Source organism: Andrographis paniculata, unplaced genomic scaffold (genome assembly GCF_009805555.1).
Source record: "Andrographis paniculata isolate CXL003 unplaced genomic scaffold, ASM980555v1 Contig37END, whole genome shotgun sequence".
Classification (NCBI taxonomy): Eukaryota; Viridiplantae; Streptophyta; class Magnoliopsida; order Lamiales; family Acanthaceae; genus Andrographis; species Andrographis paniculata.
Genome location: NW_026137570.1, coordinates 2,606,783 through 2,678,871, shown reverse-complemented (window position 1 = coordinate 2,678,871; position 72,089 = coordinate 2,606,783). Strand labels below are relative to the sequence as shown.

Sequence of the window (72,089 nt, the reverse complement as noted above, 5' to 3'; positions counted from 1 at the left end):
CATTTGAATATATTGTTACAATATAATACTATAAATAAAAAGAAATAAAATATACAATTTTATTATCGCAGACTTATGCAACAAATATGTATACCATTAAAAAATATTACTTTTTTATATTTTTTGTCACAAAATTCCGCAACGAAAATAAATTTCATTAAGTTTTGTTGCAAATATATACGACAATTTATTAAATTCAATAATAAAAAGATGATTCCTAAATTTGCAACAATTATTTTGGTTTTGTCGCGAATGTCTGTGATAAATATATGAATTTAAATTATAAACCGTATGTCTAAAATTTTGTTACAATTAAGAAATTATATATTTTTAACAATTGTCACATGTTTGAGATAATTTTTTAATATTTCCAAAGGAATCATCAAAGAAAATCCTTGACAATTTAGAACCATATCATTTTTTAAATTATGGTAGAATTCCGCAATAATTCTAATTGTTATGTAATTGTCGCAGCACTCTTGATAATTTATTATTATTTTAAAAAATTATAATTAAAAATAATGTTGGAAGAACAAAGTCATAGTACTTGTCTATTTTTTATAAAGAGATATTTGTATAATATAAATTTTATTTTTACTAGTTGATATAAAAATAAAAATAAATCATTTTATAACTAAGGTAATTTATATATACTAAATATATATTACTACATATATTTTAAAATATTTGTTACTATTGTATATAATAAATAAATTATTTAAAATATTATTTGTTTCAAAAATTAGGTGATATTTTATTTTGTTATATTACTTAATTTACTCTATTTTAACGGTAAACACATAAATAAAATAGATTTTACTATATTTTATTATTAAAGATTTATATAACACTAAATTAATATATATATAGAGTTAATATTTACAATATATTTTGCATATAAATATATATAATACATATTCTTTTATTTAACTATAAAATACTCCTCCCAACCATTTTGAAAAATAGTCTTTTGAGGTTTTGTAGAAGATTAGAAAATAATAGTATTTTATTGTTAGTGAAAGTGTATAAGATATTACTATATTTTTGTTCTTTAATTTTTTTGTATAAAATAATTATATGTGTAATGATATATTTGTAATTTATGTAAAAATTAAGGATATTTTAATATTAATTTATGATTATTTTTTTTAAAATAAAAAAAAATGATACTTTGAAATTGAATGAACAAAAATATATTAAAGATTGTATTTTGATTAGGGCGGAGGGAGTATTTGTTTATAAATATATATATATATATATTAATAAAGTAAATTATTATCCAAAAAATATTTATTTTACAAATACAAGAAAATCATTGAAAAATAAGTGTTACAATAATTACACATTATATTTATTACTATGATTACATTATTTCTTTCCAAATTATTGTGATTACAACTTCCAAAATTTTCAGAATTGTGTACTTTCTATTTTGTTTTAATATTTTTATAACTTCTAAAAATATAATTAAATTCTTTTGGTTTGTTTTTTAAGATCCAAATCATTGTTTTTTAAAAAAAAAATAAAGTGTTCATCATATTCTCCATCTTGTTTATAATAATAAATGATAATAATACTAATTATAATAATTATTATTATTTATATGTATTCTTACAATTATTAAAACTGGATGTACTAAATATATTTTCTTTAGTAATATATTATATAATCACACCAAAGTCATAAAAATGAATATATGGTTAATAATATTGCTTAAAAACTATATTATTATTTTTTTTGTAACGTTAAAAAATATTCCATATTACTTATTTATATAGAATATCGCAAATATAATATTTTAACAATATAATATATAATAATAAAATTAATTTATGGAAGTAATAAGTAGTCGATTATGTCATCTCTTTATATATTCTTTAATAATTAAACAATTTTTTTTTCTTTATTAAATCCAATTTATTTGTACACCAGCTGTCTATGTATCCTATTTTATTTCATTTTCTTCTGTTATTTTGTTCATATTTTTTAAAATCTTTTAATCTTCTTCTTCATCTATTTACCTAAAAGTTATTCAAACTCGAAACATAAGACTCTGATACCATATTAGATGAAGTAAATGATTGATTTACCTAAAAGATTAATCTATTAGGAATATATATCATTTATTTATTTATCTACAAATAGGAGTCAACCAACAATTCGGATGTTGAAATTGCTATAACTGGGCATGGATCACTTCAAATAATTTTGATTGAGTTTTATTAAAATTAGCATATACAATATTCACTATTTATAATTATTAAGTTTTTTTTTTTTTTTTTACCCTGTTGTTTTTAAAGATAATTTCTAACAATGGATAACAATATATTTCACCGTTCAATTTCAGGTTTGGTTAAAAATGTAGGCAATATACTCCGATCTAAATTTCTTGAACTTTGGATGTATATAAAACTAAATCCCTGATAGCCAAATGGATAAATGGTTCGAAACATTTAAGGTATATTTAAATTTGAATTAATCTAATAAGATATTTTAATTAATGTTAGAATAGTTTTTACTTTTAAATTTCACAAAGCATTTTTATATATAAGAATCTCAGCATGAATATAGATTACGTATATTGAAATAAGTGAATTAATATGGTTCTAACGAAGTAGAACCATATTATCTCTAAATGGATAGTCTATTTGACCTTTGTCGAATGCGTGAGGATAGAAGTGGGAATCGGAGTGCTGATGTCAATAATAGTGGGGAGATACCAGATGATAATAATTATGAGGACGATGATGAAATAATTCCACCAATTCAATCTATTAAGATTTGATATTATTTTAATTTTCCATTAATGGGAGATTTTAAGATTTTCTATTGCGATAAAATACATTTAATAGGAAATTAAAATAATAAGTAAATCTTAATAATATTGAGTTAGTTGAATTGTTTTATCACCGTTATTGAACTTATTATAATATTTCTCTTCATTTCGGTAGTATCTTAACATTCTGATACTCACTTCCATCCTCACGCACTCACCAAATGTGAAATGGACTATCCATTTGGGGATAATATAGTTATAGTTCGTTAGAAGTTGAATTATTGATGTTTTGAAAAATAAATTGCGTCGAAAAGATTTTCATCACCTAATAAATAATTATATAGTTATAATTCAAAATATTACAATAAAATATATCCATAATATTAACAAAAATATATGCAAACCTCGTCCTAGAATCAAGTCCAAAGACACGTTCCTTTGAGTTGAAACCACCAGATGTTTTAATAAGTTTGATTGGGTCGGATTTTGAAGTGGAATTATTTTCATCAAATTTTTGTAACTCTCCTGTAAATTTAAAATCCACATAATTAAATAATCTATTAATACAATATGAAAAAAAAAAAATGTATATGAAATTGAATTTACTTCAAGAGCGCAACTTCTTTGGTAGGCATTTCATTTTTTTTACTCTAACACTAATGATATGATTCTATGTAAGTCAAAGTGCGTCCAAATTTATCAGTCTACAAAATAAATTGCAGTAAATATCGGTAAAAATAATATTTCATATTCGAGAATTTATAGTTCGTATAGTTAATTATATTCAATAATTAAATAAAAGAAAATATAGTGTATCTATGTATTTATATGCACAATGTATTGTAGATATTAACACTATATATTAATTTATTATTATATAAAATTTTAATAATAAAATATAGTAGGATCTATTCTATTTATGTATTTATAGTTAAATAGATTAAATTAAGTAATATAATTAAAGGCAAAATATCATCCAATTTTTGGAAACAAATAATATTTTAAATGGGAAAAGCTATTGTGTTGATTTGGATTAAAAATTAATCCAATTGTCCTTATAACTGTTGGAGATGAAATTATAATTTTATTTTTTCTCCTCTCCAACCTTGGTTTTCTGTATTGTTTTTTCTTTCCTTTTCTTTCTTACAAAATAATAAGAAATATATAAATTATTTAATATTCTACCAATCATAAAAAAAAATACTATATTATTTTTATTTATTAAAAAATATATTTCAAAAAAGAACAACAATACTCCTTTTTATGTTTTCATAAAAATATTATATACTCCCTCAGTCCATTTTCTAATGTCTTATTTGATATTTACACGTATTTTTAGGTTGTAACACCCCCAGTTGGCTCATACTGGAAATGCTACCGCCACACTGCATCATGAGGTCGTCACCTCCTACTTCGGGCCCCACAACACAGTGTTAAGGCTAAAATTAATTATATAAACATTTTATTATTTCAAAAAAAAAACAAGTTTATAAATATTTACAAAAACACACTCCCAAAACGGGAGGTTTTTCTAGTTAGAATTTACATATAATACATCAGATGCAGTTCACTCATTCAGCCCGTCTTTCTATCTCCCGAGACGTCCCCTGTCCCGGAGGTGCCATGCGTACCTGAATCAAATATTTTTCTTAAAAGCAGTCTAGAATTAAATCCATTTTAAGAACTAACATAAAATATGCCATGTCATGCTCGAAAATAGAGTTTAATTTCCGTCATTTGCAAAATAAATGCCATGCCATGCCCATACTGAAATAATGTAACAATAATGTCAAAATCGACAACTCATGCACATATACCCATATACATATGTCAAAGTGAGCAGCCGGAATAACCTCGGCTCCATAATAACAGCTCACTAGACTATCATCAATAAATAGCCGGAAAATCCTCGGCTCAAGGAAGGACCTGGTAAACCCATAATAATATAACGGTCACCCGGTCACTTCCATATACCCACCATACGACTCCCGCAATCAATACATGGATAGCCGAACGTTGTCGCCATTAACCACAAGACACCCCATAGTCTGTGATAGCGAAGATAGGACCCTCCTGTCTAGCCCTACCCCGTGTAACGTAGTAGAATCCGTGCAACCTGGAATCACCCGAAGGAAACCCGGAAACTCTACTCCTCCTCGCACGCCCTAACGGGATCGCGTTTGGAGTTTGGCATATGATCCTAAACTACCGGTAGACCTCACTAGTGATCAGTCCAATGAGTGGAACAACACCGAACACGAATGATTAGACCAAATACGTCTCAACTACAATGGGTCTAATCCCTGAATGACCGTGCGACTAAGTCACCCAGTTGTCCGACTACTATCGTCCACTATCGCCAAAGTATTACGGTACATCGGGGTCGAATATCCTAACCCCAGATGATGCCCTCGCCTAGCACTACCGCACACGGCGATTAGACGATAGATCCATAAATCATATCCGATAAACCGTGCAATATGTGTGCAACATGCCAAATAAGTGAATTTACTGAAAAGGGCTGGTGAGACAGCTCACCTATCCTCCTTTTCATAAATTCACCCATGCGATCAAATACGTATATCAAATATCATAACCGTGAAGTCTCCCACATGCATACACACACATATATATATAAATATATACATGCACTGACAAAATGATTCACATAATATCACACTAACATATTAATCAGAATCGCATGCAATATGCATACCGAATTTCTTAAAATTAGATTTAATTCCCTACTGCTTACCTCTTGTCGACACTCCCTAGCTTTCGCAATTTCACCCAAATCTCTTCCAACGTACACCTGTTCCATTATTTACTCAATTTAGCTGAGCTATATGCTTATTCATAGAAGCTACCTGCTTATTCAAAAGCTAATTTCTATAATTAATTTGTTGGGTTTCAAACTTTTATATTTAGTAGAATACGATATTATAGCTATAAAACTCTTATACCTCCTGCTATTTATATCGCCCGATTATTAAATAAAAATACTTAAATATATGAATAAACAGGCAGGTGCAATACACTGCCGTTTTCAATTCGGCTCGGATCGATACGAAATCCTCAGAATATAATACTAGGACTACGAATAGGCTATTAGCTAAAGAAATTCGTCGATTAAATAGCCAAATAGCCAGTTATGAATTTTTGAAGAATTTCTAATTTAATATCTTCAATATCTAAATTTATATTAAAATCCATAATTAAATTCTACGTATAACAAAAAATACAATACCGAAATCGGAATCGAATCGAACTGCTAAATCTTTTTCTTTCTTCTTTTCTTTTTCTCCTATCTTCTCCTTCGCGTTTCTTCCTCTGCCTTCGCTTTGCAAGTTTGCTTGTTTTTCTTTACTTAATAAATATATTTATATTATATTATATTATTATTATTATATATTATATTATATTATATTATATTATACTATTATTATTATTATTATTAAAAACATCTTTATCCTTTTTATTTATTTATTATATTATATTATTAAATTATATATTATATTTTTATATTTAACCTTATCGATATTTATCCATTTAACAGTCTTTTTAATCATAATCAACATATAAAATAGGAATAAGATTTATCCCAAAATATTAATTTCTTGATTCCAAAATATTATAAAAATATTATTTGCTATAATAATATTATTTTATACATTCCGAAATCGGGGCATTACAATCCACTCCCCCTTAAAAAGATTTCGTCCCCGAAATCTAAACTCAAACACATAACAAGGCAACTTAATTAAACAATTGTGGGTATGCTTTGAACATTTCTTGTTCTACTTCCCACGTGGCCTCTTCCGCTCCATGTCTGGACCACATTACTTTCACCATACGAATATCTCGATTCCTCATGGTTCGGACCTTTGTGTCCATGATCCACAGAGGCTTTTCTTCATACGAAAGATCTTCATTCAGCTCTATCTCATCTGGAGATAAAATATGAGAAGGATCTGCAACATACCTACGAAGCTGAGATATATGAAACACATTATGGATACGCTCCATAGAATTTGGAAGTGCCAACCGATAAGCCCAATCACCAACTCGATCGACAATTTCATAAGGTCCAACATAACGCGGACTCAATTTTCCTTTAATCCCAAACCTTCTAATACCTTTCATTGGGGATACTTTCAATAAGACAAAATCTCCACTTTGAAATTGACCCTCACGTCGGGCTCTATCGGCATAACTCTTTTGACGATCTTGAGCTGCCTTCATCTTTCCTCTGATGATTCGAATCTTATTTTTCGATTCCTCAATCATTTCCGGACCCAGTATCAGTCGATCACTCATATCGTCCCAACTCAAAGGAGTTCTGCATTTTCGACAATAAAGAGCTTCAAAAGGAGCCATTCCGATACTTGCTTGATGGCTATTATTATATGAAAATTCCACTAAATCCAAGTGGTCTTCCCAACTCCCTTGAAATTCCATAGCACAAGCTCTTAGCATATCTTCCAGAATACGGATAGTTCTTTCTGACTGACCATCAGTCATAGGATGGAATGCAGTACTCATATGCAACTTGTATCATTTGCAAATATCCCCGAGTCATACCCCGTCCAAGTACCTCAATTTCCATCCGCGCTAAATCTTGGCACAGTTCATCAGCAACCGACATGAAGCCCAAGTTATGCCTTGGTTTTCGACTTAAGGCGTTGGCTACAACATTTGCTTTGCCTTCATGATACACAATTTCAAGATCATAATCCTTCACCAATTCTAACCATCTTCTTTGTCTTAAATTCAATTCTTTTTGGGTGAAGATATATTTCAAACTTTGATGGTCAGTAAATATTCTGCAATGGGCTCCATAAAGATAGTGTCTCCAAATCTTCAAAGCAAACACCACTGCTGCCATTTCCAAGTCGTGTGTCGGATAATTCTCTTCGTGAGGTTTTAGTTGTCGTGATGCATAAGCAATAACTCTTTGATTCTGCATTAAGACACATCCCAATCCCTGCTTCGAAGCATCACTATACACTTCAAAATCCTCACCTTCCACTGGTAAAGCCAAAATTGGCGCTGAAGTTAATCGATGTTTCAATTCTAAAAAGGATGACTCACACTCGTGATCCCAGTTAATCTTTGCATCCTTTTTCAGCAAATTAGTTAATGGTTTTGCACCTGCCTGCTTGTTCATACCTTTGCGTATTTTTATTTAATAATCGGGCAATATAAATATTATGAGGTAGAAGGATTTTATAGCTAGAATATCATATTCTACTAAATATAAAAGTTTGGAGCCCGACGAGTTAATTATAGAAATTAGCTTTTGAATAAGCAGGTAGCTCCTGAGAATAAGCATAAAGCTCATCTGATTTGAGTAAATAATGGGACAGGTGTACGTTGGAGGAGATTTGGGTGAAGTTATAAAAAAATCCAGAAAGTATCGGTAGGAGGTAAGCAGTAGGGAATTAAATCTAATTTTAAGAAATTAGGTATTTATGTTGCATGTGATTCTGATTCTGATATTGATATGATATTATGTGGAACCATTTGGTCAGTGCATCTATATATGTATATATGTGTGTGTATATGCATGTGTGAAACTTCGTTTTACGATATTTGATATACGTATTTGATCGTGTTGGTGAATTTATGAAAAGGAGGATAGGTGGGCCGTCTCACCAGCCCTTTTCATTAAATTCACTTATTGACATGCTGCACACATCGCACGATTTATCGGATATGTTTTATGGATCTATCGTTTAGTCGCCGTGTGCGGTAGTGCTAGGCGAGGGCATCATCTGGGGTTAGGATATTCGACCCCGATGTACCGTAACACTTTGGCGATAGTGGACGATAGTAGTCGGACAACTGGGTGACTTAGTCGCACGGTCATTCAGGGATTAGACCCATTGCAGTTGAGACGTATTTGGTCTAATCATTCGTGTTCGGTGTTGTTCCACTCATTGGAGTAGCTACTAGTGAGGTCTACCGGTAGTTTAGGATCATATGCCAAACTCCAAACGCGATCCCGTTAGGGCGTGCGAGGAGGAGTAGAGTTTCCGGGTTTCCTTCGGGTGATTCCAGGTTGCACGGATTCTACTACGTTACACGGGGTAGGGCTAGACAGGAGGGTCCTATCTTCGCTATCACAGACTATGGGGTGTCTTGTGGTTAATGGCGACAACGCTCGGCTATCCATGTATTGATTGCGGGAGTCGTATGGTGGGTATATGGAAGTGACCGGGTGACCGTTATATTATTATGGGTTTACCAGGTCCTTCCTTGAGCCGAGGATTTTCCGGCTATTTATTGATGATAGTCTAGTGAGCCGTTATTATGGAGCCGAGGTTATTCCGGCTGCTCACTTTGACATATGTATATGGGTATATGTGCATGAGTTGTCGATTTTGACATTATTGTTACATTATTTCAGTATGGGCATGGCATGGCATTTATTTTGCAAATGATGGAAATTAAACTCTATTTTCGAGCATGACATGGCATATTTTATGTTAGTTCTTAAAATGGATTTAATTCTAGACTGCTTTGACGACCTCATGATGCAGTGTGGCGGTAGCATTTCCAGTATGAGCCAACTGGGGGTGTTACATAGGTAATTAGAGTTTTTGTTATAAAATGACAAATTTGCACTTAATCTTGTATATAGAAAATGAAAGAGTAAATAAAATAAAGGTAAAAAAGTAAATTTTGTGTATAAAAATAAAAAGAGGACAAAAATTGTTGTACATTTCAAATAGGAAAGTAGGACGTTAATTTGTGAACAGAAGGAGTATTATATTGTCAAACTAATATACCCCCTCTATCCACCGTCAATTTATTCATTTTGTCATTTTAGTATGTCCATCGCACATGTATCCATTTTCTTTTTTAGTAAATGTATCTTTCACTAAAATATAAAATTACCCCACCTTTGATATAATATTACACAAATGCCATCAAATAAAACCACTTACTACCATAAATGTTAAGGGGTATAATAGTCTTTATGTATATCAATTGTACTACATATCAATATAATACTAATATATTAAAACCTACGTGCAAAAAATAAACGGATAGATAGGCAGCAGACGAAGGGAGTATTATTTATTAATGTTATTAAACAAATAAAATCATGTATTATAAGCAGCATATTTAGTGCTTCAAAAGTTCTATTACTATTTTTCATCCAGAAATGTTTGAATAATTATTTTATTTAATTATATATATTTTATTAAAAATAAAAAAATATTATTCATATATATATTTAAGAGTCTTTATTGGTTTTTTTCAATCCGAAATTTTCGAAAATTAGGACCGATCCTAACTTGGAATGTTCGACAAATATATATATATATATTGTAATATTTTAGCGTTTAAATAATTCCCTAATTAAACTTGTCTCGAAAAGTCCAAACCATCTACTCCCTCCGTCCTACATAATTTGTCCCTATTTTCTATTTTTATCCATCCCATATAACTTGTCTTTTCTATTTTTGAAAATATAATTATGCACTTTAATCGTATTTTAAATTTTAAATTTTATAATTTTCTTAATTTTAATTAATCTATTTACTTATCTTAATCTTAATCTATAATTATTTTTACTAAATAATAATTATTTTTACTAATATGTTTTTTAATTACTTATTTATTATATTTTATCTAAATTCTCGTGTCTACAGTAATACACTCATATTATATGAGGGACGGGGAGGGAGTATTTAAATTATTAACTTCTCTCACAGGAATATTAGAATCTTTACCAATGCTTTTGAAAAAGTTTCTTAGTGGGTTTCAGAACAAATATTAAAAATATTGTGAAATGATAATCTTAATAATTTCTCCTTTTCCTATTAATTAATTTAATTTATTTTATTATTTTATAGTATCCAAAATCAATATATCTTCTCATTACTAGAAATATATATGTGTTTGTTTGGAGGATCTCCAAATATTTTTACTATTTACATAAAATTTTTTCCAAAAATATAATATTGTATCAAGTATTTATTTTTTATTTTTTATATTATACTAAAAATTAATTTTACTTTTAAAATATCATATCAATACTTATTTATATCACATTATACAATTATTTTAATTTAAATTTTTTACTATTGAATTCTCAGCCCAAAATTCAAATAAACACACTTCGCTGACATAGTCTTCGTGATGTATTAATAAAATATACTTATTACAGTTTCCAATAAATAAAAATATATATTTATATTTGTTCATAAAAGATGACTTATTTGTGAGGTAATAAACTTGTAATTACAGATTTTTATGTAATAATATATATAGTATATATTTACATTTTATCTAGAATACTTACATTTAATAAAAAGAATTTACATTTGGATGACATTTTAATCAATGTATTCTTACATACTACTCACATATTAAAAAAAATATATATTATCTTGCGGATTAAAAAATTATATATAGTAATACTTTCGTCCACTAAACATATATCCACTTCTTTTATAAATTACAGAAAAGATAACATACTATTGATCGATGAAGAGAATAATATTTTTTTAGAATAATATTTTTTAATTGACGTATGAAAAGTAAACATATAATTTTTAATATTTTTAGTCCAGTAACCAACCAATTTTAGCATTTTAGGACTTAAAATGGATCCTGATAATAGTTATGTAAGTAAAAAATTTTTGTTAAAATGATCCTCCGGTGACGAACTCGCCATGCTGGCTCGTTGTTGCTGATACAGTTGATATGTTATCGTCATGTAGATGTCATGTCAGCGACACGTAAAATTTTTTTTTTATTATTAGTATTTTACAAAATATCTTGGTAAACTATTTTTTTTTTTTTAATTTTATATCTAATCTGTTATCATTTTAGAACTTTAAATAAACCATATTTGAAAATAATTTTTCAAATAAAAAAAAAAACTTTTGCTAAAATGATCTTCTAACGTATCTGAAGTAGCAAAAACATTCAACTATATCAGCAATGGCAGACCAACATAACAAATCTTGCACTGATTGACCGTTTTAGTAAAAAAAATTTACTTATGAAATTATTTTTAAAAAAAATCAATTAAAATTCTGAAATGATAAAAAAATAAATAAATAAATAAAGTCGTATACGAAACTAAAAACAATTTATTCAATAAACAATATAACTATAATGTCCGTGGTGAAACACCAGACCTATTATATATATATATATATATATTTCTGTCTCCCAATATTTAATCTCATAATCTTAATTTTACATATACTTTAGAGGTAGAAAACAATCTATATTCTTTTTATTATTTAATTCCAATGTTACGGCCCTTTCACTAATAATGTTCCATAGTGGGACAAATTTTATTTTATTTTATTTTTTATTTTTTTAAATTCAAATATAGAAAGCCTAATTGGTTAGTCTAAAGGACAAGTTGAGACCAATATCGTTCTATAAGTGCCAACTCAATCATCAATAATCTTTTATATTTATATATATATATATATATATATGGCGCCATTAGCCTGCTAAAAAGGTTAAATAAGTAGTTGATTTGACTAGATACGAGAATTTAGGTAAAATATAATTAGTAAATAATTAAAAAGTATATTAGTAAAAATAATTATAGATTAAGATTAAGATAAGTAAATAGTTTAATTAAAATTAAGAAAATTATAAAATTTAAAATGCGATTCAAGTGTATAATTATATTTCCAAAAATAGAAATGACAAGTTATGTGGGACGGACGAAAATAGAAAATAGGGACAAATTATGTGGGACGGACGAAAATAGATTATAGGGACAAATTATGTGGGACGGAGGGAGTAATATTATGTTATATAGAACTATGTGATATACTACCTCCGTCCAATAAATATAGTCTTAATTGAGTAGAGATTTAAGGAATATTGATATTATATTGGTAGTTGGTAAAAAGTATGGATATAAGACTTTTTTGCCATTGCGAGTGTATTAGAGTAAAAAGTAGTGGCAATTGTGTAATCAAAATGAAAAAGTAGGGTAGTTTTACGGTGATATGATTATTTATGAAAATAAGACTATTGTTTTGAGACGGTCAAAAATGGTAAACAATACTATTGTATTGAGACGGTGGGAAGATAATTTATATATTGCACTGTAATAATTATATGAAATTAGATCATGTACTATTAAAATATCTAATGTATATTATACTATATCCGTCTCATATCTATATATTCATTTATTTTTTGCACGAAATTTTAGAAATATTAGTATTATTTTGGGATGTAATAGAAATAAAGATAAAAGATTAAATTAACCTTTTTAGTATTGTATAATATAAAGATAATGACATTTGTGTAATATATTGTAAATTAGAAGAGTATTTGTAATATTAGGTATATAATACAATTACTAAAAAATAAAATAGGTACTTTGTTATGGGACCGACCAAAATGAAAAAATGGATAAATTGTTAAGGGACAGAAGAAGTATTATTGTGTTATGTTAAATATATGTTTCCGCATTATTAGTGACGGACAAATCAGCACGGAATTAGTATGATATATATATATATATATATATGTATATTTTTAGGCTGCGAATCATGTGCCGATCCGGTGTGCTAATTTCATCGAATCAGCAGATGTTATATATATAATCAACATATATTTACACATAGTACAATATTTATATATATATATGTATAAATATATGTTAATTACCTATATAAATATATGTTGATTCAGTTAAATTAATAAATAACGCTGACTTAAGATAAGTTGATCCGTGTCCATATATTTATGATATATCAAAATTGATGCATCATTGCATGTACAAATGTCCTTTTTCTCTATGGAAAGTGCATGGAAATTTCGTGCGCCATGCCTCTTAGCCCCACCCTCTTGTCCTCATCTTGCATCCAATTGATCATTTAATTTATTTCCCAAACATATTGTGTTTGTGGATTTCATTTTTAGATTTGGATTTTTTTTAATGATAAAAATAATTATTAATATAGAATAAATAAACGTTTAATATAATATTTTGAATATAAAATTATTTATTAATATAATATAAAAAATAACTGTTTCATTTGATATTTTTTGAAAAAATAAAAACTAGCTATGTGTTTGTTTGGGGTTTGAATTTTGAATTGAGATTTTAATAGTAAAAAATTTGAATTTGAATAGTTGTATGATGTGATATAAATAAGTGTTGATGTGATGTTTTGAATGTAAAATTGATTTTTAGTATAATATAAAAAATAAAAAATAAGTATTTGATTTGATATTTTTAAGGAAAAAAAATAGAATGAATAATGTATTTAAAATTTAATCCCCAAAACAAACAGATGATACTGTTTCAAATACAGCAGTATATATGAGAGAGAGAGAGGATATTTTGTTCTTTTACCCAAAAATTTTCAACATATTTCCTAAAAAACTAATATACTTCTCACACTTATAATTTTTATATTATTTATACAATTTTTTATATTTTACATAAAAAAAAAACACTTCATCGTTTCTTTAACAAATTATCTATTTTTTTATTTTGGTTCTTCCTATAACAAAATATCTATTTTTTTAGTAATTGTATTATCTTCTTAACATTACAAATACTCTTACAACTTACAATATATTACATAAATATTATTACTTTTATATATTACATAAATATTATTACTTTTATATCAACGCAGTATTAATATACCTTAAACTCTGTGAAAAAAAAAAAAAAACAAAACTTATTCTTTCAAATCAAAACACAAAACAAACACACCCTAACTAACACTGTGACGACAATAAAATACATTTTTATGTATTGAATCCAGTCCTTCTACTGCCTCCCGCACAAAGAAACCACTCTAATTTTCTTTCCACGAATCCAACATACAAAAATGGGTTTTCCGGTGGCGGCGGCAGCGGCGGCGGCGGCGAAGCTTAGTCTGATGATTCACGGGGGCCTGAGTCCGCTGCTGACGTCATTGCTGTGGCCTTTCCTGCTAAAAATTTTACTGAGTTTGCATCCGATTCAGGAAACGTGGGCAGATCTGGAACACGTCCTCCGCCACTTGTGCTTCCAGCTGCGCCACCTGTTGCTCGACGGAGAAGCCGCCGGAACCCTAACCCTGCGGTGGCAGAGGGTTTTCCGGCTGCTTTCTCAGAGGATCAATCACGCACGCGCCACCGCCGCCGACCAAGAGAATTTTCACGCTCTTTCAGTTATGGCACTTTAATATTTAATTAATTAATTTACTGCCATTTTTAAATTTTGTTTGATGTTTGTTTTTTTCACAATTTGATTTAAGTTTGGTTCATATTATTTTATGTTGATTGCAATATCAATTTATAATATATATATATATATATATTTGTATGTATGTATGTAATTGGATTATAGGTAATGACACTATCCATTTTTCTTATCCAGTTCTTCGTCATTTTGTACTTCAGAATTGGATCGATATTTAAATTTGTCAGTGGAATTTCTTGCAGATAGGGCTGATGATTTTATTACATCACTATAAAAGATCAGTATTTAGGCCAAGTATCTTTATACATATATATATATATAGAGAGAGAGAGAGAGAGAGAGAAATTAATTGTTGAAACGACGCCGTCTAGTTGCTGGCCAACGTTTCAGGAAACCCTAAATGGAAGATATGGAGATGACGATCGAATACATGGCTGTTTAGTAAGAACTTGGACTGCCAGAATTTTGGAAATAGGCCTCGAAAAAAGCTTCGGAATTAATTCCGATACTGCTAAACAAAATATAAATAATATTAATTAATTTTTATTTCAATTGTTTCGAAAGTTTCGAGAATTTTTTTATATAATATTATTTGATTTATAAGACACAGAATATCCGAAGCCATTCCTTAACTATTAATATAAAGTTCGGATTTTCCGAATCTAATTTAAATAGTCTAGAAATTTCCGAAGCTTTATTATTTATATTAATTTTTTTAGTTAAAAAAGTTCGAAAATTTTCGAGTCCATTAATTGGCCTCAAAATTTCTGAAACTTTATTATATATATTATTTCTTTAATTAAAAAAATTGTTTTGAAATTTCCGAAACTTTATTATTTATATTAATTTTTTTAATTAAAAAAGTTCGAAAACTTTTGAGTCCATTAATTGGTCTCACAATTTCTGAAAAATAATATTTTCTTTAAAACTGACTGTAACACTTTGTAATATATACAACATATTTTTACTTATATATATGTGCAAGAAATGTGAATTATAATTTTAATTAAAAGAAAACAACAAAAAATATTGGGTCAAACATATCTCTTAAGTTAATCACCGTGTTATTTAAAAAAGTATTTTTTATAATTTAAATGAAATAATTTCTTTCTTTTTAATAATTTGTTCAATTATTCTTTTATATATATATATATAGTTTAGGGTATATTTTATCCTAAAAATTCAAATATATTTTTTTTATGTAAAAAATATTTTGATTATTTGTTTACTGTCTCAAAAAATTATAATAAAAACATAAAATTCTCTTATATATAAATATGAATTTCTATATATATATATATATATAAATGGCGGCTGATATTCAGCACTGTGTTGAACAGTACACAAATGACTAGCAAATAGTATTTATAATATATCATTTATATTCATATAATACAAATATAATACATAAACTAACAATTCATGGTATAATAGCATCTCACATACATTTGTACAATATGTAATTATAAACGAAGAGCACATGTCCTTATTACAAACTGTGCCAAACAAAGACCTGTGTTTTTGTATTTTATGTGTGCTGATTTGAAAAATACCCTCTATATATATATATATATACAAAAATCAAAATTCAATGGAAATTAACTGACAAATTTTTCGACCAATCCGTTCAGAGAATTTACCCTAGGCATTCTTCAATGGACTCATTATTTTTTTTCAAGAATCTTTTCGTCTTCATTTTGATGCATCGATCTCCCCGATTTTGATAGATCCGACGGTCGCAGATCATTCAGCCACCGGGGAGATCGGACGGCAGCCGATTGTCCGGGAAAAACCCTAAAGAATCCCTATAAATACAAAGAAGAAGACCTGGTTGGTCGGAAATTTTGGGACAGACACGTGAACGGCTGTGCACTTCAAATATATGATATTGAAAACCATACTCTCTGCATTCCGGGCCGATGATGGAAGATCCCTTTTTTTTTTCTTTTTTTTTTTTTTTTCGTTGTGTTTATTTACTATAGTTACCTATAGATTAATTGCATTTACAAATAATTTAGGGTAGTGGCGGAATTAGGATGAAATTAAATTTGGAGGGAGAGGGAATAATTTATAAAATAATAATTTTATTTTTATTTTTATTTTATTATAAAATAACAAATTAAAACTATATCAATAACTATATATGGTAAATATTTATTTTTGTAATTTTTTAAAATAAAAATTAATACAATTACTTATTAAAAAATTCATCACTTTGAAATTTATATTTCTATTATTTTTTTTATTAATTTCAAAATTTGTTATATATTATATATATTTTTTTAAAAATTAAATAAAAATCCCAATGGAACAGAGAGGGATGAGTATGCTCTTGCCCAATATAAGTATGTATATTTTTTTTTTTTACAGGCCAACATTTAAAATGCATATTTTTTTTTTTTACCAGGTTTGAACTCATGACCACCACCACCACGCCAACATTTAAGATGCATATTTTGTTTTCTTTGACAGTGTGTTTGTGAGATGGGTTGGATTTTTAAATTTGGATTTGAGCTGTAACATTTTTTAATTTACACAGTGATATGATATGATATAAATAGGTGTTGATGTAATAATTTGAATGTAAATTTGATTTTAGTATAATATAGAAAATAAAAAATAATGTTTGATTTGATATTTTTTGATGAAAAATGTTGATGAATAATAAAATTTAGAGAAAATCTCTAAAACCATTCCAATCACTAGCTAGGTTCGGCAGGCCAAGTTCACTTGAGTATTTCCGATTGCAGTTCTCATATCATTAAAATATTATTTTGATAAAAAATATATATATATATGTATATCTATATATACAAAATTCCTGATAATAACCTTATCAGATTTTTAATACCAGCTCATTTCCCCTGTTTTCAACCTTCAAAATTAGAGTATTAATCTTCTTTTTTTTTTTCACCATAGAGAATCATCAATAATTATATAATATCAAATGATATATCATTAAAAAAAATCATCTTATTTTCTTTTTTTAGTAAAATATTACATAACTTTTTTTTCTTGTAAATTTTTTCAATAAAAAGAACAAATAATGCAAATTATTACACTTTTATTAAAATTCATACAAAAAAAGTTGAGCAACCAATTGGATGAAAGTTATTCTTTATTTGAATAGTATTTTATTAGATTTATAAATGTAAATAAAAGAAATAATAATGATAATATAGAATATTCTCCACAATATTTAAGATATTCTTCAAAATCAGTTAATACTATTATATACTATAATATTTTCATATAAATAAGTAAATAAGCAATAACTATGTTATTGCAACAGCTATTATGAAAAATATTATATATAATGTGTTTAAATGTAAAATATATTTTTTTTTTATTAATCACAATATTATTTGTAATTAAAAAGTAAAATTTAAATAAGAAATATAGATATTCAGAAATTAAGTAAACAAATGAAATAATCAAAATATTATAAAATCATATAAAATAAAAAATTATAAATTTGATATTTAAATTTAAATTTTAAGATAAATAAGAAAAAAAATAGTAAAATAAAATTTACTAATATTTTGGAACTTCCCATTTTTCTTTTAAAAAAATAATTTTATTATTATTATTTTTTTATTTTTTTATTTTTTTGGTTTTACTATTAATTTATTTTTTCATTTTTTAAAAAATACAACCTATATCATACATTAAATGGACGCCTTGCAAGAAAGTGATAATATATATATATATATATATATGATCTGTATAGCGCTGGAGGACACGCATAAAGTCTACAATTCTGCTGTGCTGTAGTTGCTTGTCGTCTTCTATTCATTCTTCCACGTCGAACCGGTAGAGTGGGTTCACAAAAGATTGGCGTCGAAGGCACCCATACGAGCCCGACTGCCATTGCCATTCTGTTCTGGATCTACGCGTCCCATGACAAGAAAACCCATTTTTCTTTTTCTTTTTCAATTTCAATTTCAATTTTAATTTCCATTTTGCCCTTCCTTACTTTACCTGCTGACGCTGATAATGGTGGGTCGCTTCATTCATGCGACTCTGCTTTGAGTGATTGTCCCGATAATTTCGAATTCCACTTGTAATAGCAATGGGTTCTTCGTTTATCTGTCTGCCGATTTAATTTTGAAGCAAAGGGAAGATGCCTCTGCCTCTGCCTTTTTCCTTCTCTGTAAAGCATTCGATCCGCCGAATCTGAGGCTTTCTTGGATTCTATTGCACTTGCCACTTTTCAATCGTTCAAACCCCTTGACGGATCACGAAATTTCGGTGAGTTGGCTCCTCAATTTCCCACTCTTCGAATGATCTCAACTCGTATTATGATTATGATGATTATTGTTTTTTTTTTATTTCTGGATTGAATATCTGTCAATTTTTTGAATCGACGTAATCAAGATCTGTTGGAATTATGCTGTGTTTTGGGATGGGATTCAGCTTGAGTTCCTCTTAGCCTGTTTGAGAATTGAAATTGAATTCAATTTTGATGTAGAAAGCCTCCTGTACATCTGCAGTTTTCTTATCATACTCTCTTCATAAATCTGTAGTTTTGGACATGAATTAACCACTGCGGTGACTTTCACAACATTGGCAGCTTTGATCACAAGCAATTCCATGCTTATGTAGTAGTCTTCTATGTTAAGTTTTGATGTTGTGTTCTAATCTCTCATTTTCTGCTGGCAATGGAATTTGAACTATATATTATCTGATCGCCTGCTTTTATTTGTTTAGGAACTATGGTGATGGTTTCTCCAGAATTCGATTAGCTACTACTGTAATTATGTCAATTTATTCTCAAATTAGATGCTTCGAATTAGGGTGGAAGATATGTTCTTCCACTTAATCATGGCCTTATGTATTAATTGATCATGAGAAGATTTTTATGTATATATGTATATGTGTGTATTATGTGTGTACAGTTTTTTGGATGAGAATTCTTCTTTGGATTTGAGCAGTAAAATTTTTTAATTTGAATAGTTGTATGATAGTGATATTTTGAATATAAAATTAATCTTTAGTATTATATAAAAAGTGAAAATAATTGTTTGATTTGATATTTTTGGGAAAAAAAATTGATGAATAGTAGACATTTGTAAAAATTTGGTAAACGAACACACCCTTTATAAATATGTCAGAAAGGATTTTCAAATTTACATTTGTACTACATGATTTAGTCCATTTTGGCGTTGCTTACGCAGTTTGTGATATGCAGTGAGTTAAGATTGATGCGCCATGCAGAGATCACGCAAAGCTCTTCTAAAAAGAAGAGCTTTGGAAGAGGTTATTTCGGGGAGGAAACACCTGTATAAGGTCTCTCTTTCAGTCGTCGTCGTTCTATGGGGCCTTGTGTTTCTTTTGAATACCTGGATCGGCTATGGTAATGGTCAGAAAGGTTAGGTTGCTATTTTAACTTTCTAGATTATTGATTAATCTCTTTTGAGTTCTTTTTCCAATTTTTTACTGTGCAATTTCACAGCTTTTTATAAAAGTGTACTTATTTTTTTGTATAAAACATTTGCATCCAACAACTATTTCGCTTAAAAATCAACAAAATCTTAGAACACACCTCTTTTATATAAAAATCTCTTTCACCGGGCTATTCTTGTAAGCTACCTTGTGATTTCAACCTAATCGAGTAGGCAATTCTTTAAAATATAGCTTACAACTGCATTTGTTGCTTAGAGTTGTTGTGAAGTGTTTGATTAGTGACTGATTGACTGTGCTTTGTGTATCTTGTGTATTCGATATGTCTGAGCGATTGATATAATTGATGTGTTTGTTGTAATGATATTTTTTTAGATTTGCTTAAGGATGTGTTGTTTGGAGGATTTTGGAGGATTTATACTATTTATCCAAAAAATTTCATTAAAAAATATTGTATCATACACTTATTTTTTATATTATACTATTAAAAATTAATTTTACATTTAAAATATTCAATCAACATCTATTTATATCACATCAGATATACCGCATCAAAGAGTTATTCCAATTGAAAATTTAACTATTCAAAACTCAAATTTGAAATCCCGTCAGCATATATTTGTCGTTATCAAATTACAAATTGTGTGTTTAATTCTCATTTCAAGCTGGACTTTACCTTTCTTATTTATATATTTTTTCACTTTACCTTTCTTATTTATATATTTTTTCGGGATGTAGACAAGCATGAAGAATATTCCGTTAATACAACAAGATGGGATAAAGAGCAAGTTTCACCTGATGAAGGTGCAAATTCTGAATTGTCGGTCGACAGAAATCATCCATCAGAAGGAGTTGGCGTTGAAGCTAAAGGTCCCTATGCCGACTCATCTCTGCATACTCATGAAACTGATTTTAGTGTTGCAGAAATAAAATCTGAATATGATACTGTAGAGGAGGCTAAGTCAAAGAGAAATCCACCCGCCAATTTGGAAGAGTCGAAAATGGACAGGTTGTCATCAAATGGAGTACCTCCAGGTCTCGATGAATTCAAAAATAAAGCGTTTAGTTCGAGAAGCACGTATCAAACTGGTCAGGATGGAAGTATCATACATAGAGTCGAGCCTGGCGGGGCAGAATACAATTACGCGTCGGCTTCAAAAGGCGCAAAAATTTTGAATTACAATAAGGAAGCCAAGGGGGCGTCTAACATATTAAACAGAGATAAAGACAAGTATCTCCGAAATCCTTGCTCAACTGAAGAAAAGTTTGTCGTCATAGAACTTTCTGAAGAAACATTGGTGGATGCTATAGAAATAGCTAATTTCGAGCACCATTCGTCGAATTTGAAAGATTTTGAGTTATTAGGCAGTCCCTTTTATCCGACTGATTCGTGGGTCAAACTTGGAAATTTTACGGCTGCAAATGTGAAGCATACCCAAAGATTTGTTCTTCCCGAACCGAAATGGGTGAGATATCTTAAATTGAATCTTCTGAGCCATCACGGCTCAGAATTCTATTGTACTTTGAGTGTTCTCGAAGTGTACGGCGTAGATGCTGTTGAGAAAATGCTCGAGGATCTGATTTCAGTTCAAGATAAGCCGTCAGCGTCCGGAGAATTGTCAGATGAGAAGAAGTCTAATCCGAAACATCAAGCGCCGAATGAAGGGGACGGTATTGAATTTTCAGTCGAGGAAGAAGACAACACAATTGGAAACTCTGATGCCAATAGGATACGACTGGAAGCCGATGCGCTCGATCCAGTTGAAGGTGTCCGTCACCGACAATTTAATAGGATGCCGGGAGATAGTGTTCTTAAGATTTTAATGACAAAAGTACGATCATTGGATATGAATTTGGCTATTGTTGAGCAATACTTAGAGGAATTGAATTCCCGTTATGGTGATATGTTTAAAGAATTTGAAAAGGATGTCGGGGATAAAGGCGCGCTCTTGGAGAAGATTGCGTCGGATATTCGGAGTTTATCTGAAAGCAGAGAGGGCACGGTTTGTAATTCTTTTTTTGCAACTTTTTTTTGTTCGGTTAATGCAAATTTTACTGTCATCTAACTTTGCAATGCTTACAGAATACAAGGATTGACGATCTTGTGTCATGGAAATCTCATGTTTCGTCGCAATTGGACAGTATAATCAAAGAAAATGCGATCCTAAGGTTTGCCTTAATTCTCAATCCTTTTCACGTTATACGGCTTCATATACTTCGGTGAATAATGCATTATCTATATACTTGTGGTGATCTTTATAATAGAAGAAAGTAATTATTTGCTATTAATAAAAATTTGTTGAATAAAACCGTGTGTATATATTATGTTGAAATGAATGGTGTGTTCATTTTGTGTTTTTAGGTAGATGTGACGGAAATATAAAAAATAATATTTTATATTGAATTGATTTTTTGTGAACAGATAAAGTGTATATTTATATTATATATATATATTTTGTTAGTGTCGTATAATACTCCCTTTGTCCACTTTGAAAGTTTACATTTATCTTTTGCGTCATTATACTTAACATTAAAAATATCATTATATTTGTATTATGTTTTGATATAATAGTTAATATTTAAATATCAACGCTTAAAAAATAAATGTAAACCTTTAAAGTGGACGGAAGGAGAATATTTTTTTGATAATATTTATGGAGAATTATTCCGTTGAAAATAACAAAGTGAACAAACCCGAAATTTCTTACTCGGGGAAATTGTGTTTATGTCAAGCTTAACATTCTACTCAACTGATTATTTATTGTTTACTATGCAGATTGGAGGTTGAAAAGGTTCGACAGAATCAGTTACATTTGGAAAATAAAGGGATCGTTATCTTTCTTGTGTCGGCAGGTTTTTGGGTGTTGGGCGCAATGGGATTATTCATCGATATGATTTTGAATGTGAATGGATTGGGAAATTCCAGGAAATTTTGTTCTGAGAGGCCATCCTGGTTTTACCTGCTGCTCAGCTGCAGCATTACCATTATCATTCTCGCCTTATAGATATTGTAACTTCTTCGACATTCTTTCGTGCTATATATATATATATATATATATACTATATGGTTCAAAAAAAAGGAAGAAATTTATGTTACATTTTCGAAATGAAATTCAATTTATTGATCCTCTGGTGTTTATGTATGTATCTTCTTAAGTCTTTTAATTGTGAGCAGGACATTATGTCTTTGTAGAATTGTCGTCGAGAACTTGTAAATGAAAGTGTAGTTGTGCTTATGTTAACGGATAAATTAGCCTTTGCATTTGGTTACAAGATTTGATTTTTTTAATTTTTTTTTTACGACATGAAAATGTAAACTCTCGATCGAACTTAATATCCTGTAAACTAGGCTCGATAAGGTAAGTCATACTAGACGAACCATGTGTGATAGGTGATCTATAGGCGTCGGGGGTTCAAATCACACATGACCTCATAGTTATAGATCCAATCCTACGACACTGAATCATTTTTTACGGGACTACAAGATTTGATTTTTAATTGTTGGATCGATCGATTGAGACAATTTGAAAGGCCGGGCGAAGATTGAGAATACATTAATTAAACATGAATTGCAATTTTTTAAAATGAAGATTGATATTGTTTTAAAAGAAATGATACACAATTTTAAGTGCATATCAAGCCAAAGCCTACACCGGGATGAAAAAAAAAAAAAACCTAAATTATATAACACGTTATTGATTTAGTAAAATGCACAAAATATATAAAAACCTAAATTATATAACACGTTATTGATTTAGTAAAATGCACAAAATATATAATATTTATTTATTTATTGCCGTATAATTTTTTGTGTTCAAAACTGCTTTTTATTGTAATTATAGACCTAATTATACAAAGTTGGTACAGATAAAAATGATAAATATATTAAATAATCTTTTTGAATAATAATTATATAAATCAATAATTGATCAATTATTTATTTTTATAAATTTTGTATAAACCAATAATAGCTTGTCATAAAGAAAAAAACTAAATATATATATATATTAATCAATTATTTATTTATTTATTCAATTTTTTTTTAGTATATTTACCTTTTATTTGTATAAATAAGTATATATTGACAACTAAATATTAATTTTGACAAATACGATGTTTTTTACAAATTTTAATTTAACAAAAAAAAGATCTCAACACAATGTATATTTTTACTAATAAAAACAAGGTTATGTTATATAATTTAAAACATTTCATTATACATTATTTTAATACTAAATTCAAATCAAATTTATCACAAATCTAAAGAAACATACCCTAAATTCCTTTAGTTTAATGGTAACATTCATTCTATTTTTATTTTTTAAAAAAATAGTTGTGTTCTTTTAGGAATTTTTTACAACATTTTTATTATTTTTTTAAAAAATACTCACCCCATCATGAGAAAGTATACATATTTCTATTTTACAACGTCCAATTACAAAAATATCTTACCTTTTTTCCACAAATACTTACTGCATCACATCGTTACTTTTACACCAAAAAGCAAGAGAAAAAATGTTATTACACTAATTTTAACTACCAACTATAATTAAAATATTATTATTTTTTAAACCGTGTTGTATACTTTATGAGTGGACGGAGGGAGTATTAAATTAAATAATTATTTTTTATTTATATATTTTTACTAAAAATTAATTTTATATTCAAAATTTATATTTATATGATATTAAATAGTTATTCAAATTTAAAATTTAACCATTAAAAAATCGAATAAAAAAATCAAATCTAAAAAAAAAAATTAAAAACCAAACCCCGGGAAAGAAAATGACTTACCCAAACAATTAAGAAAGTTGTAAATAAAGAAAATATTCAAAAATTTTGAAACATTCCCAATTAATTAGTAAAATACTTAACACAAAAAATATTATTCTGCCATTTTTAATTTTTCACGCATATTATTTTATTTTACTAATTATAAACTTACTATATAATAGTACTATAAAGTATAACATACCAATTGAATAATATTATTAAAAATACATATTATATTAATCTCAATGTCACATAAATACAATTAACATAGAATTTATGTTAAGATAATATATACTCTCTCATTTTCACTTAATTTGTCCACTATTTTTATTTTGTCAGTCCCATATAATTTATTATTTTTTTTTTCAAAAAATATAATTATACATTTTAATCACATTTTAAAATTAATAATTTATAATTTTTTTATATTTTGATTAAACTATTTTGTCATTTTAATTATAATCTATAAATATTTTGATTAAATCATAATTATTTTATTAATACATTTTTAATTACATAATACCTAAAAGTCCGTGTCTAACCTAAATAAAATAATTAGATCAAGAGGGAATAAAACATGTGTTAACAATTTATGATGATAGTACATACAATATATACTATTGTTGGCATATATCCGTCCAATTTCTATTGTCGTAAAGTATATTTGCACTGTTTTTTTAGGTGATTGTCTTTTTGTTATGAATTGACAAATTTACTGTTAATTGTATAATAGAGATTAAAAGTAATAAATGAATTAAGGATAAAAATGTAAAATTTGTATTTAAAAAGAAGGAAATAAGACAATAGTTGTTGAACGTCCCAAATAAAAAAATAGAATATTAATCTGTGGACGGAGGAAGTATCACTTTACTAAAACATCATGGACAATACTTATTAATCATATACATAACATATATTGACTCCGTTATTTTCAGATGAATTAATTTTTTATATTTTGGTATACAGAAATATGTTAAAAATATAAAATATATTATTTTTTATAATAAATATTTAAAAGTTTTTTACTTTTAATTTTTGTAAAAAAAGTATTTTGTATTATTTATAATTATTTTTGAAAATTCGCATGATATTACATTGGACACTACAATAATCTAAATAAAATAAAATTTAAAACACCAATAAATTCACGCAATATATCAAACACACGATGTGATATTTAGCTGAATAAAATAATATTATATATATATATATATATGTACAATATATTGGATTAGCCTTGTGAAAAGTCAAACCAAAGTCCGGTAAAGTGAAAAGGCTTATTAAATATAATATTAATATTAATATTAATATATATTTATATATATAATTAGGTTGAAATATTTACTCTACGGTCAGAGGCGAGTATTCGGTGGTTTGCAATCCGTCTGGGACCTCAGTTGCGAGATCCAGGGCCTGTCTTCTCTTCTCTTCTCTTCTACTCACTACTGCACATATTCTCTCTCTCTCTCTCTCTCTCTCTCTCTCTCTCTCTCCATGCAGCTGTATTGAATGATTCGATGATTCCCCAAGTTTCATCTTGATTTGATCTGTAAGTTGGGTAATTTCTTCCCTTTTGCTAATTCTGGATTGTTTTTTTTTTTATTGGATCCTTTGCTTGTCTGTTAAGTGAATTGCAATTCCGGCGTTTGGGAGGGTTATATTTGGTTGCTTTCCTCCTTTTGTTAATTAGGTTGAATTTCGATAATTCTTATGGATTTTGGATCTTTGTAGGGCTTTTTGGGATTGATTGGGTGAGTTTGTTGTTGGATCTGAGTGTGGATTGGTCGGGAAATATTAGGGTTTTGGAATTTGGTTGCTGTGCAGTTCGTTTGGGAGTATTTCGGGTTTAAGGCGACTGCTTGAGTAGATGGCTTCGAATCCTCCTTCGTTCCTGGTGGAGGATAATACGGATGAGGATTTTTTCGATAAATTAGTGAATGACGATGACGACGTTGACTTCAAGCTGACTAGAGAAGCGTCTAAGGCGCCATTGCTGTCGGATGGGAATGAATCTGATGATGCTAAGGCGTTTGCCAATCTGGGTATCAACGAACTTGTGGATAATGATGATGGCATTAGTAGAACCGACAATGATTTTGGCGCACAAACTAAGAATGTTGAGCAGATAAGTGGTTTTGGAGTTTTTGAGAAAAATGGAAACTCGTTGGATTTGACTGAAATCGATAAATTGGCAATTCAATCGAAAAATGAGGTTGCGATTGCCCAAGTGTTAGCTGATTCATCATCTGCGAGCGGCGACGGTTTAACTGATACGAATGTGGTTGGAAAGGCTAGTTTTGAGCCATCTGATAGTACGGCAGTCGAGAGTCAGAGCAGTAGCGTGGATAGTTCTGATACAGCTTTGTTGAGTAAGAGCGGCGGTGATTCGGAGTCGCCAGGAGTTAAAGAAGTGGGATGGAATTCATTTCATGCTGATTCATTTGACAATGGCGATAATGGTTTTGGATCGTACTCCGATTTTTTCAGTGAAATAGGAGATGGTGGCAATGGAGGTAGCGCAGTTGGAAATGCAGCCGGGGATAGTTTGAAGAGCAGGCAGAAAGTTTCTGATTGGGGGGAAAATGGGACTCCCGATATTAAATACCCTAATTATGATCCTAATGATGCTCAGTACTGGAATCAGTATCCAGGCTGGAAGTATGATCCAATTTCCGAGCAGTGGTATCCGGTTGATGGAAATGAAGCCGTTGAAAATGTGCTAACGAGTGTTCATGAGACAGAAAAGGTCTCTTATATGATGAAAACTGATGAATCTACTCCTGGAATTGAGGCTGAGACGACAAATTGGAATCAGATATCTCAACCGGATGATCCTACGGCTGTGATTCCATCAGACTGGGATCAGTCTTCACAAGTGAACAGTGTTTACCCACCTCATATTTTGTTTGATCCTCAGTACCCGGGCTGGTATTATGATTCAATTGCGCAGGAATGGAAGCCTTTGGAATCGTACACCGAATCTGTCTCTTCTACAGCTCAAGTTCAGGAACAGATGGAGTACAATCAGCAGACCTACATTGCATATAATCAAGGTAATTTCTACGACACTCAAGGCGTCAGCAACCAAGTCCAAGATCAAGGATGGACTCAACCTGTCAACTACTATGGTTCTGAGAATTCAACCATGTGGCAACCTAACAATTCTTCTGGTGCTGCTACTTTTCAGAACAGTGGGAGTCAGTTTATGGAACATACCTATGAGCAAAATGTTTCAACAGGTGCGGAAAATGGACAAAATACTGTTCATCATGAGGTTATGGGCGGATATAATAGAAATTTTGGTCAAAATTTGAATACCTTCCCAATGCTTCCTGGAACCAATCAACATGACCCAATTCATGTAGCACGGGACTACTCCATCAATCAGAATTCAGTTGACTTTTCTACGAAACCATCACAAATATCTCAGTCTCATATTTCCTATGCTGCTGTTGCTTCTGGGAGGTCATCTGCAGGTCGCCCTGCGCATGCATTGGTTACGTTTGGTTTTGGTGGAAAGCTAATTGTGCTGAAAGACAGTAGCTCTCCTGAAAATATTTACTCTGGAAGTCAGGTTTGTATTTGGATCCCCTCGTTGTAAGTTAGTATATAAATTTATGCTATATGCTAAAAAGTTGTTCCTTTTTTTCTTAAAATTCCTTTTCTTGTATTGAAGAATCACACAGGAAGCTCAATATCAGTACTAAACTTATCAGAAGTAATCAATCAAAAGCACGATGCCTTCGACCAGAGATTGGGTGCTTGCAGTTATTTCCAAGCTGTCTCTCAGCGATGTGTTCCAGGTCCTCTAAGCGGTGGAAGTGTTGGAAGTAGAGATTTGAACAAGTGGATTGATGAAAGAATAGCCGAGTCCAATTCTGATATGGATTACAGGCAATCTGAAGTTTCGAAGCTGCTTCTCTCACTACTTAAACTTTCCTGCCAGTATTATGGGAAATTGCGATCTCCTTATGGGGCGGATGCTGTTTTGAAGGTAGATAGTTTTGTTTGGAAGAAATTACTTTTGGGTGAGATTACTAGCTTAGATCTATCATATTGCAAGATTAGATCGACTCCTGCTTTCTAACAGCAGGTGTTGTCCTCACAAATTATAATCTAACAACTTGACATTTCTTATCATTACTCCTTGAGTTCTATGCTTATTGCTGTCACTTTCTGTATGCGAGTTTGTTTTTTCTGTTTATGATTTTCCTTTGCTTCACAGTCAAAAAAACACAATATCACCGACTGATTTGGTGAGGTACTATCGGTTTTCTAGTGAGATTTTTTGCACAAAAATGTCTAGTTTGACAAAAACCTAATATTCATTTCTACATGAATATCTTCTGATCTAGTTTTCACTTGTCATCATTGGCCTCTTGGATACTGTCATTTCACTGATTTGTACTAAACATCGAGCTCTCATGACCAAGCTTGTGGTTTCAAATACATGTGCCTAGTGACATCTGAATGATCGGGGTCATTCAGTCTGACTTTGGCTAGTAGATACATAATTGTTCATGAGCTACTCTTGCTGGTGCCTTGCACTATTTAATGGGCTATAGTTGCATCTCATTTACAATTGATTTTATGCTATTGCGAATGCTTTGCGTCATCGATGTTTGTGAGAGTAGTGATCTGGCTTAGTCATGTATTTTTTATTGATTCAATAGGAAAATGATGCTCCAGAATCAGCTGTTGCTAAGCTTTTTGCATCTGCAAGAATTAGTGGTTCACAGTATGGTCAACATGATGCCGTTGCAAAGTGCTTGCAGCAAATGATGCCATCTGGAGGTCAGATGCAGGTAGATATTGTCTTTCCACTTAGATCATAAATTTTATTTAAACCTGTAACGAAGCACCACTTCATGTTTTAGGCCACTGCTGCTGAGGTCCAATCCCTTTTGGTTTCTGGAAGAAAGAAAGAGGCATTACAACGTGCACAAGAGGGTCAATTGTGGGGTCCTGCCCTTGTTCTTGCAGCACAATTCGGTGACCAGGTTTGTTGCTATAAGATACCCCATCAGTTTGCACATGTTTTGCTCCGGCACCCGTAACTGTTTGTTTAAGTTGGACAATTTTCTGCTTCAGTTCTATGTGGAAACTGTCAAGCAAATGGCACATCGGTTGTTTGTAGCGGGTGCGCCTTTGAGGACATTGTGCTTGCTCATAGCTGGTCAACCGGCGGATGTCTTCTCAGTTGATAGCACAACTACCAATAGCATGGCTGGTGCTTTGAATATGGCTCCACAGCCGCTTGAGGTATGAAGGGAATACTGTATGATTTTAAATACATCCGTTGATGTTATGCGCTGTTATTAGTTCTCTTTTGCTCATCTCCTTACAAATATAAAGATCGTATTCTTGTAAATTGTATGAGTGCCTTCTGTTTGCATGTTCTTCGACTGTTATACAAAAATTTGCCTGACTCCTGAAGCTTAAAGTAGCTTGTTTTGCGATGTTTCTTTTGCCAAACGCAGTTTGGTGCCAATGGGATGCTGGATGATTGGGCGGAGAATTTGGCTGTGATAACTGCAAACAGAACTAAGGATGATGAACTTGTCCTCATGCATCTCGGGGATTGTTTATGGAGGGAAAGAGGCGATGTAAGTGCTGACTAAGTGTCTGAAGTTCTTCCTCTTTATTCTCCGATCCCATCTCTATTTGCTAACAATTTCATTCTTTATCTATGATTATTTGAATTTCAGATCATTGCTGCACATATATGCTATTTGATTGCTGAAGCAAGCTTTGAGTCATATTCAGACACTGCAAGAATGTGTCTTCTCGGAGTTGACCATTTTAAGTTTCCACGTACATATGCGAGTCCAGAGGCTATTCAGGTTTAGCTGATTTATTGTGAACTAGCACTTTAAAAGTTTTTGTTATAGCAACTCAAAAAGTGAATTTACAGCATTACGTGAAATGTTGTCACCGTAGTTTATAAATGCCTAACCACACTAACAATGACCGTGAAACTGTCATTTCCCGAACAATTTTCTCAAAGTTGAGTATCGGGAGATTTAAAGAAATTGCTATAGGATTTAAACACAATATTTTTTAGTTCTTTCTCTTTTCAGGAAGAAACTCAACTCAAAGTCGTACACTTGTAACCTCGCCTCTACAACTCTCCACCATGAATAGATTCGGGAGTAATTTAATGGGATGTTCCATGTAAAACACTTGATAAATACTTAAATACCTAGTATAGAAATATGTTCTAATTTCTTTACAGCTAATTACCGATATTTTTTATTCTACATTTGTTGCATAACGTACTCGGGCATGATTTTTAGCATTAGTAGATACAGAAACGTCAAGTTCTAAATATGTTGATTGCCTTTTAGGTAACTTGTATTCCACTGTGTGGCAGCATGTTTTGGCAGAAACTCCATAAAAATAAAGGGGGAAAACAACTCGAGATTATTATATATATATATCTACACACACATATGAATGACAGGTGTTTGTAGATTAAGAAAAGACTAAAGGATAAGATTAGCTGAAGATGGGAAACTAGTATCATTCAAAAAAAAATTTTTATTACTTTGCGTTTCTTTAAGCTTCGGCTTCATTTTTTCTTTATGGCTCCTGATTTTAATCATCCAGGGGAAGTTTTGTGAATTTTTAATGCCTATTCAAGAATGTAGAAACTTAGATAAACTATATTTATTGAGTGGTAGTGTTATCGCATGGGCATAGGCCCGGCGATTAATGATAATCCGTGTCACTTCCATTTAAAGTTTTTCGTTGACACAACTAATGTTCCATTTAGTTCTCGTGGAGATGCTTGATTTATATTTGTAAATTTACAGAGGACGGAAATATACGAGTATTCAAAAACCCTCGGAAATTCTCAGTTCGTCTTGCTTCCATTTCAACCGTATAAGCTTGTATATGCGCACATGTTGGCAGAAGTTGGGAAGATATCAGATGCAATGAAGTACTAACACAACCTCCTTTGATATCCTTTAAATTTGTTATCCTCGATTTCTGTTTTAATTCTCAGGTCGATTTTTTAATGCAGATACTGCCAAGTGGTTCTTAAATCCCTCAAAACTGCTCGAACTCCCGAAACAGAGGCTCTACGACAGTTAGCTTCATCACTCGAAGAAAGAATCAAATCCCATCAACAGGTATAGCGACACATCTCGATTTTGATAGCTTTCTTGTTTGTTTGTTTGTATATGCATAAAACAAAATGTATTACGCAGGGAGGATTCTCGACAAACTTAGCTCCCAAAAAGTTGGTTAGGGGATTACTCAATCTTTTCGACAGTACGGCCCACCGAGTTGTCGGGAGCATGCCTCCACCAGTGCCAACACCTGACATCAATGCACAGAGTTTTGAAAATCATCAATTACTCGGAAATAGGGTGTCGAGTAGTCAGTCCACGCTGGCTATGTCGACATTAGTGCCTTCCCAATCATTGGAGCCCATAAGCAACCCGTCAGTCGATCCCGACGGAAAATTAATGCGCACAAGGAGCGTATCAGAACCCGATTTCGGAAGAAGTCCAAGGCAGGTTTGTTCTAATCTACCTCTACTAGTCCACGCGAACGTCTTTTCTTATTTTCTCCTATTTAGTCATTTATTTCACTTAAATGTGATTTAACAAATTTAGTCGATCGTTATGGTTATATTAGGATAATGCTAGTTTGATAAAGGAACCAAATTCAGTTGGCACACAAGAAAAAGCATCATCCAGTGGCGGAACGTCTCGTTTTGGCCGTTTTGGTTTCGGATCTCAACTACTTCAAAAGACTGTTGGATTAGTGCTCAAACCCCGTCAGGGCCGCCAGGTATCATCTATTTAAATTTCTCGTTGACGGCATATGTTTAACGATATTTGTACTTAAAAAGTTAGAAAAACCCATTATCGGCTGGTTTCTTATGTTTGATTGTTTTCTAGGCAAAATTGGGCGAGTCGAATAAATTCTATTATGACGAAAAACTTAAAAGATGGGTAGAGGAAGGCGCGGAAACTCCAGCTCAGGAACCGGCCCTTCCTCCCCCACCCCCAACCACAGTTTTTCAGAATGGAAATTCCGAGTACAACTTGAAGACGGCATTGGAATCCCAGGCTTCTCTTAGCAATGGGATTCCCGAAAGCGGCAATATTTTGGATAATAATTCCGGAATGCCGCCACTTCCTCCGACATCCAATCAATATTCAGCCCGGGGAAGGTTGGGCGTCCGATCTAGGTATGTTAAAGCTTACATTTGTTATATTCAGAGGAAAAAATCTTCGATAGACAAATCATTCGTTGCTCGATTCCTCCAGAGTATTATTTCTGTCGATATTCATCTCCGTTTGGACAGATTTTTGGAGTTTTGAAAAAATAAATGATAATAGTAAAAAATTAGGGTGTGTTTGTTTGTGGGTTTGGGTTTTTAAGTTTTGGTTTTTGAATAGTAAGAAGTTGAATTTGAATAATTGTTTGATGTGATATAAATAGATGAATATTTTGAATTAAAGTAAATTTGTGTTATAATATAAAAAAGAAAAAGTGATTGTTTGATTTGATATTTTTAACGGAAAAAAGAATGTAATTGTTTAATTTGATATTTTTGGAGGAAAAAAAAAATGTAATTGTTTGATTTGATATTTTTTTAGAGAAAAAAAATCTGAATAGAAAAAATATACTGTAAAACTCACAAAACAACACAATCTTAGTATTTAATGTGATGTTTTTGCGAGAGATAATATTGACAATTTTTTACTGCATTTTGATTTGGCAGGTATGTCGACACCTTCAACAAAGGCGCTGTGAATGCGGCAAATACCTTCCCTGTCCCATCGGTGGCCATGAAACCGGCGGCAGGCGGAGGTAACCCGAAATTCTTCGTGCCCACTCCCGTCCCCGCCGCGGAACGTCAAATCGATGCGCCTGTGACCGCCGCCGGTAGCGACAATCTTTCATCCTTTCCTGGTACTCACTTGTTCGAAACAGCCCAAGACACTAGCGGCAGTCATTCAGCCTTTTCTCCAACTCAGTCGGCTGCGCCTCCTCCTCCTCCGGCCATGGCAATGCCGAGATTTGCGAGCATGAACAACATCCCGACGCAGGGGAGAAACGGCGGCGGCAGCGGCGGCATGTTTCCGGCACAGTCGCGGCGCGTGGCATCGTGGAGCGGGAGCTTCCACCACGACGCGCTCGGAAGTGGAAATGCGGCGTCGGGTATGTATCGATCATCGTCGTCTGGAGATGAACTTGATGAAGTTCAGCTGTGATCGGTTATGGAGTTGGAGCAACACAAACTGTGTTGGTAGAGAGAATCGTATGTCGTATCCCTCTCTTTGCGCTTTGTGTACATTGCTTTGCCTTTTTTTTTTTAAATACATATATATATATATAATTGGATTTTTATAAATTGTTGTATGGTTTTAGCAGCTTAGTTGGTTATTATAGATTGAGGATATGTTTTGGTGATCTTGAAATAATGGAGAAGGAATGGTAAATGTTAAAGAACAATGGATTTTGTAGAGGAGGCTATGCCCCACACTTAAATAATTTCCATACGTTCTCGATACGATACTTATTGATTTTTTTTTAGGTTAATTTAATTTTTTTATTTTGTAATTATTATGATCTTTCATAAAAATATACAATTGTTTTTATAAAATATTATATTTAAATAAAAATAAAATAAAATTGAATTGAATTCCAACAAAACAGGCATATCAAGTCAAGCTAATGGAGTCTTTGGCACAGTTTATAATATATATATATATATATATATTTTATATGGTATAATATTTTATAAAAAAAATAAATATTTCATATAATATATACTTTTTGAATATTATACTTCATCCTATATTTATATATAGGTTTCCTTTTTGCAGGTAAATGACTAAAGTGTCTCAGAATTAAAAATGTATTGTAGTGGTAAATTCATAATATAGTATAAGTTGAACGGTGATTTTAATAGTAGATATGTGTTATGGTTATTAAAGAAAATGAATATTTTGTTTTAAGACGAATCAAAATAGAAAATATAAATAGATAATTAAGGAACAAACTCATGATTAAAGCAAATTTGAAACTCGAGGTGCACGAGCTAAAATTTTGGATGAAATCAAAAATAAATATTGTTGTATAATAGTGCAGAGATAACCAATAGAAATACTAATTATTTCTACGGTTAGTGAGTAAAAAAATATAGGTAAAAGATATTTTTGCCCTTGTAAAATATATTAGTATAAAAAATAGTGACAATTGTGTAATAATAATGAAAAAGTAAGATAATTATACAGTGATATGGTTATTTATGGAAATAAAAAGACGGGCAAAAATAGTTGTATTGGAACGGAGGGGATATATTATACTCCCTCCGTCCCGAAACTAAATATTCATTTGCTTTTTGCACGTAATTTTAGAAATATTAGTATTATATTGAAATATAGTAGGAATAAAGTATGAATGACTAAAATAACCTTATTAGTACGTGTGATATAAAGGTAATAACATTTGTGTAATTTATTGTAAGTTGTAAGGATATTTGTAATGTTAGATATACGGTACAGTTACTAAAAAAGAAAATGAATACTTTGTTATAAACGGACTAAAATGGATACTTTGTTATGAGACGGAGAGAGTATTATATTATATGTATCGTGTGCAGAATGATTTTCATTTCATTTACAAGCATTCTCCCCGTTTATATACATATGCAAGTAAATATCTGACGTATAAAAGCATCCAAGTTTCATTTATGTCGACTATATGTGTACTATAAGTGCAGTTCACAACAAATATAAATTTATTGCTCATTTTTATTTAATTCATTTTTCTTTAATTTTGTATTTTGATTCCAAATATTAATTTAAATAATAATTTGAACATGATGCAATATATATAATTATAAAAATTGTATGATTGAAAAAAAAAAAAAAAAAAAAAAAAAAAAAAAAAAAAAAAAAAAAACCATAACTTCAAACAAACATAGCCCATTAACTTTTCATAAACTATCAAGTTATATTCCATACATATAACATACTCCCATGTAACTTTCCAAATAAATTTTCAAGCTCGAGCTCAACTAGTTTTACCACAAAACATACCGAAGGTTTCAATTAGCTCGATTCGCATAACTATTCTAACCTTGTATCCGGCACACGCCGCACTTTTGGCCGCAAGTGACAATCGCGCGCCCACCGGATTTGGCACCGCGAGATTATTTAGGAATCTAACAACATAGTTACACTAATCCGGCATAATACAACTCGCGCCAGATAGTCAGGGAATCTAAAGGAAACAGAAAATTTATTGGAAGCTTATTGGCGTAAGAAGAAACTTACCCGGAAATTTGTTTTCGTCAAAGCTTAGCAAATAAAGGCTTTCGCTTCTGCTGATGAGCGGACATTGCTTCGGTTAAGTCGTCCGATAAAAGAACTCCCGAGTTCCATGTCGCAACGTAGTCCAGACCTTGTTCGACTGTTAAGTTCCGGCTTTGTAACAACACTCTCTTTGTCCCTATGATCGCTAGTGGAGACCTCGAAGCAATGCCTGCCATTAGCAACCGAGCTTAATTCGACACATTTACAAACAATTTGTTCAAATAAATGGCACAGAACATTTAGGGTGTGTTTGTTTGTGGGTTTAATTTTTGGCGTTTGGATTTTTTGAATAGTTTAGATTTGAATTTGAATAGTTGTTTGATGTGACATAAATAGACGTTGATGTGATATTTTTAATCGTAAAATTGATTTTTAGTATAATATACAAAATGAAAAGTATTTGATATGATATTTTTTGAGGAAAAAAAAAAACTGAATAGTAAAAACCACAAAAGTTTTACTAAAAATTTTTACTATTCAGATTATTTTTTCCCTTCAAAAAATATCAAATCAAACTAATTTTTTTTATATTATACTAAAAATCTATTTTATATTCAAAACATCACATCAAACAACTATTCAACTTCAAATTTTTACTATTCAAAAATCCAAATAAAAAAAATCCAAATCCACAAGCGAACACTTATAATATTTTTACAATCTATGAAGACAAAAACTTTATGAAATCCCAATAGCTACCTTATTAGCAACGGAACATTTCTAAACTTGTGATCGGCAAATCATGTCGAAAACATAAGCTATGGAGGTTACATGGTAAAAAGTTCAATTAACACATCCAAAAAAGCTAATTCGACACAAAAATCTTAGGCTTTACCTTATTTACTGCGCAACAACCATCACAGTTTCTTATAAAATACACTATCTCATCTAACAAGATATTAGTCATATTACTGTTCAAACCAAAACCTAAAATCGAAGTACACAACCGAATCCTAAGTAACCAAAATATGTACATATATATATGTTTATATATACACACACACAACATTGTTCTTCATCTTTGTATGTCATCAAACACTTTCCATATCGAACTTTCAGTCAAAAACATTAACAAGACGCCTCTGTTCATAGGGATGAGACCGTAAACTATACTTGAAATTTCACAATGCACCGCATATCATAATAAAAATACTAATCTGGAAAATATCATATATTCAAATATTGAAAATACCATACCAATTTTTTGATATATCTTATCAAAAATAAGTATATTGAAAATACCAAAAATGATCCATATATCAAGAAATTACTGGTATGCTGAAAATATACCGGTATCACTGTATACATTAAGCATATGCTGACATCACAATATATTTCAATTTCAATATGATATTGTTACACTACGGAATACAGAAAAATTACGGTATTTTCAATTATTTTTCGTTAAGGTATGAACAGCATACTACATTTTCGGTAATTTTTTTTCCAGGCCTATCTGTTCTTAAGCATCAATAGAGGAATTTCGAATGAGGAGCCTATGAATGCTTAAAACTATGAGGGATAAATCGACTACATGACTCGCTAGAAAAGATCGAAAAACTCATGCATTCTAATTAATCCCTCCGGCCGCAAAATTTAATGTAACTTCCCTTCTTAATTTGTCTGCTAAATTTACTCCATTGCTAATTTGCAGAGTCAATAAATAACACTTAACTATTATCCTCCATTCAACAACTATTTACACAAAATGTCACTATCTGTGTTACATTCTCTCTCCTTATTTTCTTCCATTTCTAACTAAATTTTCAAAAATACCTCCAATTACTTTTTTACTTTTATCACTCTTTCAATAAAATATTCATTTTTCTGAATTTCGTGCATGGCGAAACCTAATGTTCTAAATTTACAGGAAAGAGGGAGTAGTAAATTTCACCAATGTAGTGTGCAAGTAATGCCTATAAGCCTAATCTGATTATCTAAACTGAATTGACAGCCATTGGAGATCTGTAATTGGAAATGAAGCCAAGCTATTGAGGTAAGAACTCTATGGAGGAAGAAGGCTCAATTTTCACTTTACAGGAACAAATTTAACAAGACTCTTCCATATGTGACATTAATTTTAGCTTTCATCAACAATTGTTAGCACGAATTGGATCGAAACAGTAATCAGAAATTGCTAAATTGATATGAGAAGATTGAGAATGAATTTTACCCTCGGCGATTTCCGCAACCGCTTTTTCTAGGGTTTCCTTGCTGCTGTAAACCATGGAGACCAATCCCATGGCCTTCGCCTCCGCGCCGGAAAACGTTCGAGCAGTTAGAGCTAATTCCATGGCGTTTCCGAACCCTACGATGCTCGGAAGCCTCTGGAGAGTTCCGAGATCCGCCGTGATTGCCAGATCGACCTCCTTTACCGAGAAGGAGGCGTCCGCCGTGCAATACCTCACATCGCAGGCGGTGATGAGGTCGATGCCGCCGCCGATGCAGACGCCGTGGACGGCGGCGAGGACCGGCTTCCTGCACTCCTCGATCGCCGTCACGGCGCTCTGGAGGAACTTTATGTCGCGGCGGAGCTTCTCGCCGGTGCGTCCGGCGTCGGAGATGGAGGTTGGTTGGGAGATAGATCCGAGCGTTTGGAGATCTATGCCGGAGCAGAAGTGGCTGCCGGCGCCGGAGAGGATGATGACGGCGACATCGGGGTTGTTGTCTAGGGCGGATAGGGCGGCGGGGAATTCGGTGAAGAATTCGCGGGAGAGAGCGTTGATACGCGATGGGCGGTTGAGGTACAGGTAGAAGACTCGTGAATTTGGGGATTTCTGCTCGATTTTCAGTGACGTGTACTTTTCCGCCATTGCTGGCCGGCTCGCTCACCTCACAGTTAGAAAGAGAGATATGACAGAGGGTTATGATTGTATTTTCTATGTTAAAAGGTACGATGAATCTATTTTGTGTATTCACATATGAAAAAATAGATCATTTTTTATTCTTTAAATTTATTTTTCTGTTTGTACGCAGAGAAATTATAAAAAATAAAGTTGAGAGAATGAAGTATTATTTATATGCTTATTTATTTTATTTTTTATATTTAATTTTTATGATTTAATTGGTGTTTATCTGTTATTTTTCATTATTTAATTTTTATATTTAATTTTTATGATTTAATTTGTGTTTATCTGTTATTTTTTATTATTTAATTTTTATATTATTCAAATTCATAAAATTATTTTATCTAAATTATTATTAAAATAAATTATCAAATTAAAAATATAACTAAAAAATAAAAAAATATTTTTCTTATCTAATTTATCATTTTTTAGTGATTTATTTATTTTTTTTAACTAGCAATATAGTATATTCTTTCTTTTGTGGATTGTATTTTTTTACATTCATCCACAGAATTCTTTATTTCACCAAACAAAAGAATTCATTATCATTCTCAATTGAATTTCTTTTCATATTTAATATAAAAAATATATATTTATCCACCTTGTATTTTATTTATTTTCTTTTGACATGAAAATTCAAAGAATAGTGACTGTAAATTCTCACGTCATAATATATATGTACATATATAAATAATAATATTTTATATTAAATGACTGATTTAGTGTAATACGTTTTTAAAATATTACCGTCCTGCAATTTATATGATGAGGAAGTATGATGCTAATTTTTTAAGCTACAACTAAATTATGTGCAATTTTGATGTTAAAAGTTTTTATGAGTGGATAAAAAAAATAATAGTATATTGTATTAATATATATGTAATATATTTTTTCATACTTAATATCTCACATCAATTTTGTTGGGTGAACACGCTGATTAGTATTTTATAATTTTCATCCCAACTGAAAATATTTTTTTTTTTTTTAATATTTCATTCAAAAGTATTTCGAGAAAATTACAAAAGAATATTCTTCAATTATATCAATTATCACTTTTGTTATTTACTTATTTCACTGGTAAAATATATTATACACGTTTGCAAAAGTACTCATTTATATCTTCTGAACGCGCATGACCGCACGTGTGAACATAACGCACGAAATAACGACTTTCGCAAGCGTGTAAAATATATTTTGCCACTGAAATAAATAAAGGACAAAAGTGATAATTAGGTATACATGGATGATAATTTTTTTTCGATTTTCTCAAAATTTTTATTTTATACTCCATTCGTCCGACTATAAAGGTCTCATTTACCTTATTGTGTCATTGTACTTAACATTAAAAATATCATTATATTTGTATAATTTTTTACGCAAATGTTATTATAATAATATTATAAGACCTAATAAAAGTATTTTTGTCATTTTCTCTTAATTTGTACTACGTTTTCATATAATAATTAATATTCAAATATCAACATACGAAAAGTAAATGAAACTCTTAAAGCCGGACGAAGGTAGTATTATATTAAAATAATCATAAGTCAAATCAAAATACCCTTAATTCTGAACTAAATTACAAAAATATCATTACACATATATATAAAATACAAAGAACAAAAATATAAAAATTATCTTATATATTTTTACTAATAAATAAAATATTAATACTCCCTCCGTCCCGTTGCAAGTGTGGCATTTGCTTTTTGCACGTAAATTTTTTAATATTAGTATTATATTAGATTATAGTAAAAAAGACAAAAATATCCCTATTAGTATGGTGTAATATAAAAGTAATGACATTTGTGTGATATATTGTAAGTTGAAAGGGTATTTATTATGTTAAGTAGGTAGTACAATTACTAAATTAAGAAATGGTAACCTTATTTTGGGACGAACAAAAATAGAAAATGGTAACCATTCAATGGGATGGAGGGAGTATTATTTTTTAATTTATTATAAAATCCAAAAATGACATTCGTCTACGATGAAAAGAATAATGCTCCCTCCATTTATTAATATATATGGGTGTCTTCATCCAAATATTTTTTTTGACATAATTTTCTTATAAAATATTATTTTCTTCATCCACTTAATAAGTTTATATTTACCTTTTGAATCATTATATAGAATATTAAATGTATTTTTATATTTCATATTTATATAATTTTTCATATAAACTTGATTTATACTACGTTTTGATATAATATTAATATTCAAAAATCAAGATGCAAAAAATAAATGTAAACTTTCAAAGTTGACATAGAGGGCATTATTTATATTACTGATTTTTTATACCTTATACTTCTTCAGTCCGAGTTAATTTGTCCACTTTAGCTGGGGGCACGAAATTTTAAATATTGTGTAATTAGTAAATAATTAAAAAATGTATTAGTAAAAATAATTATGATTTAATAAAATAATTATAGATTAAGATTAAGATGACTAAAAATTTTAATTAAAATATTAAATATTATGAATTATGAACTTTAAAATATGATGAAAGTGTAGAATTATATTTCAAAAAAAATAACAAATTATGTGGGACGAATAAAAATAAAAAGAATAAACAAATCAAATAAAACCAAGGAACTATTAAAAAAAAAAAAAAACATTTCAAATTAAAATACTAAACAAACACGACTATTATTTTGTTAATAAAATTATCACAATATAGATCATAAATACTCTCATATTTATATTATTAGGATGAGTTTTACTTTCTAACATATGATTATAAAATATGTATTATTATAATGGATTATATAATCATGCAATAAAATATCTAATATTTATTTTAATTGATTGTTGTATAAAACTTACTTTTGACGAAAATACATTTAATTATAGGATAAAATTAATAGTAAATTAGATATTAATAATACCTTAGTATTATTTAATATCATTTATAAAAGAATGATTAACAACCCTCGATTATAGTATTATTATACTAAATTTTACTTTATCTCAGACTTATAATATTCTTTTCGTCCGTCCCTAAGAGTTTGCGTCATTGTACTTAACAGTAAAAATATCTTTATATTTGTATAATTTTTTTTTTTTACAAATGTCATTCTATTAGTATAATAAGACACCAATGAAAGTATTTTTACAATTTTTTCTTACATTTATACTACATTTTGATACAATAATTATCATTTAAATATCAACACCTAAAAAGTAAATAGGACTCTAGTCGCACGAATGTTAGTAATACATAATAAATATATTAAGCTTTGGATTGGAATAAATAATGATCATCTAAAATAAATACACTCTTTTTAAGAAATTACAACACAAGAAAAAAAAAAATTAAATACAAAAAATACCACAAAAAATAAATACTTCTTCTATCACTTAACATGTATCCATTTAGCTTTACTTAACATTAAAAATATTTTTATATTTATATAATATTTGTATAAATGTTATTATATTTGTATTATAGAATACTAATAAATGTATTTTTATTTTTATTTCTTAATTTGTACTATATATGAATATATAATACTATTAATATTTAAAATTCATCGTTCAAAAAGTAAATTGATATATAGTTACGGGAGGAGGAAATATATATTTCTGGATGGAGGATTTATTATTTATATATTTTAAACTATCTCCTTGAATAAATTATTTATTTTTATTTAAAATAATATTTTATTAATTTGTCTCATATTTTTTAATACTCTTTATTCATAATAACTTTATATCTATATTAATAATCAAATTAGGCTGCAAAATTAAAATTAAATAGGGTCCAAAAAATTGCAATTTTATATTATCAACTGTTTCATATCATAAACTAGATATGATTTTCCAAAAAGAAGTTAAATTCTACCTAAATATCCAAACTTACGAAAATTTCATTAAAACTTTTCTCTTTGATTATTTTTCGATATAACCCCCTAAATATAAATTTATATTACCTATAACTATGAAATGATTTTTTAATCCTTCTATTATTTAAAAAATTACAAAAATATCAAATTTATTTCAAAAGTCACAAAATGTGCTTTGTGTTCTTGTCATCAACCCTAGTTAATTTTGTATTCAGGGTCGTTCTTGACTTTCGAAGGGCCCGAGGCGAAATAAAAATTAGAGGCCCTTAAATATATATATATAATATTTTTTACCAATAATAAAATATAAATTAAAAAAATATTTTTTCTAGCATAAATTTAAAAAATTGCGTAAGGCTCCCTTACATTTTAACAAACGCTATATAAAACCCTTGCTATTAATATCAATAATAGTATAAATATTAACAATATTTTAAAAAAAATTAGGAGCCCATAAATATGTATAAATAATAAATTTTTATTTATAATAAAATATAAATAATTAAATAAAATAAATTTCCTAATTTTTTTATGTGCAAAATATGAATAATACTATTAATATTAATAATACTTAACCACCAAGTCATATTCTTATACTAATACATTAATGTCAAATAATTTTATATATAAATAATTTATACATAACATAAATAAATAATGGGCCCCAATCTAGATTGGGCCTGGGCGGTCGCCCCTTTCGCCCAGGCCCAGGGACGGCCCTGTTTGTATTGTATTTCACCTTTGATCGATTCTATCCGCCTCCGTCGCCACGCCGTCTGTTTCCGTCCGCCACCCGCCGCCGCCGACACCCACACTAGATATAATATATTTGGAATTTTAACGAACTGCCTCGTTGTTCGATAATATTATCATATCAACCATCGTCAACTTCAAATCTAAATGCATGCGTATCATATTTGCAACATTTTCGTCGCAATCCAAAGTGACAAATAGCTTTTGCAGTGGAGCCATATATTGAAGTTTCGTTAAATTATTATTAATGTATCTTCATTTTCGCTCTAGTTTCAAAAAAATATCCACCAATATAGCATCCGACTCTCTTGATATTACGTATAGCTCTCCGTCATTCTTACAAGCAAGAAAAATACTAGATATACTTTATTCACTTGACATTTCTACTGTAAAAAAATCAACAACCTATTAAAATACACTACCCAAGAAATTATTTAAAAACAAAAAAATAAATAGTATAAAAACTTAGCAATGATTTAGGATTTCAAATGTTGAGAGTAATAACCTATTGATGATGATGCCAGAAAAATCAAAAACTTAGTCTGACGAAACTAACCTCAGCAGCGCGGGATCGTTCAGCGGAAAAAACAATTCAAACAGTGAGATTTTTTTTTTTTTATATTTGTTTAAATTTTGTATATTAAGGGCATATCAGTCTTTTTCAACTAGTAGGGATATTTAAATCTTTTTAATAAAAGTTAAAGTTGAAAGAAATATGTAATTTGAAAGGGAAGTTCATAGGAAAAAATTAATAATGAAACGTTACGTGAAAATTAATAAAGAAATTTAAGTAGAATAATTTGAAATATCATACTACCTCCGATGGACGGCTCTAAGGATCTTATTTATTTTTTGTCGTGTTGATATTTGAATATTAAAATATAGTACAAATAAAAAAAATAACAAAAATATTTTTATTAGTGTCTTGTAATAATATTATAATGCTATTTATACAAAAAATAAAAAATAAAATTATACAACTATAATAATATTTTTTTAACATTAAATATAATCACATAAAACATAAATGAGACTATATTAGATCGGACAGAATGAAGGAGTATTTTATATGGTTTTAATAATAGTTAGAAATAAAGAATATGTTCAACCAATAATTCACAAATACTGTATATCAATTAAAAAAATATTTTTGAATTGATTAATAAAATATTACTTTCTACAACGTTAAATTGTGTGGTAAAATGTTTAAATATGAATCTTATTAGGGTTTGTTTGTTTGGGAATTGGATTTATACTAATCTAATTTTTTTTTTCTCAAAAATATTAAATTAAATATTTATTTTTTATTTTTTTATTATATTAAAAAATCAATTTTATATTCAAAACATCAATTTTGAATCTAAAAATCAATTAGATGCACTCATTATTATATTTAGGAAAAAAGATTATTTTGACTTTGGACATTTATTTAATTATTTTGAAAAGGTTCATTCGTCTGAACCAGAGGAAGCAATGCTCGCGACACTTGATTACGAAAGTCGTCGCCGATTCTCCATCTTCCTTTCCCGCATATCGGAGCTACCATGCTTACATCTCTGCTATTCCTCTGGTTTAGCACAATCGCCGCCGGCAGCAGCAGCAATCCAGCGGAGGAATTCGCCGGCGATATTTCAATCGACTGCGGCTCTGCCGGCAATTCGACGGCAGGCAATGGCCGACAATGGCTGGGAGACGTTGACATTAACTCGCCCTACCTTCTTCGGATTGAAGGTTTTTCAACCACTTCAACTGTTCTTCGTAAGAATTTGCTGATTTCCGGTGATGATAGTGATAGAGTTCCCTACAGAACTGCGAGGATCTCTCGTTCCCAATTCTCATACGCATTTGGACCGAATCCAGGTCAAAAAATTCTTCGATTCCATTTTATTCCTGCTCCGTACAAGGATTCTAAAGGATTTGAGGATTTGTTCAGTGTTGAAGTCGGTTATTTCACACTGCTTCGTAATTTCAGCGCTTCATTAGCTGCTCAGGCCCTTGGTGTGAATTCTATTGTGAAGGAATTCTGTTTATATTTGGGAGATAATGAAAAATTTGATATAGTTTTCTCTCCATTACTAAATTCATATGCCTTCATAAATGGAATTGAGATTATTTCTGTGCCCTCCAGTTTTTCTTATTTTGGTGATGACGATAATGGCGTCCAAGTCGTTGGTCAGAAGTCTAAGGTGTCTGTTGATTACAACACTGCTCTAGAATTAATCCATAGACTAAGTGTTAGGCAGATTAATGATCCATCTATTGATGGTTTTGATCACACATATCCTGTGTGGGTAAGTCAGAAGCTCAGCGTAGTTAAAAACAGCACCTGGAGAGTACCGGTTGATGTGGGATTCAGGTACTTTGTGAGGCTTCATTTCTCTGGGATAGCTCTCAAAATCATGGAATATGATGATTTGATGTTTGATGTCCTGATTAATGAAAAGATTGTTCATAGTAATGTTGACATTATGAATGAAAGGGATGGGAAGAACATTCCAAAGTATGTGGACTATCTGGCAGTGACGAGAGGGCATAAAAAGCAGAGTATATGTGATCTTGTAATTAGTCTGCATCTGTACGATGAATTCGTTGATGGGAATGGACTTGTTGATGGATTTGAAGTATTTAAGCTGAGCAACAATGGTGTCATTCTTGCCAGTCCTAATCCGTTGCCTCCAGATCATGATGCACCACACTTGCCTTATGTTTATTGGTATGTTATTACAAGTCTTGTGGTAGTAGTTTTTTCTTTGGTAATTGTAGTCAGGGAACCACAGAGTAATCAACAGAGTGAATCACAGAGTGAAACGCAGAGTGAACCACAGAGCAATGAAAAACAACTATCTCGTCGTTTTTCACTATCTGAGATCGAATCAGCCACAAGAAACTTTAGCCACAAGTTATTGATTGGAGAGGGTGGGTGTGGTCAAGTGTACAAAGGGATGATTGATAATGGGAGAACTATTGTTGCAATAAAGAGGATGAAACCACACTCCAGTGAAGGTGCACATGAGTTTTCCATTGGAATCAAAACTCTTTCTGAGCTTCGACACGATAATCTGGTTTCTTTAATTGGTTATTGTGAAGAAGATAGAGAAATGATTCTTGTTTATGATTATATGGCTGGTGGAACACTAGCCGACCGCCTAAAAGTGCCACAAGAGAACTACTCATCTCTCACCTGGATGCAACGCCTTAATATCTGCATTGGAATTGCTCGTGGACTGGACTATCTTCACGACAGATTGGGAATTATACATGGTGATGTAAAAACTGTGAACATTTTGCTTGATAAAAACTTGGTAGCAAAAATTTCAGATTTTGGCTTGGCCCAACATGCCGACAGTAGCAATCTAAAAACAGTTAGGGGCACTATGGGGTACATTGATCCGCACTATATATACACTGGTAGGCTAACAAAGAAAAGTGATGTATATTCCTTTGGGGTGGTGCTGTTGGAAATATTGTGTGGCAGACTAGCCATCAATCAAAGGCTTCCAGAAAATCAGCGAGTTTTGACCACGTGGGCTCGGGAGAACATTAATTCAGGGAATGTTGATCGAATTGTGTCTTCACATCTGAGAAATGAAGTCTCAGAAAATAGCGTGAAGGCTTTTGTAGCAGTTGTGGAAAGATGCTTACATTATTCTGAACCAGAGCAACGGCCAACAATGGCTGAAGCTGTCGTGCAACTCGTTCAAGTGCTTGAGCTTCAGGATACCTGACTTGTGGCGCGGCGCCTGTGGACCACCATACCACCATGGCAACAATATGGCGATCACAGTGTAAGTGTATATAACTTATATGTACATATTATATTTTATATAATTAATTTTATAGTATTATGTTAAGAAAATATAAGGTAACTAACAAATAAAATTAAAGAAGATGATTTACATGATTTACAAATTAAAAATAGTAATCGTAAAATAAATAATAGATAATAATTTAATGCACTAAATAATAATACCATAATAGTATTTAAAAAATAAAAATAACCCCTGAGCGGATAAGAAGATAAGAAGAGAGAGTACAGGAGGGCTGTTGTACGCCATGGAATGTAGCGGTTGTACACAATGGACAACCATGGCTAGAACAGGAGAGAGTAGAGGAGAGCGGGGGAGAGAGAGGGTAACAAGTTAGATTGAATCGGGTTCAAGATTTGCGGGTTGAGGTCGATGCAATTTGGGGGCTAGGCTGGAGATCTACAAGGCTCTTGGCTAGCCTGCCTAGTGCCATGGCGTTGTTGAGGCATCGCCATTGCCTTGCTAAGGCCGACCCAAGTCACTTTGTTTAATATGGCGAGGCGAGGAGTCCTGGCGCTCCCCAAAAAGCGCCAGGATGCCATGGCGACGCCATGACAACAGTGAGATTCATTTGGATTATTTATTCATGAAGAAATTGGTAGGCCAACCAGGTTTGATCGGGATATAATTTCAATAGCCACCAATGGATTCTCAATATCAAATCAAATTGGGCGGGGTGCTTTCAGTACACTTTACAAGGTAATACTCTCCCTTAAATATACGACAAAGTGGCTGTTTGTCCAAAACCTTTTCCTCTATATCATATTTGTTGTTTGTCTTCTATAGGGAGTCTTGTCTACAGGACAGAAGATTGCAGTTAAATGGTATTCAGGATCTTCTTCGGAAGGATATGAGAAGTTTAATAATGAGATTCATTTGCTTTCTCGTCTCCAACATAAAAACATCATTAAGCTACTCGGCTATTGTGAAGAAGAAAAACTAATTATATATGAATACATAGAAAACAGAAGTATGGATCTTTATATAGGTTAGTGTCAATTTTCTATATCTGGTCTCAGCTTTCTGATTTTATCTCCTAATTTATATCAAGGTTAAAACTGAGATGAGCTAACGTTTACTCATTGGTCATCCACAACAAGAACTTTATCCATGCCTTTCGTGGGCTGTTCGCTTCAACATAATAATGGGGATTGCTCAAGGACTATAGTATATCTTCATCAAGGTTGTGGACTATATATCATCTGCATTGATCTCAATCTTGGAAACATTTTGTTGGATGCTGCTCTGAATCCTAAAATTTCTGATAATTCGTTTGCAAAGATTGTTGAAGAATACGAATCTGAGTTGACAACCAGAGTATATGGGACCTTGTACGTATCTGATAAATTCCTCAATGCTTCTTACATTCTTTTTTATCTGCAATAATTCTTGTATTTGTGTGCTTGTTTAGTGGTTATCTGTGTCCATATTCCTATGTCCATGGGAAGGTGTCTGACAAAACAGATGTGTACAACTTTGGTATCGTCGTCCTGGAGATTGTAGCCGGAAGAAGATTTAACACAAGATATGGCAGCAGTTCATCTGATATCGAACCTATGATTCTTGTACAGGATGTAAGCGATGAACACGAGCACACACAAACTTGCATACACACAATATAGAGTTACATTTTATTATGAACTTTCTGTCAAGTAACCGGAAGGGGGGGGGGTGTTGCTTTGATATATTTTTTGTAAAACGTTAGAATAAAAAATAGGTGTTTGATGTTACGTTGGAGGTGAAGTTTTGAATATAGAACACGACTTTGTTTACCTATAGTTTTGTTTCAGTTATTTTTCCTATATACCTCACATCCAAACTACTTTTCACATTAAAACACAAAATCAAATTCCTAGTAAATAAGCCCTTAGTTTTTTATGTAATATTTTAAAAGAGAATTAGGTATTTGATAGTGACTTTTTTTGAAAAAAACTAACTATTGATTAATAGTGCAAAAAATAAGTTCAAAATCAAAAGTAAACCAAGCCTAGATTGCTATAATTGTGTGCACTCGTTGTTTTGTTTGTTGTAATTTTCAATTTGTTACTATGTGTGAAGCATAGATGTTTATATAATTTGGTGGATTTTCAGGCTCAGAGGCTGTGGAATGAATGCAGGGAATTAGAATTGGTGGATGAATCACTTAGGGATGAATTTACAGGGGAAGAAGTTAAAAGATGCATTCAGGTTGCGCTGTTATGCATACAAATCTCGCCTAACACTCGCCCAAATATGCTTTCTGTGCTCCGAATGTTGGAAGGATATGAAGAAGTATGGGATCTTCCACTTGCATCCTTCTGGGATCCTTACTAATTACTAATGCGGCGACAAAGAACACTCCGACATGGCAAATTATGGTACTCCTTTTTAACTTTGTAACTACATATTTACTTAATTCTTTATACTTATCATTATGCCTTTGCTTCTTTGTTCTTCTGCACATAGAACTAGCAACACTCAACTCCATCCATCCTTAATAACAATAATAGTAATAGTTATGGTATTCAACACATAGTAAAAGCATACGCAACAATTTTGACAGTATCGAATCCATGTAGACTATTCAAAAAACTAATTTTCAGCAACAACAACAATGAGTTTGTTCACCCAATTTATTCAAAATATACAATATATACATATTAACACAATATATATAATATATACTCTATTCGCCCAAAAAAAGTTTAAAAATTCAGTACAAAATATAATTTGTTATATTACTACATAATTCTCCATACCTAATATAAAAAATATATTCATAAAAAAACACATGAATAATTATATATACTCTCTCCCTACGTTCCGCCTATTATATTATCTCATTTTTATTTAGAATTGTCCCACCTAAATACTCTCATTTCATTTATATTCTACTAGCCAAATACTCATGATATGCACGGCAAATTTATGTAAATTTACAGTGAAAGAAGTTGAAAGATGCATTCAGGTTGCGTTGTTATGCATACAACTCTCGCCTAACACTCGCCCGATTATGCCTTTTGTGATCCGAACATTGGAAGGATAAAAAGGTACCAAATTTATTTGTGTAGATATGTTTTGGATTTTCTTATTTTGTGAATAGGAAAACTTTAAGGCTGTGTATTTCCACAAGTTACATGCATATTATATATGTACAACAAAAAATGTATTAGCTATAGTAAGAGAGGCTATATATATATATATATATACACAAATGTGAAATAGGGGAATAACATAATAAGATTTATTATACTCTTAATCTAATGTTGGCTATAGATTTATTATACTCTCATCCATAATTATTAGTGTAGAGATAGAATGGCATCCAAACATCTTGAGCTTCTTCGGAATCTTTTGTGCATAATTATTTTTACAAATACTATCTCTTAGATTTCCATTCCCAAAAATTATCAAAGCAATCCTATGTCACCCATTTTTTTTGAGCCATAGAATTCTTCAATCATTTCACTTCCGCCTATGAGGATCCTGTCATCGAAAGAAAAGGTAACAATGAGAGTATCGGTACCTTGATGCTTAGTGTACAGTACTGGTTCATTCTTGATTTTCAGGATTCCACTTTAGATAAAGTAACCATTTATTTCGTTGTACCACGATCGAGGTGCCTGCTTTAGGCCACACAATGCTATTTTTAATCGATACACCTTGTCTTACTTGCCTTTGATGGATCAGCGTATATTCCTTTGGATACGGAGCCATTCAAGAATGCGGACTTTACATCAAGTAGGTAAAAGTATCCTTCCTTTGCTTGTGATAAGTGTGATGTTGTTTCAAATCAATTTTTCCATGTGGTGAATATCTTTTGGTACCGAGTCTAGCCTTGTCTTGTTGAACTGACCTATAAGTATTATGTTTGACTTTGTAAATCCGCTTGACTCCGATGTCGTCTTTATTTGCTGGCCTATCAGCAAGTTTTTAAGTTTGGTTTTTCTCGATCACTTGAATCTGCGTTTCCATGGCTTTTATCCATGGTTCTTCTTTGAATGCTTCTTCAAAATTCTCAGGTCCGACTAAAAAATAATTTCATATAACATAAATATTATTAAAAAAATTGTACTTTCTTGAGTTTGAGTCCTTAAGTTTTGTTTTTCTCGATCACTTGAATCTACATTTCCTTGGCTTTTTTATACATGGCTCTTCTTTGAATGCTTCTTCAAAGTTCTCGGGTTCGACTAAACAATAATGTCATATAGCCTAAATATTATTAAAAATTTTGTACATTTTTGGAGTTAGAGTTTTTTTGGAATTGAGGTCAGACTATGATTCCAAATTCATTTCGCACACCACCATCCCTTACGGGACTATATTTATTTATTTTTTGTTGTTGTTATTGTGCCACAAATTTGATTCCTATATCAAGGAAGGATTGTCCATAAATGGACTTATTACACTGCAAATCCTATATCAAAGTCATTCAGATCTATGTTCATATTTTCTTGGATTATCATAGTATTCTAGTTTTTTTAAGTAGAAAAGTATACTCTCTTCGTCCCATTGAAAATATTGTTATTTTCTGTTTCTGTCCGTCCCCCCAACACAAGATTACTATTTTTTAATTTAGTAATTGTATTATCTACCTAATATAATAAATATTTTTTCAACTTACAATGTCATTCATTTTCTATTACACCATCTATAGGGGTAGTTTTGTCTTTTTTATTATAATCAAATATAATACTAATATTAAAAAATTTACGTGCAATTCAATAGTCCGAAGGGAATATTACGTTTTTGTACTTTCATTTTTTATTTTTTACAATAAAAGATAAAAAATTATTATTATTATTTACTTTTATTCAAATTCATATATAAGTATTTGAGCACAGATTTGATACGGAGGGAGTATATTTTAGATTCATTATATATGATCCTTAGGTCAAGAAAAAAATAATAAATATTGACACTTCCTATTAATCATGTGTTGTTTATGTGAATAGTTTCTGACAACAATATTTATTTATTTGCAAGATTTTTTATAATTAAAATATTAGTATTACATAAATTATTGAAATTGTAAAGAAAATAGAATTGTTTCAATATCTCATTATTATCTATCTATATAATATATAAAAGAGATCGATGTGGAATTTACTCTACCAAATTGTTTGTGTCATTTTTTTTAACAATTTGATTTTTGTAATAAAATAAATATGTATTAAATACTATTAAGTATATCATAATTAATAATATTATAATTAATACATTTTAAAGATAATAAAAAAATTTATTTAATTTTATGATTAAAGTAAATTATAATATAATTTTATTTCTATTTATACCCCTATTTAAAAGTAATAAAAATTTTTAATAATCTTGAAATTTAATTTTCATCATTTTTATAATTAATGCTAATTAGATTAATAATAAATAAAATTAAAAATAAATCATTATATTTTCTAATCTTAATATATATATATCTCTATAAAAGTTACTAAGTCTTAAAATTTTATAATGTTTTTCATTTTTTAATATATTCTTTGAAAGACTATCCCTAGCATTTAAAACCTCTTTAAATATATAAATTTTTTTTTTTATAAAATTATAAAATTTACTGACATTTATAGAGATATATATATTAGGATTAGAAAATATAATGATTTATTTTTAATTTTACTGATTATTAATCAAATTAGCATTAATTATAAAAATGATGAAAATTAAATTCCAAAATTATTAAATTTTATAGGGGTATAAATGAAAATAAAATTATATTATAATTTACTTTAATCATAAAATTAAATAAATTTTCTTATTATCTTTAAAAATATATTAATTATAATTTTATTAATTATAATATATTTAATAACATTTAATATATATTTATTTTATTAAATAATTAAATAATTAAAAAAAATAAAAAAAAATGACAAAATTTTTTTAGTGAAGTGAATCCACACCAATCTCTTTTTATATATATATATATATATATATATATATAGATAACTAGGAGATCCTAAATTCAACGAAATGCTATCGTATACCATTAACAACCCTCACTACAAGCCATACATGGTTCTTTTAGTTTCTTCTTCAAAGTTTTGCTTTAGCTAATTTTCAAATTCATTTCCAAACTTTTTATATATTGTTAGGATTGTATCGGAGCTATTAACAACACAAGAACAATCACCGCGGTTGTTTCAAAACAAATACAATTATGATATAAAGAACGAAAAGAAACACCAATGAAGTTTGTTTGTTTTGTATTTTGGTTTAAAATGATATTTTTTTATGTAAGGTATAAGAAATTGTGTAGTTAATATAAAAATATCGAGTATGTATAATGTATTTATAGTTTTAGGGAAATGTGTGTAGGTTTTTCCACAAAAAGAAATACACCACAAATATTAATGTTCTTGCCATATGCAATTTCGACTTATTATTAACTTTACATTTTGACCGGATGGGAGGAATTCATACATGGTGCACATAAAATTTTACACTATTGATAATCCTATATTAAACTTTCCAAAACCTCCCATAGGTAATTTTTTATATTTTAAATATTAATTTAAAAATAATTATTTTATTATACAATAATATTATTGTATTCTTAGGAAAATATTATTTGGTAGACAAATTATCCAAAAATAAGTAATTTTTGACTATATACTCAAAGATAGTGCCATCAATCAATCATAAATTCGTGAAAATGATCCATAGGAATATTGTGAAACATTCCATTACTATCATTCATTGTTAAGAAATTGTATTGAAAAAGGCTTTTAGAGTTCTAAAGTCTCGACATAAAATACTAAAAGAAAAGCCAATGTATCCAGTGAGAGACAAAAAAAAAAATCATTTTCACATATTTTACTTTGCATAACTACATTTGACTAAGCAAAATTCATAGATGATGATACTAATTTTGTCTTATCTAGTACTTGCGTTGAATTAGGTGATCTCGAATCTAATTCCAAGCATGACAATGTGGGATAATCAAACTCCAAATAGATGTTCAGAATTCGAAACAATGTCGCTTATTATCTTATGTCAACTCGGCCAAATAAGCGACATGGACAATTTAGAATGTATTATGGATTTTTAGTTTTTTTTTTTTCCAAATTTTTTAAAATAAATATATATATCAAGTTTACATCTACACTATAAAAATGAACTATTTTATCCAAAAGAAACAAAAAACAAAACACAAACACACAAAACACCAAATGAAGATCATATACTCTTTCCGTCCGACTCTAAGGGTCTTATTTATCTTTTGCTTCTTTGTACTTAATATTAAAAATATCTTTATATTTGTATATTTTTTTATACAAATGTTATTACAATAGTATTATAAAATACTAATAGAAGTACTTTTGTCATTTTTCATTGATTGATCAACACGCAAAAAGTAAATGAAACCCTTAGAGTTAGACGGAGGTAATATATTTTTAACTGAAAAATAGTTAGTAGATTTAATAAAAACCCAAACAAACGGGGTTGCTCCAACTCCCACTATTCACATTCCCCTAACATAAAATCAAACATCTATTTATATTAGGTCCAACACGGCATCGATTCCTCAGTCCCCTACAACACCAATCCCACTAATAAAATTACGCCACAAAATGAATCGAACAAACATTTCTCCTAGGTTGTGTTTGGTACAGAGAAATGAAGTCAGAGAAATGAACTTGTTTGTTTGAGTCAGAGAAATGAGGCCAGAGAAATAAAAATGATATCATTTCTCTTGTTTGTTTGAGTCAGAGAAATGGAACTTGAGAAATAAATCATTTCATTTTTCTGTTTTCATTTCCCTCTCATATGCAGAGAAATGGAGAGAAATGATGTTGAGTATATATATATTTTTTTCATTTTAATTTTTTTTTGTACTATTTAATTTTTATAATTTTTTTAAAATTATATTATTTTAATTTTACAAAAAATAAGCTTAATTTATTTTCAAAGTATTTAATTTTTACGATATTTTAAGAAATTGTACTAAAATATAATCTTAAAAAACATCGTATATAATTTATAATTTTTTTAAAAAAAATTTACCAAAAATATTTTTCATGAATTATCATTCGTTAAAACTCTCTTTTTATCGGGTTAATCATTTATTTTTGTTTGCTCATTCATATATCTGCATTTCTTTTTAGATTTCTCAAATGAATTTTCTGTTTTATCAAACAAGAGAATTAATTTTCATTCTCTACTCAATTCCATTTCTCTCTAATTTTATTCTCTACTATTATTTCTCTGCAATTTCATTCTCTATACCAATGCCCTCCTAGTGTATATAGAAAAGGAAGCGTTGCTGCCCGAGATGACATCGTATGCCTCCTTCTTTCGGCATTCCTTGTTATTATTTTAAAACAAAAGATATATGATTGATATGAAAAAATATATTGTAAAAAAAAAATACATAGATTGATGTATATTCAAAATATAAAGTATTTATTAACGTGTATAAACCATTAAATTCACGTTCAACTACACAAAAATATATAAGTTGTTTTTTTTGAAAATTTGAAAAAAAAAAATTAGAATAGTAAAAAATATATTATGATTTGTTTAATTTTGTTTTGAATTTAAATTCTGATTCAAATATTTTGCAAGAAAAAATAATACTATTTCAATAAAAAATAAATGATCGAAACTTGATTTTTTATTTTTTGTTAAAAAAACAAAAACTTCAATAGGATTTTAGGATTTAGGCCTTAAACCTTATGGTATGTTTCTTTTGATTCGATTTGAAATTTTTTTTGTTTGAATATTTAATATATCTTACTATTATTATTTAGATTAGAATGTTATTATTAAACTACTTTTACCCAAAATCTATAAATAACATTTGATTGTATTATTAATAATATAACTGAAAAATTCTCAAAATATAACAAAACGGAAAAAATAAAATTAAAACATAAAGGAAAAAAAAAATAAAAAAAAAGAGCCTAAATATATTATACAAAAGTAGCGCAACAAAAATCATGCTTATTAGCCAAACGACTTCCGTCGTTATTTAGGCCATCCATTTTATGTCACAATACCAAAAAAAAAAAAAAAAAAAAAAAAAAAAAAATTAAAATTAAGAGAGTCATTTTCTTCATCCACGTGACTCTTTTTCCACATTTCCTTTATACAAAAAAAAAAAAAAAAAAAAAAAAAAAAAAAAAAAAAAAACCAACCTCAGCCGATCGATGTTCATACATTTTTCAAATATATATTAATGGCAGACAGGCTCGTCGGCCTCGTCCATTTCGATGCCCTCCATGGCCATCCTCTTCTCCTTATAGACATAAGTTCGTGCACAAAACAAGAATATCGCGAGATTGAAGACGCTAAGGATCGCCAAAAGCCAATAGAAGTCGTAAAGCCGGCCCTCGTTAAGATTATCAGCTAGCCAGGGTTTGTGGACAGTGAACTTGTGAACGACCGTCACGAGAATCGAGCTCAAGAAAAACCCTAACGATAGCGTGCTCAAGAACAACCCGGTGCTCATCGTCTTCATCCCCTTAGGGCACTCGCGGAGGAAGAAGTCGAGTTGACCCATGTATGTGAACGCCTCGCCCGCCCCGACGAGGATGAATTGCGGGGTTAGGGCGAAAACGGTGATCGGCACGGTGGCCGAGGGGTCGTGGGCCCTACCGTGTTCTTGGGCCACGCGGAGCCGCTTGATCTCTGTGAGCGCGGCGGCGATCATCGCGAGGATCGAGAGGACGAGCCCGACGGTTATACGGGTTAGTGGGCTGAGCCCGTGGGATTTGTTGAAGTAGCGCTTGCAAACGGGGACGATGACGCGGTCGTAGAACGGGACGGTGAGGAGAATGCTACCGATGAAGAAAACGGTTAGGGACGCCGCCGGGATCTCGAAGGATTTCCCGATGTGGCGATCCATCGTGGTGGCTTGTGACACTGAGAACGTCGTCATTTGCGCGTATACGGTCCAGAACATTATTGTGGTCGCCCATGTCGGAAGCATCCGGATTACGAGTTTCACTTCTTCGACGTCGGTTAGAGTTGAGAGGCTCCACTTGTTCGCCGGCGACGATGATCGGGGGTCCTTTATCGCGGCTTTGTCCAAAAACCTTAAGTATGAGAGAAAAAAATAGTTAGGTTGTGTTATTTTGTGGATTTTAGTATAGGATTTTACTAATCAGATTCTTTTTTTCTTTAAAAAATATTAAATTAAACAATTATTTTTCATTTTTTATATTATACTACAATATTACATTCATAACATTAAATCAACAAAGATTTATATCACATCAAATAACAATTCAAATTCATTTTTTTACTATTAAAAAACTCAAACCCACGAACAAACGACACCCTTAGTTTTTCTCTTTTGAAAATACTATTTTAAATAACTATTTTACTTTTAAAAAAAAATATTTAATATAAAGTTTAAAAAGTGTGAATATTTTTGTAAAACGGACATAATTTTTTATATTTATATATAGGTCTAATGTATTGAACTTAATACTATTTTTTATTCAATAAGTTATAAAAATAGTTAATTTTCTATTCAAAATATCAAATTAAATATTATCTAAATATAAAATTTAACATAATTATGAATTTCATGATAAAAAGAAAAAAAAAGGTGAGAAAATATGCATACTCAAAGATTAATTTGAAGAATTAATAAATGCATGATATCCTATGAGCAAGATTCCCTTGTTGACACAGAAAATATCATTTTTGTAACAGTTTTTTCGTTTCTAAATTTATTTTTTTCGCTATTAATGATATTAGAGACGAAATTATGAATGAAATTGTATTAGCTATGTGAACTTTAGGGACGAAATTCTGTTACAGATATACTATTTTATTTGTAGTGTGATGGTATATATATATATATATATATAGTTACAACTTACTAATCACGATTCCATTCTTTAGAAATGCATGAATATGTATATATGTATGAATATCCAAAAGTTGACTATTTCCTCAATTATTGTCTAATTTAATCAAAAATTTAAATTATTATTACTAATCAAGCAAGTGAGGCCATATCTTGACACCATTTTCCAAATACATACATACATACATACATATATATATATATATATTTTTTACAAAAAGTAAATAAAGATTCATTTATTTATTTATTAATTAATTTATATTTCTTGAATTGGAGAATATTCCATTCACATATATATAGGCCCACGTTAAATTTCTTGAACAAGAAAGATGTGCAAGAGACAAGTAAGGTAGGCGACTTGTCTATTGTTTTTGTCCAAAACATTCAATTTTGTGACAAATAAATAGTAATAGTAAATATTTCAAAAACTTGTTGATATATGTAATATATATATATATATATATATTTTGTAAATTTGGCATGAGGTGAGGTGGGCCACAAGTTTCCAAATAAAATGAGCTTTCATGTTGGACCATTGGTCCATTTCATACCCAAATAATTCCACAATATATATATATATGACCAAAATAGATTACTATATATATATATATATATCTCAACTTGATCAATCATTGATATTGATTTGCTACACCTACATCTACATGCATGCACATTTTTGCAATTATTTCATATTTTTTATACCAAAATAATTAGGGTTTCATTTAGATATTTTGATATGTTTTTGAAGTTTAATTGGCTATGCTAGTTTTAAAATAGTAAAAAAAATTGAATAGAATATAAGTATTTCACGTGACATCTATAAGGATGGGATATCATGTTTTTTAATAATACATATATATATATATTAATATTTTAGATGAAAAAAACACTATGTTTTATATAATATGAAAGTAATTATGAAAATATAAGTAAACAGAAAACTTAGGTTGTAAGATAAAAAAATAAAAATAAATAAAAGGTTAATTTTGCATGCAACTATAAGGGTTTGTTCTTTTAAGAAAAATTGAAATACATAACTAGCTAGATGCTATGTTTTTTTTATAAGAAAAAATGAAATATTTAACAATAAAAATAATGAAAAATATTATAAAATATATATAGTGTTTATGATTCTATTATCATTCTTTTATTTTGAAAATGATCGAAAATAATGTAACATTTATCGCCGATATTTTGATTATCAGATAATGGGAACCTATAATAGAGTCTTTTTGTTTTGTGAGATTGTTGAAAAAGAATTTTTTTTTTTAATGTAAGACATACAAAATCGGGTAGAAAATGTAAAAATAATGAATGTACAGTGTATTGTTTTTTTTTGGAAAAAGGTGTAAAAAAAATTTAGAAAGAGCAAAGCCTAGTAAAATCAAAATACCTAAGGTAAATAAAATTTTAAATTACTTTTAAATAATTGTATAAAATTATAATAAGGATAATAATAATAATAATAATAATAATAAATCAATCAATCAATTAAAATAAAAATAAAATTCACTTACCGGAACTCCTTGCTGTGAGGCAACCGCTGCTTCCTCTTCTTACTCCGGCCGTCACCGCCGACGACGATATCGTCAATATCATAAAACATGGCGGAATCCGACGGCGCGTCGAGGCGGCGCTTCCTCCATGCCGCCACGTAGACGGCGGCGATCTGCCTGAGCGGGCTGCCGACGAGCTTCTTGAAGCGGTAGCGGCGCGTGCCGGCAAGGAACGCCGCCAGGCCGGCGACGATGGCGCAGGCGCAGATTCCGTAGCCCCATTGGCGGCCGACGTTATCCTGAATGTAGACGAGGACGGTGACGGCGCCGAGGGAGCCGATGTTGATGAAGAAGAAGAACCAGTGGAAGAATTTCACCATCTTCTTCTTCTCGCCGGCGTCGGACTCGTCGAACTGGTCGGAGCCGAAGCCGGAGACGCTCGATTTCAGGCCGCCGGTGCCGAGCGCCGTCAGGTAAAGACCTAAGTAGAGGACCATCAACTGCTTGCCGCTCGCCGGAATGCACGCCGCCGGACTGTTCGCCGGACACTTCGGCGGCCGGAGCCCCGGAATTATCGTCGAGATTGTCAGGATAGTCACCCCCTGCATTTTTCACATATTTTTACTATTTAGATTTTTTTTTCTAAAAAAATATTAAATCAAATAATTATTATTATTTTTATATATATAAAATTATAAAAATACTTCCATTGTGTATTATAATATAGAATGATATCTTTCCAAAAAAAACATTATACAAAATGTAAATGTGACGTTAGAGGCTGACCAAAGAGTAATTATACTACAAATTTATTTTACATTCAAAATATTATATCAAAGTATATTTATATTACATCAAAAAAAACTATTCAAATTGAATTTTTTATTATTAAAAAATTCAAACCCAAAAATCGATATTCACGAACAAATTACCATAATATTCATTTATTATTATTATTGTTAATATTATTTTATATTAACATCTACCAATATTACATTCAACACTCTCGATTCTCATCTTCACAAATATTGATAGAAATTACACATTTTTTTTTTGTTACCGTATAACTTTATAATTTTTTATTTTTTATTTTTATAAAATATTAAAGAAATTATTAAATATGATCCTTCGATGTTATAATATTTGGAAAAAAAATTGGTGATATTGTATAGTTAAAAAAACAAAATCAAAGAGAATAAACCCTTCGTGACAAAATCAAGGATAATCATAGTTACAAATCCAATGCTAAATAAAGCCAAAAGATATATATAATAAATATATATATATATATATGTATATGAGTGTGTTCTTACCGTGGCCTGAACAGCGGCGAAGATACCAATAGTGAGGTATCTGAAAATATTAGAGATAAATACCAATAAGCAAAATAGGATAAAAAACGAAGGCAAAAGTTACCTATCTAACCATGGTTAAAAACTAACCTATGGTTAGAATTTACAGTAATAAAATAAATGATTAAATTATGATTTTACCTGCCGAGAAAAGTGTCGGCGACGAATCCGCCGAGGAGACAGAGCATGAAAGAAGTGCCGAGGAAATTGGTGACATTATTAGCGGCGGTTGCATTGCCCAAATGCATCGTTCCCGTCAAATACGTCACCAGATTCACCGCAATTCCGAGTGTCGTCAGCCTCTCGCACCCCTCCACCCCTACTCCATTAAAAAAAATTCACTAAATTCAATAAAAAAAGAAAATTAAAATAATTATTTGATATGATATATATACTAATAATAATAATAATTATTATTATTATATTAATTCTCGTCGTACCGAGAATCATGGCGGCGCTGAGCCAGCCGCCGGAGGTGGATCTCACGGAGGGCCGGCCCTTGTAATCCCAGGCATCGGGCAAAGTCTCGATGTCTCGGGCAGTTTCCGGCAATATAGAACTCATTGTAATTTTTTTGTAATAAAAAGTAGAGTGAGAGAGGGATAGAGAGAGAAAGAGATGGAGACTTGAGTATGTATGTATTGGATAATGAGCTTATTGGGGGAATTCCAGCCTGCCTTATATAGCTGTTGGGGGGGGGGGGGGGGGGGGAAGGGGGGGGGTCGGTTTATTTTTATTCTTTATTTTGTTTTTTAGAATTTTAAAATTTATTTAAGTGACACCTCATCGTGCACACTAGTTTTAGCAATTCTTTTAGGTGTGAATTTTCTTAAGTCCATTTATTGCATCAACAAGAATTGATTTAATTTTTTAGGTGTGAATTTTCTTAAGTCCATTAATTTTATAAACAAGAATTGGATAAATTAATTAGTTGTGTTTTGGGTTTAATTTTTGATAGGTTTATTATACTAATTATCTCATTTCATGTTATTGTTATTATATTTGACTTGAATTATTGTTTAATTTAAGCCTTTAACCAATTGGTGTTTTTGTTTTGTTTTGTTTTGTTTTTGTTTTTATTTTATTTTTTGGTTAAGTGATTTATTATCTCTATTGATATATATATATATATAACACTGTAGCTACAGAAATTTAGAAAGAGGGGTGTGTTTGTTGGGGGGTTTTGGATTTTGAATTAAGATTTGAATAGTAAAAATTTTGAATTTGAATAGTTGTATGATGTGATATAAACAGGCGTTAGATGTGATGTTTGATTTGATATTTTTGGGAGAAAATGAAAAATAGATGTTTGATTTGATATTTTTGGGAGAAAGAATAGGATGAACAGTGTATTTAAAATCCAATCCTCAAAACAAACACACCCTTAATTAGTAAATAATTAAAAATATATTAATAAAAATAATACAAATAATTATAAATTAAGATTAAATTAATTAATTAATTTAATTAGAATTTAAAAATATATAAAATAGAAAATATTTCTGAAAACAAGATATTGGTATTCTGACTGCATGGAAAAATTGAAATTAGATTCAAATGTATAATCATTTTTTTAAAAAATAAAGATAACCTGAGATGTGAGATGTACAGAAACATGAACGTGAATATGAGATGTGAGACGAATGAAGTATATATTTTTTAAAATAGGACAGTTTTATACAAATGGTTTGTATTGCTTCAATTAGTTAATTACATATGTGTGGTTTGGTTTAGTTTTCCACTTAGCTTAGAGATAAATCTATTAATATTTTCAATGAATTGTTTTGCTAGCTTTTTTTATTAAAATTTTGAATTGAAATATTGCATAACGCATAGGTATTTAATATAATATTTTAAATAAAAAATAATATGTTAACAATACTCTGTCCATTGTTCATATTACTCTCTCCGCCATTCAAATCTATGCTCACTTTTCTTTTTGAGTTGTCATCGAAAACTATTCTCGTTTCTCTTTTAAGTAAAAAATTATTACATTTTTGTACTTTTTTTTACTATAAAAAGAAAAATTAACAATTATTACTATCTTTTATCAATTCCTGTATCCGATCAAATGAGCACAGATTTGTATGTCGGAGAGAGTAATATTTTTTTGCTATCTACAATCCATATGTGAATTTTAAACTTAATAAATATATAATTCCTATGTAACAATATAATACCATATACATATGTATATATTAAAGAGTAGTTTAGTCAATATATTTTTATGCACTATAGACTATAAATAAAATATTCAATTTTTGATTATTATTATTCATGTATATATATATATATATATTAATTTTTAGAAAATTTATGATATGATTATTTTGGAGAAAAAAAAAATGAAAGTTATTGTAAGAATGAAAACACAACCAAACAAAACATTTTAGTCTCGTAAGTGGAACCTGTCGCAAACTAGTCGCATAAGTGAAATTTTTTTTGTTGTTTTTGTCCTCCGGCACCGGAAACGCCCGCGTGGCTCGCCGGAAGCCATGTGTCCACCACGTCAGCGACACCTGGCGGACACATAGATTTTATTTTTTATTTTTATTTTTTAATTTTTAATTGGATCAAATAAAAAAAAAGCAAATAAAATTTAAAATAAATTAAAGAATAAAAATAAAATAAAATCCACGTGTCCGCCAAGTGTTGCTGACCTGGCGGGACACGTGGCTTCCGGCGAGCCATGCGGGCGTCCCCGGCGCCGGAGGACTAAAAAAACGAAAATTTTTCACTTATGGAACTAGTTTGCGACAGGTTCCACTTACGAGACTAAAATGATAAGCGGTGCAGTTACGAGACTAAAAAAATAGTTTACTCATTAAAAATAACATCCAAAAAGCACTAAAAAGGACAATCGAAATCAATGGTTGAATATAGGCTCACCATGTGTGTGTTTTCGACATTATTTGTCGTACTTTTCTACCTAATATATATATAATCCTAAATATATACATTCAAATTATTTAATTTATGCAATGAATTGAAGCATGACCGTGGGTTTTTTCCTCTTACTCTATAGATTAAAGCAACGACAATTTTGCATGAAATATGAGCCATTAATTACTTTATATATATATATATATATATATGAACATGGGGTTTAGTTAGCTAGGTTTACTGTGGTGGAGTAAAAGCAACAATGTAAGAATATTGAAAAATGAGGCAAATGATAGAATTGGACATAGATCAAGGTATGCTATACGGTGATCAGTATATATTTATTTATATTTCAGTATATTTATAATATAATATATATTATATTATAATTCAATATATATGCTATCTTCTAATACAATATATACTGAGATATGTATAAACATATATTGGTCATTCATATAGCGTATACTAACTCGATCAAATCAGTAAATTGATCGGATCAACAAAGGATTTGCGGCCATACTGTTGTTAATTATATATTGTTGGGAAATGGTGGATCGACAAATATTCTTCGAACACCTTAAATAGGACCAATTTCCCTTGAAGTGCAATTGACTCACAGTAGCAACAACTCGCTGACAGCGATATAAATAGTTGAGCAGAAAAGCAATAAATGAGCCAAGTGATTGTTAACCCAATTTGATTTTAACAATCTACATATGAGAGATCTCAATTCAGAAGATACTCCACTATAATCAATACTAAAAATAATACATAACAACCTTAAACTCACTTAACACATATCCTCCACAAAAGCTTATCTTGCATTCAATGAACAGGTACTGGAAGTCACAAACGCGTACTGACACCAATGTATACAAGAAGCCTAGAGTAATGCAGCCAACAAGCTGGTTGTCATCTCCTTTGGGTCTCCGAAAACTCCTTCCTCCGACAACTTCTACAGTGAGTTTTGTGTATCAAACACAAGTAAAAAACATAGAGATGAGAAGAGACTCGAGTGAGAGCTTCTACAATAATTTCTCTCTCAAGGATAAGCTTTCAAATGTGCTCTTTCCCTAAACCGAGGTTGTCCCATGCTGTGTATACAACAACCTGAATTTAGTGTAAATTAAGCAACAATTAATTTCCTTAGCACATAAATGGAATGGGGCGATCCTCAATATAAATCTGACATTTCTTTGACTATCTTCATTCTATCAAATTGTCTTGCGTGGATATTTGGATAGATAAGATAAATGGACAAGACAAAACGAATAAACAACTGTTGCATGTGAAAGTCTTAGTATAGTCTGTGAGCAGTCTGAGTCTGTCTTCAGCAATAGCAAATAACTTGTTTTTTTTTTTTTATGTGTAACAACAATGGCTGTGCAGAAGTCAAAAGTGAAAATAATGAAATATTTAATAAATAAATATATATATATATATATATATATATATATAGAGAGAGAGAGAGAGAGATTGTAATTTGTGCGTAGGTAAGTTGAAATGAATGGGTGGGCAAAGCTAATTAGGGATGTCCAATTTGAGTGGTGCTCCATCTCCGTATCTCCTTCTTTTACCCACCAAAAAACAAATTTTGTATTTTGCATTTTGGAAACGTGTCCAATATTCTTTATTATTATTATTAGTCTTTGGTGGACTTTTCAATGCCTTTTTTTCAAAATATTATTATATTTCATCTACGTGTCACCTCCCTTATTACCATCCCACAATATTCAATAATTTTACTTCTAACACACAACACAAACTATTATTATTATTATTATTATTTAAAAAATAAAATACATATATTACTATTCGAGACACAATTGAAACAAAAATCGATTATTATTATTATTATTATTTGTGAAAATATAATTAAACTCAATTTTCATTGTACAAAACACAATATTTTAGGAAATGACTTCCGAGATATTCCATCCCACTATTTGATGATAATAACTATCGAGGTGGCAACAATGCTGAATAGCATGTCGTGTGTTATTAAACTATCACATAATATTACTATAAACAGTACACTATATATTAATATAATACAAATAGAGCACAACGTATATTGTTTGTTACAGACAGCACACGGTATTACTACAGACAATACATTATACGTGTTAATATAATACAAATACAATACATGAACTAACAGCACATGCTATAGTCTCATACAACACACAACAGTTGATTTTAGCACATGACATATATACTTGCATACGACACACTTGTTATTATTAAAAAACAACATATACTTTTATTATACACAACATGTACTGTGTGTAATATTAATGTGTGTTGTATGTAATACTAATATGTGTTATTTTTATATATAAAAAACGTGCTGATTTAAAAAATTACCAACGTAACCATCCCCTAATAACTATATTCATTAATATTTTTAAATATTTGAAATATTATATATATTCATAGGAAAAAGTAAACAAAGAGATGAAAAACTCTAATTCGCTTTCAATACTTTGCCAAAATAAAATAAATAATACTCCTTCCTCCCAAATAAGGTGCAACATTTGTTTTTTAGCACGGATTTTTAGGTGAATTGTATTAAGTAAGATAATTTAGAAATTAGGTAATGTGATGGAAAGAGAAATATATATTTTATTTGGGTGATGAGATAAAATAAAAAGTGGGGTAGAGATTAAGTATAATTAATTATTTCCTATTTTGGAAATGCTGCAGGTGTTTTGGATATATCAAAAAGAAAATATTGCACGGTGTTTGGGACGGAGGGAGTAGTATATATATATATTTTTTTATGACGTGAGAACCCGCAGCCGCTACCCGAAAATGCGCACTGGGTAAACCTCGGCCGAACCTAATACCTTTCAAATCAGGCCCGGCGAGAAAATCACACTATACGGACCTAATATTGTCTATACAAAATATAAATGACACGTTGCTTTCGTTGCTTTTACAGAGAGAGAGAGAGAGAGAGAGAGCGAGGGCCCTCGTGACCCTGCAACTTGGAACCTATAAATCTCCGATAAAAATGGCTACTTTCCATAGGGTTTTCAAATAACAAATTAAAACCACCCGACACGTGGCCTTCATAAAACCCTTCTTTTGTTTGCTACCAAAACCTACCAATACTACTAATAATAATAATATAATTTATTTGATAACTACCAAATAAATTAATAGTAACTAATTCAATATCAACCTATATTAAGAGATCCCAAAAAAAAAAAAAAAAAAAATTATTAAATCAACTATTTGTGTCAAATTAGCATTGTGCTGATTTAATCCAGTCACTATACATATTTATACAGGCCAGGTAATGCCTATCTGATATTACATGATAATATAATACTGCATCTCTGATACAAAAGTTATATATATATTTTTTATTATCATTGTATTTAATATTAAAAATATTTTTATATTTGTATAATTTATTACTTAAAAATAATATTGAATTACAACTCATTATATCTAATAACTATTTAAATACAAAATATCGTACTTATTTAAACACAAAACCAAACAATATTAGTATGTATTAGTTGGTGGTTTATTATTATTATTATTTTATTTTTATTTAGCTAAAGTGATTTAAATACAATATTTTGTAAAAAAATATATATATTTTTATAAAAATTAAATAATAAACATCGAAATGAACAAACCTTCATTCAAATGTTTATTTATATTTTTAAGAATTTATATATATATATATATATATATTAAAAATGGTCTTCCTCCCACTCAAATTTGATTTGATTTGGGATACGGTATTTAAGATAAAAATATTTATTAGTTAATAATATTGAATTACTCTATCTGTCTCAAAACTATAGTTTTAATTGGGTTGCACACGAAATTTAAAGAATATTGATATTATATTGATAGTTGGTAAAAAATATGGATAAAAGACTTTTTTTGCCCTTGTGAATATATTAGTGTAAAAAATAATGGCAATTGTATAATAAAAAAAAAAAATAGAGGTAGTTTTATGGTAATATGGTTATTAATGGAAATAAGACTATTGTTTTGGGACGGACAAAAACAGTAAACAAGACTATTGTATTGAGACGGATGGAGTATAATATTATTTTTTATATTGTTGTATAAATAATATATTATTGAGAGTTTTAATATATGTGATTAAAGTAAATTTTGGAATACATATTTAAATATTTTAAATATTATATCTCTATAAAACTATATACAGAATGGTATTTTGTAGATAATAAAATTTTAAATATTACAAACAAATAAAAAAATATATTTATTAATTTATAATTAGATAAAGCTAATTTTATTAAAAAAATAGAAGTTTTAAATGTAAAAAAAAATATTTATTTATTGAAGAGATATAGAAATAAAAATTTTTTGAGTAGATCCTACTTAATTAAATTGATTTATATTTGTTAAGTACATATAAATTTAGTAAATTTTAATAAAAATAAAAACGTGTCAATCGAATAGTGGGACAAAAAAATAAATAATAAATAAATAAATAAATAAAAAATAATTGAAATGGACGAAGAGAGGATTATATTAATTTATTTTTTTATTGAAAAAAATAAATAAATAAAATTGAGAGTGATGAGTGATAAGAGAGAGTGGCAGAAATGAAAACCACTGAAGGTGGTTGGGCAAGTCGTCCCTGGAGGCTAATCCCCGTTGACTTATTATGTCAATTATTTAAACTCCTTTGACTTTTTATTGGTCGGTATCTCTCTGGGCCCCACCCTCCTGTCTCTAACTCATCCCCCTTTTATCCTCAATATTCCTTTCAAAAATATAGAATTAGTTTGGACACGGGATTTAGAAAATATAGACTCTCTTCGTCTCATAACTAGTTATTTATTTACTTTTTATACGTAATTTTATAAATATTAGTATTATATTGAGATGTAGTAAGAATAAAGTAGAAATGACTAAAATAACCTTATTAGTATGTGTGATATAAAGGTAATGGTATTTGTGTAATATATTGTAAGTTCTAAGGATATTTGTAATGTTATGTAGATAGTACAGTTACTAAAAAAGAAAATTGATACTTTGTTATACGGAGGGAATATTATATTGATAGTTGATAAAAATTATAGATAAAAGATTTTTTTTGCCTTTGTGAGTGTATTAGTGTAAAAAGTAGTGGCAATTGTGTAATAAAAATAAACAAGCAATGATAGTTTTATGGTGATATTGCTATTTATGGAAATAAGACTATTATTTTGAAACAAACAAAAATAGTAAACAAGAGAGAGAGTACTGTTAATTACTCATCACTCCAATTAAACCCTAAAATAAATAAATAAATAGATAACAATAATAATTTTAATTAATTGAAGAACAAAGTCATCAGATGCATCATTTAAAAACTTAGTCATATGTTTGTGGTTACAAATCCTTCCCTTACAAAGCATCACAATTAGTATAAAAACCACGATTTAATTTAATGGCTAGGGTTTAATGCATGTTTAATACTACCTCTGTCCCACAATGGATGTCATGGTCACTGTAGACACGGGAATTTAGAATAAGTATAATTAGTAGATAATTAAGAATGTATTAGTGAAAATAATTAATGTATAATATTAATTATTATTGATTAAGATTAAGATAACTAATTAGTTTAATTAAAATTTTAAAAAAAAATTAAAAAGTTTAAAATAAGATTAACATGTGTAATCATTTTTCGAAAAAAGAAAGTTACATGATATGTGGGACGGACAGAAACGGCAACGTGGACATGATATGTGGGACGGAGGGAGTAAATTAAGTAATTATAAAATTGCAAAAATTACCACTTATTAATATTAGAAAATTTTCAAATAGTGAATTTTATGCCCTTGAATATGAGTATAATCATTTTTATTTTTTTTAAGTGTGCAAATAATATTAACAAAAAGAAAACTTGAAAATTTTGTGAATTTGTGCTTATTTTATTTATGTAATTAATATTTTAAAGATAAAATAATTGTTAAATATGATAATTTATGTCGATTGAACAAATGTATATTGTTCAAGAACCTTCGTATTTACCGTAATTAATTAAGATTAATCGAATTCATCTTCATTAAATAGTAGTACTTCTACTTATATTCCAACTCCAAATCTCTAAATCCACTTTAAATATCATTCAATATTTGTAATGGTAATTTTAATTCGATCAAAAATATAAATTTTATAGCTTATAAATACACTCTTTTAATTCGACCGTGAAAATAATTTTAACATTATACCTGATAGCATAAATTCAAGGTTTATGGTGTATTTGTTTCCGAGTTTTAAAGTTGAGTATGGTAAATTTGGAAGTAAAATAATTATCTGATTTAATATAAATACGTATTGATATAATTTTTTAAATATAAAATTGATTTTAGTGTAATATAAATAATAAAAAATATTTAATTTAAGTTTTTTTTTAAAAAAAATCAGTAAATAGTAAAATTCAAGTTGAAAACCACAACAAATAATTAAAGCCACAGTTATTGTTTTAAATTACAATAAGAAATAACTCTATAGCAATTACTCTTTCCCTTATATAAAAATAAGTTCATTTAGTTTGAGCACAAATTTTAATGTAATATATATTTTATTTGTTTTTAATAGTAAAAGAGGTTAAAAAGAGTAAAAAATTAGTATATTTGTCCGTCAAATTTATTTTTATTTTTCTATTTATTATGTCTGTTAAATTTTCCCTATCACTGATTTTGACAAAGTTAATAAATCAATATTTAACTATTATCTTCTATTCAACATTTATTTACAACAAATGTCATCTTTATAACATTTTCTCTTCATTTTGCGCTGGACATAAATGTTCTAATTTTACAAGAGAAAATGAGTAATTTTTTTCCTTAAAAAACAAACAAATCTAATTTTTTATGACAGACAAATAAAAAAGATAAATATATATTTTCTTTATGACATGAAGAATAATAATTAGAGATGGCAATGGGTCGATTCGTGTTGGGTTGAATACTTTAAACGGGATAAATTACTCAACTCTAACCCGATTCGTTTATGATTGTGTCGGGTTCGTGCTGATCCGTTTATTATCGTTTCGGGTTCGGATTGACTCGTGTTGACCCGTATACATAATTAAGTCGAATTTCTTGATTCAGATTAAATAATTTTTTGTTATGTTGTCGTGTTATGTTAGTTATTATTGGTTTGAGCGTAAATTATGTTGAATTATTTAAAATTGAACTTAGTTTAAATTAATTTATGAGAAAATTATTAAATTATGATTATTTTACATATATAATAAATATATTAATCAATATTAATATATTATAATCGGGGTGTGGTGTCGGGTTCGAATTGAGAGTCTCAACCCTAACCCGACCCGTTTACTATCGTGTCGGGTTCGTGTCAACCCGTAAAATAATCGAATTGAAATATTTGACCCCAAACCTAATTACTTCGTGTCAGATCGTATCGAATTGTCATGTCGGATCAGATTTTGACCGCTCTAATGATAATCCCCTTCCATCTTATGTAATTTCTTTGTGTGTGTATATATGTAAGTCCTCAATAATTGGAGTGGATTCCATTTTTTTATTTAAATAAATAAAATGTAGAAAAGGGATCATCAAAAAATTGAAAAGACAGAATATTTAGAGGTGAATATACAGTTCATGCATGATGCCTATTCATTTCATTCTGCCCTTTTTATTGACATGCAAATGCAAATGCAAATGCAAATGAAATAACAACAAATTTGGCCCCAACTCTCAAGCAGTATCTATAGCCAACTGGAAAATAATATTTTTATATGTGACGCGAATAAAAAGGGGATTTTAGAATTGACAATC

The 72,089-nt window shown here is 29.8% G+C and overlaps 5 protein-coding genes across 10 annotated transcripts; 3 read left to right on the top strand and 2 right to left on the bottom strand.

Annotated features, from left to right (window-relative positions):
• The first annotated feature begins 18,773 nt into the window (after positions 1 to 18,773).
• Positions 18,774 to 23,572, top strand: LOC127250566 (SUN domain-containing protein 4-like). Of its 2 annotated transcripts, XM_051273916.1 has the most exons (6): positions 18,774 to 19,226; positions 20,167 to 20,346; positions 21,117 to 21,248; positions 21,330 to 22,381; positions 22,462 to 22,547; positions 23,155 to 23,572. In XM_051273916.1, exons 2-6 carry the CDS (start codon positions 20,187 to 20,189, stop codon positions 23,381 to 23,383), a joined length of 1,659 nt encoding a protein of 552 aa, XP_051129873.1. In that variant the 5' UTR covers positions 18,774 to 19,226; positions 20,167 to 20,186; the 3' UTR covers positions 23,384 to 23,572. The 2 variants fall into 2 exon arrangements, with proteins under 2 accessions (XP_051129873.1, XP_051129872.1); XM_051273915.1 differs by having other exon boundaries at positions 18,775 to 19,226; positions 21,117 to 22,381.
• Positions 23,573 to 26,493: 2,921 nt separating this feature from the next.
• LOC127250268 (protein transport protein SEC16B homolog) lies at positions 26,494 to 34,686 on the top strand. Of its 2 annotated transcripts, none has more exons than XM_051273456.1 (14): positions 26,494 to 26,700; positions 26,883 to 28,725; positions 28,828 to 29,145; positions 29,825 to 29,956; positions 30,029 to 30,151; positions 30,243 to 30,413; positions 30,632 to 30,757; positions 30,860 to 30,994; positions 31,967 to 32,094; positions 32,179 to 32,287; positions 32,366 to 32,677; positions 32,799 to 32,954; positions 33,065 to 33,357; positions 33,895 to 34,686. In XM_051273456.1, exons 2-14 carry the CDS (start codon positions 27,019 to 27,021, stop codon positions 34,385 to 34,387), a joined length of 4,203 nt encoding a protein of 1,400 aa, XP_051129413.1. In that variant the 5' UTR covers positions 26,494 to 26,700; positions 26,883 to 27,018; the 3' UTR covers positions 34,388 to 34,686. The 2 variants fall into 2 exon arrangements, with proteins under 2 accessions (XP_051129413.1, XP_051129414.1); XM_051273457.1 differs by having other exon boundaries at positions 26,494 to 26,709.
• A 1,404-nt stretch (positions 34,687 to 36,090) lies between these two features.
• On the bottom strand, positions 36,091 to 39,389 carry LOC127250650 (delta(3,5)-Delta(2,4)-dienoyl-CoA isomerase, peroxisomal). Its single transcript, XM_051274030.1, has 2 exons — positions 38,670 to 39,389; positions 36,091 to 36,665 (listed from the first exon to the last, which is right to left on the bottom strand). Exons 1-2 carry the CDS (start codon positions 39,307 to 39,309, stop codon positions 36,475 to 36,477), a joined length of 831 nt encoding a protein of 276 aa, XP_051129987.1. The 5' UTR covers positions 39,310 to 39,389; the 3' UTR covers positions 36,091 to 36,474.
• Positions 39,390 to 45,400: 6,011 nt separating this feature from the next.
• On the top strand, positions 45,401 to 51,681 carry LOC127250481 (probable receptor-like protein kinase At5g38990). Of its 4 annotated transcripts, XR_007838690.1 has the most exons (7): positions 47,768 to 48,445; positions 48,533 to 48,734; positions 48,847 to 48,929; positions 49,028 to 49,077; positions 49,158 to 49,320; positions 49,838 to 50,103; positions 50,668 to 51,681. XR_007838690.1 is itself a non-coding variant. In XM_051273786.1 (6 exons), the coding sequence occupies exon 1, from the start codon at positions 45,485 to 45,487 to the stop codon at positions 47,663 to 47,665; it is 2,181 nt and encodes a 726-aa protein (XP_051129743.1). In that variant the 5' UTR covers positions 45,401 to 45,484; the 3' UTR covers positions 47,666 to 47,725; positions 48,798 to 48,929; positions 49,028 to 49,077; positions 49,158 to 49,320; positions 49,838 to 50,103; positions 50,668 to 51,681. The 4 variants fall into 4 exon arrangements, 3 of the variants coding, with proteins under 3 accessions (XP_051129743.1, XP_051129742.1, XP_051129741.1); XM_051273786.1 differs by lacking the exons at positions 47,768 to 48,445; positions 48,533 to 48,734 and adding an exon at positions 45,401 to 47,725 and having other exon boundaries at positions 48,798 to 48,929; XM_051273785.1 differs by lacking the exons at positions 47,768 to 48,445; positions 48,533 to 48,734 and adding an exon at positions 45,401 to 47,725 and having other exon boundaries at positions 48,798 to 49,077; positions 50,668 to 50,775; positions 51,416 to 51,681.
• Positions 51,682 to 56,717: 5,036 nt separating this feature from the next.
• Positions 56,718 to 62,038, bottom strand: LOC127250109 (protein NRT1/ PTR FAMILY 6.3-like). The gene is made up of 5 exons (XM_051273269.1): positions 61,848 to 62,038; positions 61,549 to 61,726; positions 61,369 to 61,408; positions 60,077 to 60,657; positions 56,718 to 57,777 (listed from the first exon to the last, which is right to left on the bottom strand). Exons 1-5 carry the CDS (start codon positions 61,969 to 61,971, stop codon positions 56,916 to 56,918), a joined length of 1,785 nt encoding a protein of 594 aa, XP_051129226.1. The 5' UTR covers positions 61,972 to 62,038; the 3' UTR covers positions 56,718 to 56,915.
• Between the last annotated feature and the right edge of the window lie 10,051 nt (positions 62,039 to 72,089).

What these genes read in the sequence shown, in the direction of transcription:
- LOC127250109 (XM_051273269.1), bottom strand. Translation starts at nt 61,971, where the DNA reads ATGAGTTCTATATTGCCGGAAACTGCCCGAGACATCGAGACTTTGCCC. An exon ending in CAGCGCCGCCATGATTCTCG is followed by an intron (nt 61,727 to 61,847) that starts GTACGACGAGAA and finishes TTAATGGAGTAG; the next exon opens with GGGTGGAGGGGTGCGAGAGG. An exon ending in GCCGACACTTTTCTCGGCAG is followed by an intron (nt 61,409 to 61,548) that starts GTAAAATCATAA and finishes TAATATTTTCAG; the next exon opens with ATACCTCACTATTGGTATCT.
- LOC127250481 (XM_051273786.1), top strand. Translation starts at nt 45,485, where the DNA reads ATGCTTACATCTCTGCTATTCCTCTGGTTTAGCACAATCGCCGCCGGC.
- LOC127250650 (XM_051274030.1), bottom strand. Translation starts at nt 39,309, where the DNA reads ATGGCGGAAAAGTACACGTCACTGAAAATCGAGCAGAAATCCCCAAAT. An exon ending in GGTTGCGGAAATCGCCGAGG is followed by an intron (nt 36,666 to 38,669) that starts GTAAAATTCATT and finishes TGCTAATGGCAG; the next exon opens with GCATTGCTTCGAGGTCTCCA.
- LOC127250566 (XM_051273915.1), top strand. Translation starts at nt 20,187, where the DNA reads ATGCAGAGATCACGCAAAGCTCTTCTAAAAAGAAGAGCTTTGGAAGAG. An exon ending in CTATGGTAATGGTCAGAAAG is followed by an intron (nt 20,347 to 21,116) that starts GTTAGGTTGCTA and finishes TTCGGGATGTAG; the next exon opens with ACAAGCATGAAGAATATTCC. An exon ending in CTGAAAGCAGAGAGGGCACG is followed by an intron (nt 22,382 to 22,461) that starts GTTTGTAATTCT and finishes CAATGCTTACAG; the next exon opens with AATACAAGGATTGACGATCT.
- LOC127250268 (XM_051273456.1), top strand. Translation starts at nt 27,019, where the DNA reads ATGGCTTCGAATCCTCCTTCGTTCCTGGTGGAGGATAATACGGATGAG. An exon ending in GAATCAAATCCCATCAACAG is followed by an intron (nt 32,288 to 32,365) that starts GTATAGCGACAC and finishes TGTATTACGCAG; the next exon opens with GGAGGATTCTCGACAAACTT. An exon ending in AGGTTGGGCGTCCGATCTAG is followed by an intron (nt 33,358 to 33,894) that starts GTATGTTAAAGC and finishes TTGATTTGGCAG; the next exon opens with GTATGTCGACACCTTCAACA.